Source organism: Pelodiscus sinensis, unplaced genomic scaffold, assembly GCF_049634645.1.
Source record: "Pelodiscus sinensis isolate JC-2024 unplaced genomic scaffold, ASM4963464v1 ctg34, whole genome shotgun sequence".
NCBI classification, from domain to species: domain Eukaryota; kingdom Metazoa; phylum Chordata; order Testudines; family Trionychidae; genus Pelodiscus; species Pelodiscus sinensis.
Genome location: NW_027465849.1, coordinates 642,625 through 695,663, shown reverse-complemented (window position 1 = coordinate 695,663; position 53,039 = coordinate 642,625). Strand labels below are relative to the sequence as shown.

Genomic DNA, 53,039 nt, shown 5'->3' with positions numbered 1-53,039 from the left:
CATGGTCAACTTGTGGAACTCTTTGCCAGGGGACGGTGAAAAGGCCCAAACTGTAAAGGGTTCCAACAAGAACAAATTCAATTCAAGGAGGACAGGTCCACCAATAGCCAGTAGCCAGGGATGGTGTCCCTAGCCTTGGTTTGCCAGAAGCTGGGAATGGGCGATGGGATGAGTCATGATGATTGCCTTTTCTGCTCATTCCCTCTGGGGCACCTGGCATTGGTCACTGTGGGAGGAGAGGATACTGGGCTAGAAGGACTTTTGGGCTGACCCAGTGTGGCCTTTCTAATGTTCTTCTATAGAGCTGAAATGTATCTACACCTTTGCTGTAACCCACTAGACCCCACTCCCCTTCCAGAGCTGAGAGAGAGCACAGGACTTCTGACAGGGTCGGTCTCTCACCACAGAGTTAGTGACACAGTAAGAATACACATTAGAATTTTACAGCTAATCAGTGTCCCTTAAGTGACTTGCCACAAGATGTCAGAATATGTTAGTGTTAGAGCCGAATGGGTCTGATATTTATTTAATTTTCTTTCTTTTATGTAGGAGCTAGATACAGCACTCCTGTCCACTAACTGCTAAGTTGTCTGCCAAAAAAGTAGAGTTTTCCAGTGCTTCAATAGCCCCTGGATAAAGATGATGTTTGTGTGTGGGGAGGGGGAGGGGAGAGAATAGATGGTGTCCCCCCCTCATTTGGTGGATGGCATGTACTGAGCATGCTCTGTAACACTGCTGAAGCCTCTGTGGTCAGTCTGCCCCTCCTCCATGCTCTCTCTCTCATCCCACCCCCAACACTGCATGCACAGGTCACACCCCCCACATGCCCCAAAATCTGAAATGGCACCCCTGCTTCTGCTGCAGTCCCATTGCGGGAACTAAAATGGCTGTTTGAAGAAAGTTTTGGACTTTTCTGAACCTTGAAACAGAGCAGTGCCTACAGACGTGTTTCCTGACTTGAGGAGATTGTCCTTAGGGTTGTGGGGAGGGAATTCAGGTTTATTGTCCTAAAAATACTGGGTGAAAAACCATTTCATTCAAAATTTGCTATGGAAAATTCCAATAATGTACAAAAAATATGCATCAAACTGAGCAATGAAATTCCTTATGACTAGAGATTTTCCTTTTGGGTTTTCAGTACCCAGACAACACAAAAGTGTCAGAAACAGAGGCTCGCTGGCTTTCAAGTGAACATTCTCTTCCCACTTCTGGCTTTGGAAAATCAAAATGAAAGAAAAATTTCCATTCAACATTAAAGCATTGTTTTTCATTTCAAAATTATTTTGTGGAAAGATGAAGATGGTCTTTGCATGCAAACTCTCGGGGGGGGGGGGGGGCGATTTATTTAAATTAAACTAGTTTGGGATTTAAACAATGTTAGGTCAACAAAATTGTTGATAACGTTCAGCTTTTACCTACAAAGAACAGCCAATAATGTAGATAACCATGAGGTGAGCTTCCTGGTATCCTTGGGGTGACAGGAGGGGTCACTTACCACAGGACTCAGCCAGCTCCAGTCAGTGGGGACTGGCCAGTGGCTGCTTAGAAGGGCCATTCACAGCGAGGTTCTTTCCTAGGATTGGATCTAAAGCTCCTGTTGGGAATTACAATCCCTGCCGTCCTGGTCCTGGCTGTGGCGCTTTATCTGCTGGGAAGGAAAGGTGGGTGTGAGAGTGAGGCTGAGCCGTGTTAGCAAATGTACTGATAGACGTGGCAGAGACACCCCTGGGGTCCCCTGTCCCCAGTGTGCCTGGGATGGGGGGAGAGAGATGAGCAAAGACGCAGTGACATGGATCATTTGTTTTCAGGAGGCTGGCTGGGGCACAGATCAAAGAGACCACGAAGGGGATTATTGCTGTAATTAATTAGTTGTGTTGCAGTAGTACTGTGGAGCCCCAGTTAGGAGTGAGAGCCCCACTGTGCTAGGGGCTGTACATTATTTATTAGGTATGTTCCTGTGGTGCCCTGGAGCCCCAGTCAGAGACCAGCACCCCTCTTGGCCGCACAGACAGACCAACAAAAAAGGGAACAGTCCCTGCCCCATAGATGGTCCCAGTCTGGGACTCAGCCAGGTGCGTGTGTCTGGATAGAATAGCAACACGCAGGTCACTGAGGCTGCAGGTCAGGGAGGCATCCCCTAGCCAGGGAGGGCCCTTGTGCCCGTGTGTAGGAGCTTTCCTGCATCAGGCCCTAACAACTCTGAACACAGAGCTCTGGGCACCGCTCTGCCCTGCAGCCTTTCCTCACAGCGCCCCAGCCCCCAGCTCCCACAGCCTCCAGCCACCCCGACCAGCTCGAGACTGGCTCAGAACTCATGGGACTGCCAACAAGTCACCAGGGTGGGGCTTTGTGTTTTCCTGCGGGGGGGGGGGGTGATCTTGGAGGGGTGTCTAGGGTCACATCTCCAGGCTTTTCTCCCCTAAAATGAGGATTATAGGTTGATTTTCTTTAATGGAAACCAAGACTCTCAGACATGGGGCTTTACAGAGAACACAAAATGCCGGGAGACTGGCTGTTAAACCACCAGACGTGGCTACATGACTCCAGTCAGTGGGGCTGGTGCAGGAGACCGCTGGGCCGGGCTGTGGGGAGGGGGCTCTGTGTCAGTACATTGAGGGGCTGGAGCTGTGTCACTCAAGGCTCTGTCTCTCTCTCTGCCCACGAGGAAACGTGGCCCCGTCTCTGATCACTCTGTCTCGCTGCTTCCAGCTGGGTCTCTGTGGAGGGATCACAGGTAGGAGGAGTTTATTCCCTCTCCCGTCTCATTTCCATTCCAGGTCGCTTCATTCTCCCGCATGGCCGGTGCATCCTCACAGCAGAGCGTATCCCGCTTGCTGAGGGGAAAGCTGCCTTTTTGTTCTGGAGGAGTTTTTGAAGAGCCCAGGGAGGGATGAGCTCCCTGATCAGGGTGGGATGTGGGATTACAGAAGGGGTTTGACACAGCAGCATGTTCCCATCCCATTCACCAGCAGTAGAGGGAGCGTCTTTGAAAATTGCCCCTGGGATTTGAAAGAAGGACAGTGACCCGGTTTTACCCTCGGGGGAGTTGGGGCTGATGAGACTCAAACCGGCACCAACCAACCCAGCCAGTCCCCTACAACCAGGTCTGTTCTGGGCCTAGGAGTGGCCAGCTGCGGTGGGTAACACCCAACATGATCTCCATTGGCTGCAGCTGTTTCAGTGCCAGACTTGGCGCGTCCACACACGGACCTGCCCAAAAACACCCAGTGGACTCCCGCTCAGTGGCTGTGATTTCAGTGCTAGTCAGTGTGCGGGGCAGCGATAATGCTTCTCGCCCCTTCTCCACTAAAGAGAATCAAACAGCAGGGATGCCTGTAGGGATTTAGAGAGCCCCATCTGTGCTTCTGACCCCTTACTGCCGATCACCTTGTCAATCAATTATTTGCCCCAATGTTTGCTTTTGATTAAACTCTTGCTCATTAAAAAATCCAGGAGAAGTTTGGGCTCCCTGGTTGGGTGGGATCAGGGACTTACAAAGAGACACTTTAAGGAAGGGGTTTGTCACAGTGGTGAATTCCCTGTCTGCCCATCACCCTGTCAATCAATTTTGTGCCCAAACATTTGATTTTGTTTAAATTATTGTCCATAGAAAAAAGCTCGGTTGAGCACTGTCACCCAGCTGTGAGAAATGTCGGTGTTCTCGTCAGCCTCTCCCCTTAGACGTGGGGGATTCTCGGTTCTGAGCTCCCTGCTGACCTAGCGGGTTTGCGTGGTTGGTGGTTTGGCCATTTTTCTGAACTAGAACGAGATGTGAAAGTCTGACCTTTATCAGACCTTCCCTCCACAAATGGTGCAGCCTCTATGTTCTCTAACTACCGAGAAGCAGGGCTTGCTGCCTTTCCACGGAGAGTGAGCTGAATGGAGATGGAAGGCCCTAGCAGGAGATCCAACCGTGGGCAGAAACCTACTCACAGCTGGATCTCTGCAAACAGACTGTGTCACCAACGTGACTGACACCCCTCCCCTCTTATTGCTCCTCACAGGGATCGCGTCCAGTGTGACACCAGCAGCGCCCCACAAGAGCATTTTCAGTGTAAGAGCTTTTGGGGACTTTTGGAGTTACTGGGATCAGTTGCACAAGAGGGAGAAATGTGGGGGTTGTTGCTGAATGTGGCAACTGGTGGGGGATGGGCAGATCCCAGATCAGTGTGTCTGGCTGAGAGTTACAACAAACTGCCTGTGATAAAAGTGAATGAGGATAAAGAGTCCTCAGGGGTCCAGGGCTCGGGCATCTGGGTCCCTGCGGTTCCCTTGTCCCACCCTTTGCCAGTGATCCCCAGCCCTGCATTGCCAGAGCTTAGAGGACTGAGTCAAGTGTTACCCCTTCCCTTCCTTCATGGAAAGGCACATCCCAAGGAAAGCTCCCACTGGAAAGTGCCCCACCCCCGTCACTGGGATCTGGGGGTAAGAGTGTCTCATGGGAGCTGTAGTTCTGGTGCCTCGTGCTCTTGGTCTCCTCTTTGAGCTGGGCTCTCTGGCTCTCCCATGATGCATCACTGTCTCCCCTCTTGGTGATGGGAAGTAGCACATCATGGGTGTCCCTAGCTGCAGTACATCATGGGAGATGCAGACCAGCCAGTCCATCTTGTAGAGAAGACTATCAGCATGAGGCCACTGAACTACCCCTCCCATGCTGGTATCTGAATCAGAATGTTGCAGTTTTGGGGCACTTGTTTTTTGAACAAAACGATGAAATTTTCTCCAAAAGCCAACTCTGTTTGTGACAAACCGGCTCGGACAGAAACCCAGACAGGCAGTTTCCAGTGAGCATCTTCAACAGCCTTCTGCTTCGGTACCACGCTCCATGGTGCTCAGAGGTGCCCAAAGGGAGCTCTTCCCAGCCTGGGGGTTGAGCAGGTGCCTTGTGTTTATAGTTTGTCCTTAAGGAGCTGCCTTCCCCTAAAGGCACTCACACCCAAGTGACCAAGTGTCACTGTCCTTCTCTCCCCAGGTACCTCGAAGGACTTGCCAAAAAGCTCCAAGGTGAGTTTCAGCTTTTACTAAAGACAAAGTGAAGTGAGAACGGACAGTGATTGGTTTTTCCGGTTCCAACTCGGCAGGGACTTGTGGGCTTGGAACGTGGATTTACTCAGGGTTGTGTCTGTTACCCCAGTCTCCCTTCTGCTGCCCCGGATCTCTGCCCATGAGCAGGTAGCTGTCTCCCAGGCCTGCTCTTAGCCTGGCCAGTCAAGCCCTGCTCTCCATGGAAAACACAGACACACACCCAGAGAAGAAGAAAACACCCTTCCCAAGCTGCACAGGGGAGAATCCCTTATGGCATGAGAATCTGTCTGCTGCAAGGCTTCCCCCTCCAGCCTCTGTAGGTTCTGGAGTTATTGGGGTCACCTGCACAAGAGGGGGAAATGCAGAGGCTGGGGGTAAAAGTGTTAATTGTTGGGGGATGGGCAGGCAAAGATGATCAGGGTTAAAACTTCCTAATAAACCCCTGGGAACTGGGTGTTCAGATCCCTCAGGGTGTTTGAAAACCTCCAGATTGTTATCCAGGCTTCCTTAAGATACTAATTTGTCCTGATTCGGCTGTTATGGGCAATGAACAATAAGCCTAGGTTTTTATTCCTCCTCCCAATATGCAGCATTTGAGGAGTTTGAGTCATGCAAGTTTTGGTTTTTTAATGTTAGTTTTAATATGTACCATGTGATTGCACATTTAAAACAGTGTCCCAAAGGGAGGAGATGTACGCTGCTGTGCAGGAGGGATAGCTGGTCTCCTCTGTGTTAAGGTTACACTTAGAATCCCATTTTCAGCCTGGTTTTCACTCCTTCCCTCACCTTCTACAGAACCAATCCAGCAAATTGGAAAGTTTCATCACCATGTCTCATCCCTGGGACGATTCTGTCCTGAAAGCCTGGGGCAGAAAACATAAATGGTCTCAGGAATGGAGTCTCACTCACTTTGCAGAGATTCCCCTGGTGTCGCTGTGGCTGCTCTTAAACTAACAAACACAGATTTACCCCATAGGGCTTTTCATGCATTTCTCTGGGACAGGGTGCAACAGGCATAGCTGAATTCACAAGTTGGTTAAATGCTATTAAAATGGTACAGACTGGACTCCCTTCTGATCCAAGCAGCGAGCCGGTAGTTGGAGTTTTGGGGCTGCTCTGGCAAAAGGAAACACTGATGGCAGAGTTGGGTTTGGGTGTGGATTTAACCCCATTGATTTACAGTGAACCTACAAAGTGCTGGTTCCCGGAACACAACAGGAACGAAACACCAGGAGGCAGAGTCTTTGAGCCCAGCTCCATGTCTGTTTCCAGACAACACTCTGCCCAAAAGCACTCACGCTCTGTCTCTACCTCTGTCTCTCTCGGTGTTTCCCAGACAAGATGCCCACTAGAGCTGCTCCTGTTGTACGCTCAGCAGGGTTGTCTAAGGGGCATTTTCTGGCTTCATTTCTGTGGCTTTCGGCTGGCTGAGCAGAACAGTAACAGTTCCATGTTTTACCTTAAAACATCCACAGCCCCAGAGAGAGGCGCCGCTGTATGAGAACTTCGCTCTGCAGCAAGACAGATATCATTAGTACTCCAGTCTCTGAAACGCGGGGCACGTCTGTGCGCAGCCGCATCTCAGAACCCCCCCAAATCCGAGGCAACTATACGGGATTGTGCCACAAGGAGGGGAGTGGACCTTGTCTGCGGTCACAGCTGGACAATGCGCAGCACCCAGTGCGGTGCAGGAAACAATGTTCCTTCTCAATAAAATTGGGGGAAATGCCCTAACTCTGTGTCCTTCCCTCTGACTCTGTATAGGCAGCTCAGCTCTGGGCCCGCTCCATGCTGTTCCGAGGATGCACTGTGAACTCAAAGTGCACAAAATCAGGCAGAATTTCCTCCCAAATCACTATCATGAGTATTGCTCAACAATCTTTTTATGTGAGACATCCAAGGGGGCGTGTGTCCTTCCAATGGTGGGAAACTTCCCATTGCCCCACACAGATTAGCCCCCGTCTCTGTTCTCTGGACAGTCCTCCTGTTATTCACCTGAGTGGAGCCTTACACTGACGGCAGAGTGAAACCCAGGGAAACTAACCACAGAAGCCCTGATAATTAACAGTGGTTCATTGAAGCATGCTGCATTACTGTGATTCACTGTTTCTGTTGTGGTAGCACTAAGGGTACGTCTAGACTACATGCCTCTGGCGACAGAGGCATGTAGATTAGGCTACCCGACAGAGTAAAATGAAGCGGCGATTTAAATAATCGCCGCTTCATTTAAATTTACATGGCTGCCGCGTTGAGCCGACAAGCAGCTGATCAGCTGTTTGTCGGCTCAGCGCGATAGTCTGGACGCTCCCCTGCCGACATCAAAGGGATATGTCGACAACCCAGGTATGCCTCATCCCAGGAGACCAACTGGGTCATGGCCCCATTGGACCAGGAGCTGCACAAACAGAGCAAATGACAGACCCTGCCCCAGACTGCTCAGGTTGGGTGGGCAAAAGTACCACTCGTCGGCCAGTGCTTTCACACAATACTTATACACAAGTCTGTGGAGAGCCACAAGTTTGTGATTTGCAGATTTTCTGCCAAGATTGCAGAGTCGACTTTTATACAATTACATTTAAAGAGAGTGAGAAAAAAAAAGAACTTAATTATTGAGGAATTAACATAATAAAATGTTGTAAGGATACAGATAATAACTGCGTAATTTTTACTAAATTACAAGATTATTTTATAATGTGCATGTACTATTTTAATATCATGTAAATGTAAATAAAAAGTAAATTTAAACCAGAGAGCTTACACAGTGAGCAGCATCTTGGGAACGCATTCACCTAAGTTTTATTGAGAGTCTTTGTCAATTACGTGTATGTGATTTGCTGAGTGAATAACACTGTAAAATGTTCTCTTGCTTTTTAAGAGGAGTTCATGGAAGCTTTTTCTTCTTTGCTAGACTGTGGAATTATTTTGTTAACTTCTTAATTCCTTTGGTATTAAGTATATGCATGAGAAACACTGTTACAAACAAATTTAAAAAAACAAGATTTTTTTTTAAAGCAGCTGCCCTGGCTGCTTGCTTTCAGTGGAGCTGTGAGTCCAGCTACAGGGAGTCTAAGGAGTATGCCCCAAACTGCTACACTCAGTTTCAAAATGTGTGGGTGTGCGATGCTAATTGGCAAGGCAAGAGACCTCGTTTCTTAGCTCCTTTGTCCAGAACCTGTCCCATCGAGTATTGACTGCATTGCCTACCAATCATTGCACAGTGCTTATACCAGGCTAATAGCAGGGCTGGAGCAGACGGCTAGCTTGCAGAGTCCCTCTGGCACCTTCCCAAAGATTGGATGGTCAAGATGCGCCTTTTAGTTGTTAATCCACAGTCTGGAGAATTAGGGCAGAAAGGAGGCCGCCTGGGCCTGGTGGATGTAGGAGAGTCACAGAGGAGAGGGGGCAGGCAGGGCACGGTGCGGAGACAAACCAGACTCACAGCAAATAAAGCCAAAGCCCAGAGCCCCCCAGGCAGAGCAGGTGAAACAACTCAGAGCTGCCCCTGACCCTGACCCAGCAATAAACAAGCTGGTCTGTAAATTCAGTCCTCCCCAGAGACCAGCTCTAAACTCACCTCAACTCCCCCCTCCACCTACATGCCACGTGTCCCCGGGCTCCACCACCCTCCCTGCTGCTCCCAGCTCAGCCCGAGGCAACCCCCTCTCCTCATCCAGGCATTGGGGACCTGTCCACATGGGGATCACAGCATTTCCGGCCCCTCAGTGACCAAAATGCCCCAAAAGGTCCCTGCACATCAGGCCAGGCCCTGGGTCACTGGCAGCATTCCCTGTGCGCTTGGGCAGCCACTCAGGAGAGAGTCAAATGCTGACCAGCAGATTATCCCAATGCCCACAGCTGGCAGCTTGTGTTGCTACGGGTGGTGCACCTCCACACATGCCTCGGTGCATGTAACAAAATTTATTGTGAACACACGGATGGAAAACTAGAGAGAACATTGTTCAGAGGTGTGAAAAATCACCCTGTATGTGCAGCATTTTAATGTTGCGAGTGGAGACAAAGCCTTGGCTTCTAATTCCTAGCTCTGTCCTGCCGGGTGACTTCAGGCCACACACATCCCCACCTTGCCATGCCTCAGTTTCCCCAAATGTTTCCCTTCTGGACAAAGCACTGTGCGCTCTATGGATGAACTTGGTGGGGTTAATATTAAATCCCCCAGTCCGTCTAACAGGATAGGTTGGCTGGGTCTGCTGTTAGCCAATCAGGAGAGGGGATTTTTTGTCAACGTATTTGGCGTGCGTTGGATTCTAAGAATTCCGACACTAAAGAAAGACGCTCTTGGTTGGTGGTGGGGTGTAGGGGACAGGAAACTGATAGCAGTGACAATCAGACACGGAGACTGAACAAGGCAGAGCAGAAGGGCCGTGACGTCCGTACTGCCTCAGCCATACGCCCTGACGAGGACTCTCAGCAGGAACAGCATCTGGGTTCACAGCCCAGCCCTGAAGGCCTGGCAGAGACTCTGCGCAGGGAGAGGGGCTTTCTGCCGGGAGCCCAGAGGGGCAGTGGGGGCAGGTCAGAGCAGACAGCGACTGCAGATTGTCCCTTACTGACCCAGTAAGAAGTAGACGTCACTGGGCCATTTCCAGCCCTCTCGGTTCCTGCCGCAGCCCGGATGCTCCTGTTTCTGTTCCTCTTGCTGCTCGGTGAGTTCGGGGAAATCCTGTGATAACGCGTAGGGGGCTGGGAGGAAACAGAACTGAGAGCAGCCCCTGGCTTGGGGAGTCTGCAAAGCCCCTCTAGAGACAGAGGGGACTGCGCTGTTGGAGGGAGTGGGACTGTCCAATCTGACCCCCTGACATCCCAGAGCAGGGACCTTCCCCCAGCTCTCTGCCCCCAGTCCAGTCACTTGTGTGTGACTCAAGCATCCCCAGAAAGGCCCCGGCCGGGTGGTGACTCCCCCACTGCCCTGGGGAGCCGGCGCCGGGTGAATCCCCCACACGGGGAGAACCTTCTGCTTCCATCCTCACTGGCATTGGCCTAGACTTAGTGTCCAGCCCCTGGCTTCAGCATGGCCTGTCACTGCTACACTGAAGGGCCCGTCTGCACATTTGGGGAAACTGAGGCTCCAGGAAGGAGCTTAGACACTGTAACAGCCTGGCTCTCTGACCAGCCCCATGCACGGAGCCTCCCCAGCCGGGCTGGGCTCAGATGCTCCTGGGGTATCAGCTCAGCCTGGAGGCAGAGAGCAAGGAGGGGATATCGGGGTCCAGCCCCAGGGTTCCCTGTTACCTAGTGACCAGACATTGAGCCTCTAGTGTGTCTATTGAGGGTCCAGGCTGGGCTCTGCTTCTGGATTCCCCCAAAATCCGGGGTGGGAGCGGGGGGTCAGGCTGAAACTCCTTATGGAGCCAGTCCCAAGTCACACAGCTCTGATCAAACCTCAGCTCTTTGAGAAGGGACATCAGGAGTAGGTAGGGTTGCCAGGTGTCCGATCTTTCTGTCCAAGAAACAAATTGAGAAAATAGAAATGGGAAAATATTTTCTAAGTAAGATATAATGTAGATTGTGATGGAATGTCAAGTGTGTCCGGTATTTTGTTGAAACCATCTGGCAACCCTAACCTGGGTAGAAGGTCTGCACGGTGCCTGGCACAGACTCATGGAGCAGGGAAGGTGTTTCTGGCGGGATGGGCCAGGCTGGAATTGGGGCCTGTGCTCGTGGCAGAAGCAGAGCCCACAACAGCTGTTCAGCGCATCTTCCTGCAGGGGAGATTCCAGCCCGGCTCTGACCGCATGTCCCCTTTCTGTTCCCAGCGCTGAGCCCCAGCAGCCAGGAGATCTGCGCCAGTCCCGGTGAGTCTGTCTGTCCTCCATGTTCCCAGGGCCTTTACCCCTCCCCTGCTCCATGCAATCCAGCTCTTGGAGATTCTGCTCCCTGCTCAGAGCAGAGCCAGAAGCATCAGCCAGCAGGAATCTGAGCAGGGCACATTGGGCTCCTCCTGCCCAGACCTCTCCCTGGGCCTGTGTGAAATGCAGACGGAGAGTGACCTTCACAGCATGGGAAGCTGAGAGCATCCCGGCTCTACCAGATTTAGCTTCCCACGGCCCCAGCCTGCTCCTCCCCGATGGTCCCTACAGATCAGCAGCATGGCTAACAGTCAGCATAGCCAGAGGAGACAATTAGCTCCTTGTATGACCCCAACCAGGGAACTGCCCCCATCAACCCTGCCCAAGCAGCAGGCTGAGCTGGGACACATTTAATTGTTAATAGTCACAATTCTCTGCTGGCAGCAACTCCCCTGTGAGTTTGCAGATAGGTGCTACCGGGCAGATTTGAACTTGGGAACTCTGGAGCTTAGTGGCAGAGTCTCTACAGCTTGAGCGATAAAGCCAGCTGCCTCTGAGATCAGGCTGTAGAGTCCCCTTGTTCTCATCTCTGGCTGTAAGTGCTCCAAGTGCCGTTCAATGGGACAGTGACCCCCACCCCGGCCTGGCAATTCCTGGGAAAGAGAAATCTGGCCCCTGCTATTGCTCCAGGACCACCCCTTGGATTGGGCCTGGAATAGCCCCTGTGCCAGCTCGGGGAGGATGCCCGCGGAGGATGTTAGAGTAGATGTCGGAGGGATCAGGCTCTGGACACAGGCTCCTTGGCTCCCACCTGGCAAGCTCCCTGGAGCAGCGACTGCCCTTCAGTGCATGGGCGGCCACAGGGGGTTGGCCAGGCCCTAGACAGCCCCATAGACTAGGACCAGCTCTGTGGAAGCGTCCTCTCTCCCAGCCATACTGCCCCAGCTGGACTCAGAGCTTGTACCACACCTGCCATTTTCCTCCAGTCTCATTGTCGGCCGTGCCCCATTACCCCCCCCCCAGGTGCTCTTCCTGCCCCCACCCTCTACCTGAACTGGACATCGGCCCGGCCAGGGGACTCCGTGCAGCTCCAGTGCTCTGTGAACACCCAGCTCCTCACCACACGCATCGTCTTCTGTCAGGATGGGGAGGAGGTGTCGTCCCAGAAGGGCATGTTGGGGAAATTCACCTACGACTCTCGCCACGTGGTATCCAAGGGCAGCTCTGGGAATTACTCCTGCGGGTACGAGATCAGGGACAGCGACAATCGGGTGAACAAATCCCAGCTCAGCCCTGCCCAGCACCTCAGCATCACTGGTAAGGGGTGTGTGTGTGTGTGTGTGTGACTGGTGGAGCTGGGATGTGGCTCTGAGCAGCAAGGGCAGGGATGCTATTGGACGAGACAGCAGAGGGGCACTGTGGGGGCAGGAAAGGTGCTAAGTAGATACTGACCTTCCCAATGGCACAGCCCCAAGCTCCCTGGGGCAGTGACTGGCCATCACCACACGGGCTGCTTAGGAGGCTGAGGTGTTGCCCAGGCCCTAGACAGCCCCCAACAGCCAGTGTCCGCCCTCCTTTCCCAGCTCTAGTGCCCCTGTTGGGTCAGTGGGTGCCCACACCAGAGCCCCTTGCTGTAGGACACTGCGCAGCACCAGGCACTGGGATCCCAGCCCGCCCAGCCCTTGGGACTGCAGAAGACTGAAGCCCCAGAGATCCCAGGGAATGAAGCCCCTGGGCCCTGGAGAAAGCCCGTCCCCCCATCTGCCCAGCTGGGCTGGGATCAGAGCCTCCCTTGGAGACACAGCCCAGCCCCCTGCCATTCACCTCCTGCCCCACTGACAGCACCAGGCACCAGCAACACGCCACTGACAGCTCTGACCCATTTTCCTTCCCAGATGCTCTCCCTGCCCCCATTCTCTACCTCAACCAGACGTCGGCCCGGCCAGGGGACTCCGTGCGGCTCCAGTGCTCCGTGGTCTCCTGGGTCCAGGCCACCCGCATCATCTTCTACAAGGACAAGGAGGAGGTTTCCTCCCAGATGAGTTTACAACAGAATCTCACCTACAACTACGACCACATGGTGTCTGGGAACAGCTCTGGGAATTACTCCTGCGCATATGAGATCAAGGACAGCCACAGCCGGGTGATCAGATCCCAGTTCAGCCCCGTCCAGCACCTCAGTGTCATAGGTAATGTGTGTGTGTGTGTGTGTGTGTGTGTGTGTGTGTGTGTGTGTGAGAGTGTCCCTGCACCCCAGCTCAGTCCTGCCCTCCACCTCAGTCTCACAGGGAAGTGGCGTGAAGGGAAAATGGTTCAACAACAACCCCCTAAAAGTCCAAACAATGAAATACAACCATGTTAAAAATCTGAGGTAAAACCATTTTCTAACATAACTTCTTTGTTCAGAATTTGTCACGGAAAACCCAGATGTCATTAAGCCCAAACACCCACCCTGTGGCAGGACCAAGTAACCTTAGACCAGTCCTGACCCAGACTTTGTCTAACACATTCTTAATAACCTCTGCAGACAGGGATTCCACAACCTCCCTCGAAAGCCGTTCCAGTGATTAATGAGACTTATTTTTGGAATTCCTCCCTCCCCTCCCACAAATTAACCTAAATTTCCCCTGCTGCAGATTAAGCCCATTGCTACTTGTCCTACCTTCAATGCTGGGACAAAAAAAGACGTGTGAAGTTAAGTTTCATACCGGGGTGCTGTGCTGAATGGTGAAACAGGGCAGTTCCCACAGGATGTTTCCTGCCTGGAAGAGCTTGTTCTTATTGCTGAGAAAAGCGACGAGGAGTCCTGTGGCACCTTATAGACTAACTGAAGTGTAGGAGCATAAGCTTTCGTGGGCAAAGACCCACTTCGTCAGATGCATGTCTGATTATTGCTGAGAGGAACTCCAAGTTCACAGCCAGAAAAAATTGTGAGCAAACATAATGACTTCATTCCAAATTTTCTATGGAAAATTGCAATGATCGGATGAAAAAATATTCATGAAACACAACCAAAAATTTCATTTGGCCTTGTTTTGACTGGACATGTTCCTTCTTTTGCCTTTTCAGCATCAAAAAGAGGCAAAACTAAACTAGGGGGAGAGGTAGATACGCTGGAGGCAGGGATAGGGTCTAGAGTGACCTAGACAGATTGGAGGATTGGGCCAAAAGAAATCTAATGAGGTTCAACAAGGACAAGTGCAGAGTCCTGCACTTGGAACGGAAGAATCCCAAGCATAGTTACAGGCTGGGGACCGACTGACTAAGTAGCAATTCAGCAGAAAAGGATTACAGTGGATTAGAAGATGGATATGAGTCTGCAGTGCGCCCTTGTAGCCAAGAAGGCTGATGGCATATTAGGGTGCATTCGGAGGAGCATTGGCAGCAGATCTAGAGATGTCATTATACCCCTTTATTTGTCTCTGGTGAGGCCACATCTGGAGTATTGTGTCCAGTTCTGAGCCTCCCACTACAGAAAGGATGTGGACGCATTGAAGAGGATCCAGCGGGGGGCAACCAAAATGATTCGGGGGTTGGAGCACATGACCTATGAGGAGAGGCTGAGGGAGTTGGACTTATTTAGTCTGCAGAAGAGAAGAGTGAGGGGGGATTTGATAGCAGCCTTCAGCTTCCTGAAGGGAGGTTCCAAAGAGGATGGAAAAAGGCTGTTCACAGTAGTGATGGATGCAGAACAAGGAGCAATGGTCTCAACTTACAGTGGGGGAGGTCTAGGTTGGATATTATGATAATATTTCCCTAGGAAGGTGGTGAAGCACGGGGATGGGTTCCCTAGGGAAGTCGTGGAGTCTCCATCCCTGAAGGATTTTAAGTCTCGGCTTGACAAAGCCCTGGCTGGGATGATTTAGTTGAGATTGGTCCTGTTTAGGGAGGGGGCTGGGCTTGATCACCTCCTGAGGTCTCTTCCAGCCCTGGGATTCTATGAAAATTGTCACTGGGAAACAGACAGTTTTGCTTTGCTTTTAAATGGACATTCACCGTCCATTAGTGGGCTTTGAAAACCAAAAGGAAACCAAAATTTCAGTTCAAATTAAAACAAAACACTGCCCTTCATTTCCAATTATTTCTGGGGAAAGACTAAGAAGGTCCTTGTACGTCAACAATTTGGCAAAGATTTTATTTAAAAAATGTGGGGTCAAAAAATTGTTTAAAAAGTTCAGGTAGCTCTACTCTACTTGGAAGGTCAACTCCCCAAGAACAGCCAATAACGTCACTGTGCCGATAACCACGAGGTGAGCTTCCAGGTATGTTCCAGGGTCACTGACCACAAGACTCAGCCTGCTCCAGGCAGTGGGGACTTGCCGGTGGCTCCTTGGAGAGGCCTTCACAGCAAGCTTCTTTTCTAGGCCCAGACGTAAAGTTCCTGCATCTCCTGTTGGGAGTTACAGTTCCTGTCGCCGTGCTGGTGCTGGCTGTGGCGCTTTATCTGCTGGGAAGGAAAGGTGGGTGTGAGATTGAGGCCGAGCCGTGTTAGCAAATGTACAGACAGACGTGACAGAGACCCCCCCCTGAGATCCCCTGTCCCCTGTGTGTCTGGGATGGAGGGAGAGAAATGAGGTAGACAGAGTGAAATGGATCATTTGTTTTCAGGAAGATGGGTGGGAGCAGATCAAAGGGATGATGAAAGGGATTGTCCTTGTCTATTGTCTATTGCAGTAGTACCCAGGAGCCTCAGTGGGGGATCAGACCCCACTGCGCTAGGTGCTGTACGTCATTTATTAGGTGTGTTACTGTCGAGCCCTGAAGCCCCAGTGAGGAATCGGACCTTCCCTCTATGTCCAGTGCTGTGCACAGCAGAAATAAAGAGGAGAGTCCCTGCCCAGAGCATGGTCACAGTCTACAACTCATCTGGGGCATGTGTGCAGATGGAATATGAACACGCAGGTGATTAATTAAGGTGCAGGCAGAGAAGGGCCCTTACAACTGTGCCTGTGTGTAGGAGTTTTTCTGAATCAGGGCCTAACAACTCTGAGCCCTAGAGCCCTGGGCACAGCTCTGCCCTGCAGCCTTTCCTCACAGCACCCCATCCCCTGGCTCCCACAGCCTCCAGCCACCCCGACCAGCTCGAGACTGGCTCGGAGCTCATGGAATTGCCAACAAGTCACCTGTGTGGCAGCTTTGTAATTGCTTGGAGGGAGGGGTGATCTTGGAGCGGCTCTAGAATCACATCTTCAGATTTTTTTCTCCCTCAAAACGAAGGTTTTACATTTCTTTGTTTTGCTTTCTTTTTTAAAATGAAAACCAACACGCTCATGGAACCCCTGGGCTACGTCTAAACTGGCATGATTTTCCGGAAATACTTTTAATGGAAAAATTTTCCGTTAAAAGCATTTTCGGAAAAGAGCATCTAGATTGGCACAGATGCTTTTCCGCAAAAGCACAATTTTGCGTAAAAGCGTCCGTGCCAATCTAGATGCACTTTTCCACAAAAAAGCCCCGATCGCCATTTTTGCGATCGGGGCTTTTTTGCGGAAAACACATCTCAGCTGTCTACACTGGCCCTTTTGCATAAAAGTTTTGTACAAAAGGACTTTTGCCCAAACAGGAGCAGCATAGTATTTCTGCAAGAAGCACTGATTTCTTACAGTAGGAAGTCAGTGCTTTTGCGAAAATTCAAGTGGCCAGTGTAGACAGCTGGCAAGTTTTTCCGGAAAAGCGGCTGATTTTCTGGAAAAACTGGCCTGTCTAGACACAGCCCTGGAGTTTATGGACAACAGGAAATGCCGGGAGACTGGCTGTTAAATCACCATATGTGGCCACACGACTCCAGTCAGTGGGGCTGGTGCAGGAGAGCGCTGGGCTGGGCTGTGGGGAGGGGGCTCTGTGTCGGTACAATGAGGGGCTGGGGCCGTGTCACTCAGTCTCTCTCTCTCTCTCTGCCCACGAGGAAACGTGGCCCCGTCTCTGATCACTCTGTCTCGCTGCTTCCAGCTAGGTCTCTGCGAAGGAAGAACAGGTAGGAGGAGTCTATTCCCTCTCCCTTCTCGCTTCCCCTCCGAGTCCCTTCATGCTGCCTCATGGAAGGGCTGGTGCAGCCTCACCGTGAAGCTCAGCTCGCCTGCTGTGGGGAGTTTCAGTCTGTGTGTTCTGGAGGAGTTTTTCAAAAGCCCAGGGCAGGATGAGCTCCCTGGTGGGGTGGGATTTGGGGCCACAGGGAGATGCCTTAAGGGGTTTGTCCCAGCGGTGAATTCCCATCCAATTCTCCAGAAGCAGGGTGAGCCCCTTAGCTGTGCTGCTGGCTCCCTGTCTGCTCCCCACCCTCAAATCCGTTATTCGCCCAGACATTTGATTGTGGTTAAGCTGTTGTCCGTGGAAGAAAGCTCGGCTGAGAACCGTCACGCAGCCGTGAGGAATGCCGGTGTGCTCATCAGCCTCTCCCCTGAGACGGCGGGGATTCTCCGTTCTGCCCGATCTGAGCTCCCTGCTGACCTCGCAGTTAGTGTGGTTGGTGGTTGGGCCATTTCGCTGGAGTAGAACAGGGTGTGCAAGTCTCGTCTTTATCAGACTTTCCCAGCAAGAGGGCATGGCCTCTCTGACCCTCCCCCCTGCCCCATCCTCACTGCTCTCCACAGGGAACACGTCCAGCCTGAAACCAGCAGTGCCCCACAAGAACTTTCCACTGGACATCTTCAGTGGCCACCTGAAATCCCTCAGTTCTGGTAAGAGCTTTGGGGGACTTCGGGAGCTACTGGGATCAGTTGCACAAGAGGGAGAAATGTGGGGCTGGGGGTTAATGTGGAAACTGGTGGGGGATGGGCAGATCCCAAATCAGTGTGTTACAACAACCTGTCTGTGATCAAAGTGAATGAGGATAAAGAGTCATTGGGGTCCCAGGCTTGGGCATCTGACTCCCTGAGGTTCCTTTGTCTCCCCCTTTGTCTGTGATCCCCAGCCCTGCATTGCCAGGGCTTAGGAGACTGGGTCAACTGCCTCTTCTCTTCCTTCATGGAAAGGCACATCCCAAGGAAAGCTCCCCCTGGAAAGTGCCCCACCCCCGTCACTAGGAGCTGGGGCAAGAGTGCTTCATGGGAGCTGTAGTTCCGGTGCCTCATGCTCCTGGTCTCCTCTTTGAGCAGGGCTCTCTGGCTCTCCCATGATGCATCACTGTCTCCCCTCTTGGTGATGGGAAGTAGCACATCATGGTACCAAGCCCAGCCAGTTCAGCTTGTAGAGGAGACTATTATCATAAGGACCCTGAACTACCCCTCCCATGCGGCAGCTTGCTGATACCTGAATCAGCATATTTCTGGTTTGGGCCAAAATATTGCAGTTTTGGGGCATTTGTTTTTTGACCAAAATGTTGAAATGTGCTGCCGAAAGTTGAATTTGTGTCAGAATCACTCTGGCAGAAAGATGGACAGTGTCCATTGGACAACTTCAGTGGCCCCCTGAAATCCTTCTGCTCTGGTACCACCTGCCCTATGGTGCTCAGAGCTGCCCAGGGGAGCCCTGGCCTGGCTGGGAGAGGGGCAGGTGACCTGGGGTTATAATTCATGCTCAAGGAGGGGCCTTTCCCTAAAGACATTCACACCACGTGACCATGGGTCACTGTCCTTCTCTCCCCAGATACCTCGGAGATCTGGCCAGGAAACACCACGGTGAGTCACAGCTCTGTTAGCGAGAAAGTGAAGTGAGAGCAAAGAGCGATTGGTTTGCCTGACCCAATTCAGCACAGTCTCTCTGCTGCTGCCCCAAATCTCCCACCAGGAGTAGGTAGCCGCCTCCCTCGCCTGCTGTTACCTGGCCTGTCAGGCCCTGCCCCTAGGGAATACACAGACACATATCTGGGAGAGAGGAAAACATCCTTCCCAAACTGCACACCAGAAGGAGAGGAGAGAGTCCCCCATGGCCTGAAAATCTATTTGGCTACTGAGGTGCCCCCACTTCACCAGCCTCTGCAGTTACCCAGCTAAGGCTGGGATATTCAAGGTTAGAATTTCCCATTACAATTCCTGAGAACTGGACATTTTAATCCCCTCGACGGGTGTGAAAGCCTCCAGAATGTTACCCCCTTGTGAACCAGCTCTTCTCAGGCAGATCCTAGAGAAACCCCAGAACCACTCATTGCTAACCTTCCCCACCATGGGCCTCCCAAAGGAGAAGACAGACAAGCAAGGGGTGAAATCCTGAGAGTTTCCCATTGACTTCGATGGGGCAAGGTTTCCCCCAGTGGGTTTGCAAGGGATGTAGGTGTCAGGGGATGGTGTACAGACTCACATTGCTAGCAGCGGCTGTGCAGTGGTGCACGCACCCTGCGTACCTGTTAGTATTGGGGTAAGCTCCTAATACCGAGCTTCCTTCCCCCAATTGCTTCTTTACAATAATTATTTATCAACTAGCCAATTAGCCCGTCATAAGACGGGATTTTCAGGTCTCTCCTCCACGTCGGTCTTCTCTCCTGAGCTCTCGCTCTCGCTCCATCTCTCTTTCTCTCTCTCTCCTCCTCCTACTGCCTCCCCCTCTCTCTCTCAGCTGTCCTCCGCCTCCTGCCTCGCTTTCTGTCTCTCTCTTTCTCTTCTCATCCCCCTCCTGCCTCTCACTCAGGGGACCGCAGAGCCCAAATGGCCCATTGGGCTCCGCACTCCCTGTGCTGCATGGGGAGCGTGGAGCCCAAACGGTCACTTGTGCCACTTGCTCCCACGCAGCGGCCCGGCTGAGCGGTGCAGAAGTCAGCCGAGCACCATGGCGCGAGGCGAAGGGGGGCAGGGCGGTGACGTTCACGGCCAGGGGGTGGAGCCTGGAGTTGCTGTCATGCCACACGTCACCGCCATGCCCCCCTTCGCCTCCCACCGTGGCGCTCGGCTGACTTTTGTGCCGCTCAGCCGGGCTGCCGTGTGGGGGGAAGCGCACTCCCCATGCAGCATGGGCCGCCCAGAGGGAACAGCCAGCATGATTTAAATATCCCGCGCTTAATTATCATATTCGCGGCTGGCTGCCACTTTTTAAATTGGGGTATTGCGAAATAGCTCGCCCTGTGTAGATGCGTTATTCTGAGAGAAAACCCCTCTCTTGGAATAACTGTTAGCCCTCATTCTGCGAGGAATAACAGTTATTCTGAGAGAAGGGTTTTCTCTTGGAATAATGCATCTACACGGGGCGAGTTATTTCACAATACTCCAATTTCAAAATGCGGCAGGCCACAAATATGCTAATTAAGCACAGGATATTTAAATCCCGTGCTTCATTAGTAATTTCGGTATGCTACATTTGCATCCCTAGTCTGAACTAAGGGCTTTTCATGCGTGTCTCTGGGATAGGGTGCGACAGGCAGAGCTATTTATCCCCCATGTGAGTTCACAAGTTGGTTAAATGCTATTCAAATGACAGTCTGGTCTCCCTTCTGAAGCTATGTCTAGGCTACAGGCTTCTTTCAGAAGAATCTTTTTTTGGAAGAGATCCTCCAAAAGAAAGCGTCCACACTGCAAAAGTGCATTGAAAAAGCAATTTGTTTTTTTGAAAGAGAGTGTCCAGACTCAGTGGAGGCTCTCTCACATGTAAGCTGAGATTTCTATGGACAGAATGGCCACCAGGGCACCTGTTGTGACGTAGTGGGGGTACCTGGCTGGTTTCTACGCTGCTGGCTCTGGGGTAACCCCCACTGGCTGCAGTTGGTACCACGGCCCAGCAAAACAGGATGAGTCATTATGCAAAGGGTGTCTCAACCTGTCTGACCACTAACCCCCATGGAGAGGAACAAAGGAAGGTGGATGCTGCCCTGGCTGGGGGGCAGGGCTGGAGGAGAGTTAGTTAGTTCCTGGCTGGAAAGCAGGGAAGAAGGAACTGGGGAGGGGGGCTGGGATTCCCCTATCTCAAGGGGGGCACTGAGGCCTCTTAACCCCCAGTTCCTGTAACCAGATTACATCTGTGCTGTGCTGTATCCTGGAGGAGCAATAAACCACCCTCAGTTCTACTGGCTGGCGGAGTCTCTTTGTGCCATTTCGAGGTGCAGGAGACGGGGAACCCCCAACGCGCCGTCACACCTGTGCTTTTTCCTTTTTCCTCTTCTTCCAAAAGAACTCCATATTCACCGTCCACACATGTGTTTTTTTCAAAAGGGCTCTTTCGGAAAAAGACTTCTTCGTACAATGAGGATTACCGATGCTGGAAAACCCCTCTGTTCTTTTGATTTTTTGTAGAAGAATGCAATTGCAGTGTGGACGTTGCTCAAGTTTTGTCTGAAAAATGGCCATTTTTCCGACAAAACTCTATAGTGTAGATATACCCTGATCCAAGAAGTTAGCTGGCAGTTGGAGTTGCAACGTTGAAAGGAGACAGTGATGGCAAAGTTGGGTTTGTGCATCAATGCGACCCCATTGATTTACAATGATCCTACAAAGTCCTGATTTCCTGGACACAATAGGAATCGCCTCCTTCCTTTCTTTCTTTCTTTCTTTCTTTCTTTCTTTCTTTCTTTCTTTCTTTCTTTCTTTCTTTCTTTCTTTCTTTCTTTCTTTCTTGTTGCTTCTGAGGATTTTTGTTGCTTGTGTCACACACACACAAAGAGCTGAAATCAAATTAACCCCTGCCCAGAATTCGTTAGCCCGGGCTAACCATAGTTCTGTTCTTGGGCAATGGTTGCCCATTGCTTCAGCACAGACGAAACAAAGGAGTATTTAATTGCGTCCATGTTTAGCTGAATGGCAGATGCTTATCACAGCCACTAGCGTCAGCAATGTGCTGCAATTGCCCGTAGACCAGACACATTGGTTGGGATCCACCCAGTATCCAGCACAACAATATTTGCCCAGAACCATTTTATACATCATTATTGACAACATCAGTGATAATAATATGAAACTGGACAAGACAAAACAACACTGCCTGCAGCACAGAGGACTCCTTATAAAGTATGAGATAATAGCACCTCAGCGCAGGGAGAACCCAGCACTACCTCCATGGGGCTGCTGGAGTGGAGAGCGGGAGAAGGGCTCCTCTGCTCAGCTGTCAGGTGTCAGGGCAAAGCCAGGCTGTCCTAACTGGGAAGCAAGAAAGGACCAGACGACGTTTGAGCAGGGAAGGGAGCTGCCTGCTTCAGAGGAGTTGATGCAGAAAGTGATTCCCAGATGAAATGCCCATTAGAACTGCTCCTGCTGTACACACAGTGGGGCTGTCGGAGGGGCTTTTTCTGGCGGAGCAGAACAGTAACATTCGTGTGTTTTACCTTAAAGCGTCCACAGCCGCAGACAGACGAGATACCGACATATGCGACCATCATTCCAAAGCGGGACAGGTGTCAAATCTCCAGTTGCTGAAAGGCAGGGCTCAGCAGTGCGCAGGAGCATCACAGAACCTCCCCAAGTCAGAGGAAAATGTAGAGGCTGTGCAGCAAAGAGGCGGAGAGCCATGTCTAGGGCCACAGATAGACAATGTTCAGCACCCAAAGTGGTGCAGGGAAAAATGTTCCTTCTCAATAAAATTGGGGGAAATGCCCAAACTCTGTTTCCTAACCTCTGACTTTTTGTATCGACAGCTCAGCTGCCAAGTTGACTCAGACCTTGTCTACACTGGCATGTTTTGTTACTGAAAGCTGCTTTTTGGAGATAATACAACAGGAGTATTCACACCGGAATGCAACTTTTGTCCTAGTTGTGTTGACAAAAAACTTCCAGTCCTGGGAGAGTCTTTTCTCTTTCTCTCTCCCTTTATTGTCAGCAAAGAGCCAGTGTGGACTCTGCTGTTTATTCTGTGGAGAAAACTGGCTTCTGCAAGTATCCCACAATGCCTGCCTTGATAGTTCTGCTCAGTGTTTTGTGATCTCTGCTGCCCTGCAGGCATGCACCCCCTTCCCCTTGCAAAGCTCTGGGAAGTATCTGAGAGCTGTGTAATTGGGGAACAAAGAAAGACTAAATCACCGGAATGCTTCTGTTCTGCCCTGCTAGGAATACAGCACAAGGCAGGCTGCTGCTGCAGGGGGAGGGCTGCAGAGATGGTTGCACTGCTTTGACATTCATCAGCCCAGAGAGCTCACAGAGCTCCTCGTGATGCTGCTCCCAACAGCTGTGGAGGCTGTGGGAGAACTCGGAGGGAATCCCAAGAAGCGCAGGAATCAGCTTTGCCTTCCCACAGTACTGCAGTGTGGGAGGATCACCCACATGGCTTTGCTCTATCTGTCGACAGGGGAATGACCAATGTGGCCATGAAATCTCAACAATGGCAGGCAGAAAAACCAGTCTGACTGTTTTTCGCTTTGCTGATTTTTGCCGATAGCACGTTTGTCACCCAACCTTCCCAGTGTAGACAGAGTCTCAGTGTTGTTCTAATATTGCACAACCAGCCCAAAGTACAAAAAAGTCCTGAGGAACCCTCCCCCCCCAATCCCTAAGTGCGTATTGCTCAACAACCTATGCACACATGAGATATCCAAGGAGATGCCTGTCCTTCCAGTGTTGGGAAACCCCACGCAAATTAGTCCCAGTTTTCTGACCAGTCATCATGAGACTCACCTGACTGGAGCCTTACACAGATGGGAGAGTGAAACAAAGGGAGACTATTAACAGATACCCAAATAATTAACTGCAGAGGGGATCTTCCACTTAAACCAGGCTGGTCAATCATGTTTGATGGAGGGCACTCCGAGATTTTGGTAAAGGTAAAGGGCCACATTTTTCTATGGAAGGAGTGCAGTGTTTGAGATGGAGGTTGGGTGTAGAAGGGAGCTCGGGGCAGGGACTGGGGAGCAGGAGGTGTGGGATCTGAGGGTGAGTTTGAGTGAAGGAAGGGTTGGGGTGCAGAAGATGATTGTTGCCTGGGGGAGGGGTATAGGACAGCTTGTAGACTCTGGGAGGAAGGTGTGACCAGGAGGAGTGGGGGAAGGGTGCAGAAGGTTTGGGTGGTGACTGGGGCAGGAGGGGTGGTGACCTACGGCAGGGATTTGGGGGAGGGAGGGACCTGGGTGCCAGATGCAGGCTGTGGCTGGGAAGTACTTTCCTAGGCAGCTCCCGGCCAGCAGCCCTGCAGGACCTGCCTGCCACAGCCCAAGGCTGCTGAACATGGCTTGCTGCTCCTCGTGGCTCTCTGTTTCAGGCACTGGTGCAGGAGTTCTTCCCTGCTGAGCCCAGCCTCCCTGTCCTGCCCTGTTTCAGTAGCGCTGCTCATAAGAAGAGAAGACCCGGCTGTGCTAAGCTTGCACGTGCTTGTTGAAGGCAGAGTGAGCCTCCCTTGCAGCTACATCTGGAACAGTGGCAAATGACAAGCGGACCTTGCCATGGCTCAGCGTGGGGCCGAGGTAGCTGCAGGTGACATGCCGAGCACGAGCCACTATCCAGTCACAGTGGCTTGGTAGCAGACGTCAGGCAGGGGGTTCACTGGGTAGCCTCAGGGCAGAAGGCATGGGTATTAGCAGGTGGCGTGAGCATGGGCCAGAGATGCAGGGTGTAGCTGCACAGCTGGACACAGCTGGATTGAGAGAAGCGGTGCCCAGAAGGGGGAACAGCCGCTTCCTTGTCTCCAGCCCCCGGCTGCGTCACCACCCTCTGCTCTCTCCGGTCCTCAGGCCTGTGCTCACAATGCTGGGCTGTTCTCCCTGCTGCCATGGGAATAGCCCAAGGCTTCCCCTGCCTGGGGCAGACTCAATTAGCCACATTTCTGTCTCGTTTCGTCCTTGGGCAAGCCATGCAAGGGAGGCAGCAGGAGGAGCCGGCCTTCACCAGCAGAGGAGGCCAACCCACAAGAGACTGGCCTGAATTGTCTCACTTCCACAGGCTGACACCATGGTGCATTCCCAGCTGAAGTCACCACCCTCTGTCATGGGAGATGAACTTATCCCAGGTACAGGCTTTCCTGGGCACCCAGAGGAGCTGCAATAAGAGACAATATTATGTTTCTGCCTGGTTTCGAACCAGGGACCTTCTGCGTGTTAGGCAAATGTGATAACCACTACACTACAGAAACACTCACTGACACACTGCTGTCTTTCCTCACATTTGGATATACGTTCTGTGACTAAATGATTAATGCAGAATGCTCTGAAGAGGAGGGGAAATTGCTGTGACTACTGATTTTAGCAATTAATCCCTGTATTTTGAAGAAAGAATTAGTAACACACTTGCTAAATTAAAATGAAAGTCCACACAAGTCATAAGAACATAAGAATGGCCATACTGGGTCAGATCAAAGGTCCATCTAGCCCAGTATCCTGTCTGCTGACAGTGGCCAATGCTAGATGCCCCAGAGGGAAGGAACATAACAGGTAGTCCTTGCGTGATCCCTCTCCTGTCACTCATTTCCAGACAAACAGAGGCTAGGGATACCATTCCTACCAATCCTAGCTAATAGGCTTTGATGGACCTTACCTCCATGAATCTACTTCACCACATCCTCTAGCAAGGAGTTCCACAGGTTAACTGTGCGCTAAGTGAAGAAAAACTTTGTTTTGTTTGTTTTAAAGCTGCTGCCTATTCATTTCATTTGGTGACCCCCCCTCTCCCCCAGCTCTTATATTGTGGGAATAAGTAAATAAGTTTTCCTTATTCATTTTTCCACACCAGTCATGATTGTATAGACCTCTATCCTATCCCCACCTTAGTCTCCTCTTTTCTAAGCTGAAAAGTCCAGGTCTTTTAAATGTCTCTTCATATGGGACCCATTCCAAACCACAAAAGTCATAGTTGGACAGTTATATTTGATGGGTGAGTTGCAGTAATATGGGACTGAAAACATGGCCGGAGACAGGAGCCTGTTACAAACATAAAATAGATAACTTTATCAAACTACTTGCTAGACATTCATACCTTTTGTGCATATAACACAAACTGGGATTTTAATGGCAACCTTTCTTTAGTACAGATCCTGAATTTCCCACTCTGATGTAAGCAAGCCACGTGATTTAATTGCTCTGCTCTGGGCTGATCAGGCATCAGCTGGAGTATTGTGTCCAGTTCTGGGTACCACATTTCAGGAAAGATGTGGAGAAATTGGAGAAAGTCCAGAGAAGAGCAACAAAATTGATGCCAGGTCTAGAAAACATAATGCACAAGAGTAGATTGAAAGAATAGGTTTGTTCAGTCTGAAAAGAGAGGAGGGAGAGGGAACATAAGAGCTTTCCAGTTCCTGAAATGTTGTTAGAGGAGGGAGGGGGGGAAAAACATTCCTGCACTTTGAAGGGCAGTTGCACTGCAGTGTTTGCTGGGTAAACTGAGCTTTGGAATGAGACACTCTCTGACTCTAGGGCTATGTCTAGACTGCAGGCTTCTTTCGAAAGAGGCTCTTTCGAAAGCATCTTTCGAAAGAGCCTCTTTCGAAAGATCGCGTCTAGACTGCAGGCGGATCTTTCGAAAGAGCAATCCGCTTTTTCAAAAGAGAGCACCCAGCGAGTCTGGATGCTCTCTTTCGAAGACGGCCTCTTTACATTGAAGAACGCCTTCCTTCGAAAGAGGAACTTTCGAAAGAAGGCGTTCTTCCTCGTGAAACGAGGTTTACCGCCATCGAAAGAAAAGCCGCATTCTTTCGAAATAATTTCGAAAGAACGCGGCTTGAGTCTGGACGCAGGGGAAGTTTTTTCGGGAAAAGGCTACTTTTCCCGAAAAAACCCCTGAGTCTGGACATGGCCTAGATGGCACCATGAACACTCACAACCCCCCGCAACGCAGCTCCTCTGCAACTCCCCAGCCCCTCGTACCCCTGAAAGTGTCAGCACCACAAATTAAACATCCTGTGCACAGTGTTTCAAAATTCTTCAAAGTTTATGGTGAAAAAGGAAATGTGGCATTTCCAGAAGGGCACTGGCAAACGCAGGCCACTGGCTGCATGAAGGTGCGAAATCACACTGCAGCCCTCCCCCTTTCTCTCCTAGGACCAGGCTCCTGCCTTTCCTTGGCTATTAAGCCAGGCACTGACATTCCTTCCTTTTTGCACCTTGGGGGCAAGAGGATCAGCTTGGCAGCTGCAGGTACAAAATATGCCTGCATCAGGTGCGAAACACAGCCTCAGCCCTCCTGAATCTCTAGCTAGGCTGCTAAATTCCACGGTCCAACCCATCACAGCCACCCCACTGAACTAGCTAGAGAAGAGAAGTAGACACCCAGCAGAAGGAACAAAAAGGGCCAAGAACTTTAAGCGTAAGGGACTTCCCAGCAAAGTAGCCCAGCCCCAGCAGGTCCCAATGACACTTGAACTCAGCTTGCAGGATTCAGTCTTGAATGCTGACCCTTACATCATGGGACCGAGAGCTGAGACCTACTGTAGGCACCTGTGATACCCCACTTTCAGGCTGGCCCTCCGTTCCCTGTTCTCAGGCTCCCAACCAGAACTAGATGCAAAGCAGTGAGAAGTGACTTAAAACCCCTGCTCACATGTACAAAATGTTCTTGCAGTCACAGGACCAGATCTGGATGTCATGCCGAATGCTGCACTGCCACCGAATCCTTTAGTGTCTGAACCTGAAGTTTAATATCAAGGTGGGGCGAGGGGCAGGGGAGAGAAAAAGAAGTCAGATATTAAATGGTCAGTCAGACATACAGAGACTTCAGATCCATCAGATCCCAAGGAGTACTGCTGAGGTTGCTTTTTGTACTCTGGGTACAGAGTTTGATAATATTATCATTTTATGTTTGTAATAGACTCCTGCCCATCTTCAGTCACATATTATAGCAACTCACCCACTAAATGTCATACAAACTAGGCCATTCCTCCCCAGCTAGATGTGATCCTTGTTTTTCTGCAAGGCACCACCCATGGAGACCAAGGACCTGCCAATATGCATTCATAAACAAAATTGTACTAATTGAGGGACATATAAACTGGACAGTTAGAGGAACTAATTTCAGCTGAGGGACAGGTTTGCTGGATTCTTATGCACTGGTACAGGAATGTTCATATTGCTTTAAACCCCCATACAACAGGCCCCTGAAAATGCTGGAAATAGAAAGGCAAAAGATTCCTTTAAAGCAATGACTCTTTAAGAGGGCACTTGGATTTGAGCCAAGGACCATTTGATTTACAGTCACTCTAGCTCTGCACTATAGCCCCTGCAAAAAATGCCACTTTTAACTCAGTGATCTTCAGGAACTTGAAGGACAGATCCTGCTTCAGCAACCTCCATTTCTATTCCCAGATGAGCATGATTCTAATACTGGGGTTTGATTAAACTTTACACAGGCAGGTAAGGGCCATAGCTTGCACACCCAGGCTATGTCTAGACAGTGGGGCTATTTCATGATACTGGAAATATCCTGAAATAGCAATTCCGTGTCTTTAAATGTGCCTGTTATTTCAAAATATATTTCAAAATAATGGGTGTGCTATACTGGCATTGCTGTAACCCTCCTTCCACAAGGGTTAAAGGACTTGTCAGAATAGCATGTTATTTTGGAATTACACAGTGCCAAAATTTGAAATAGACAGTTTCAAAATAAGATCAAAATAAACCACGTGATTTGCATAGCACAAACTGCAGAGCTTATTTTGAGATAAGGGTGCTGTGTAGACGCATCCCACTCACAGAGCTTCTCCCACTCAGGGAGCGTCTACACAGCAGGGCTTAACTCAAAATAAGCTACGCAAATTGAGCTACGTCAATTGCGTAGCTTATTTTAAAATCGCTTATCTTGAAATTGGAAGCGTCTACACAGCACTTATTTTGAAAGAGAGCACTCTTCCTCCGACTTCCCTTACTCCTTGTGCAATGAGGATTACAGTAGTCAGAGTAAGAAGTCCTCCAGCTTGACAGTATTTTGACACTATTTCGAAATAATGCTATTTGTTTCAGTGTAGACGTAGCCTCACAGAGTTACTGACTCTTGGAAAGGTAGATGAACTGTGTGTTTGGGACAGCTCTTTCCCAGCAGCTTCTGCTATAATAGAGAAGTAAGAGATACCCTACAGAATGGACAGCAGTGTCTATGAAATATCTGTGTGCAGTACTGGGAACAGGGCAGTGAGCAGAACACACATCTCAGGGAGAATGCATCCATTAGCTCTGGTCCAGCACGTAGAACAGCTTCAATTAAGCATGCATCAAGGGCACCATGGCTTAATTGGCTGCCTTATAAGCAGATGAGCCTTGGTTCAAGTTCTAGTGGTGTCTTGTTGTGGGCCTTTGCTGTTCTTGTTCAACTGCTGTGTCTAGACTGGCAAGTTTTTCCGCAAAATCAAAAGATTTTGTGGAAAAACTTGCTAGCTGTCTACACTGGCCGCTTGAATTTCTGGAAAAACACTGACGATCTCATGTAAAATCATCAGTGCTTTTCCGGAAGTACTATGCTGCTCCCGTTTAGGTAAAAGTCTTTTTCCGAAAGACTTTTGCGCAAAAGGGCCAGTGTAGACAGCATAGTACTGTTTTCCGCAAAAAAGCCCCAATCGTGAAAATGGCGATCGGGGCTTTTTTGCGGAAAACCACGTCTAGATTGGCCACGGACGCTTTTCCGCAAAAAGTGTTTTTGCGGAAAAGCATCCTGCCAATCTAGACGTGCTTTTCCGAAAATGCTTTTAATGGAAAACTTTTCCGTTAAAAGCATTTCCGGAAAACCATGCCAGTGTAGACGTAGCCCTGATGTTGGTCACTGTGGACAAAGAGGATAGCTAGCTTTGATAGATCTTCCATCTGGCTGCTTTTATGTAACAACTGCTCAGCATGTAAATAAAGTTTACTTATGCTAAACAGGTATTGTCAGGGCTGTTCCCCACTCTAGCACTCAGAGTGCAGGACAGGGCTCACAAAGACTTTAAATACACCTTGCCACTACAGGCACTGGTTACAAAACCTTCCCCCAGAGTCACAATACACAGATTTGGGGGGGGGGGGGGGTTGCTGCCATCATCACATGATTTTTATCCCTAAAACCAGGACAAACATTTGAACCAACCCCCAGCATACCCCAAGCTCTTCTGCCACAAGAGAGCTTGAAAAAGAAAAGAGAAAAACAAGTTGCAATCTCTAGTATCTGATACAGACATACAGACCTCCTATGCCTTCTAGGACACAAGAATCAAATCATCACCTTAAAAAGTGATTTTTATTACAAAACTAAAGATATACTGGATGGAGCATACTTGGTTGCTTGATATTACAGAGCAACTAAGGAAAACAAATTAAAAACACAGAGAAATCTCTGGGAAACAGTGTTTAGATGGTAAATGGGGAGACGAGGCATAGATCCACAGGGTATGTCTACACTGCATTCCTCTTTTGAGAGAGGAATGCAAATATAGACATCCGAAATTGCAAATGAAGTGGAGATTTAAATATCTCGTGCTTCATTTGCATAATCGCGGACAGCTGCTATTTCGAAATAACGCTATTTTGAAATAACAGACGCTGTTAAGATGCAGTTATTTCGAGAGAAAACCCTTCTTCTGAAATAACCCTTATGCCTCATAAAATGAGGTTTAAGGGTTATTTCAGAAGAAGGGTTTTCTCTGGAAATAACCGTGTCGTAACAGTGTCTGTTATTTTTAAATAGCTGTTCGTGATTATGCAAATGAAGTGTGGGATATTTAAATCCCCACTTCATTTGCAATTTCGGATGTCTATATTTGCATTCCTCTCTCGAAAGAGGAATGCAGTGTAGACATACCCTGTGGATCTATGCCTCGTCTCCCCATTTACCATCCATTTGCATTACTCTCTCGAAAGAAGAATGCAGTGTAGACATACCCACATAGAGCAGTTCAAAGCAAACCACAAAATAAAGAAAATACCTTCATCACAACTAAATTCACTTTTTCCCCTTTACTCACTTTCAATCTTTTCTTGGTTCAGTCTGCTTCTATGCCCCGAATTCCTTGGAGGCATGGTAGTCCTGCCTGGGTTTAAATCATTCTGTGTCTCTCAAATCCAGGCAAGGAATCTTATACAATTCAAATTTCAGCACCAGATGCCCATTGGTTCTTCTGGCTACCTGAGTTTAACCCTTTAGTCACCGGGGGTGTGTCTAGATTACATGCCTCCTTCGACGGAGGCATGTAGATTAGCCAGATCGGAAGAGGGAAATGAAGCCGCGATTAAAATAATCGCGGCTTCATTTAAATTTAAATGGCTGCCCCGATCTGCCGATCAGCTGTTTGTCGGCAGATCGGGGCAGTCTGGACGCGATGCGCCGACAAAGAAGCCTTTCTTCATCGGCACAGGTAAACCTGGTTTCACGAGGCTTACCTGTGCCGATGAAGAAAGGCTTCTTTGTCGGCGCATCGCGTCCAGACTGCCCCGATCTGCCGACAAACAGCTGATCGGCAGATCGGGGCAGCCATTTAAATTTAAATGAAGCCGCGATTATTTTAATCGCGGCTTCATTTCCCTCTTCCGATCTGGCTAATCTACATGCCTCCGTCGAAGGAGGCATGTAGTCTAGACACACCCCGGGAGCTGGTCAGCTTCCCTCCTTTCCATTACAGGTATATTCACACTAAAACATGGGACAATGAGAATAAAAGAATAACTTCTAGGCACCCGCATACTGATCAATCGGCAGCTTTAGGTCAGTGTTTGGTGGGGAGCAAGCTCGCCATTGCTGCGTGTGGCTGCATGCAGATCATGTGTAGGCATGGTCCTCCTCTTCTCTTACCCCAGTGTTAGTTGCTCTGTAGCTTTTAACCCTCTCTTGCAGCTGTCAGCACCAGCTGCCCTCTGCTTAAGGTGCCCAGAGGAGGAAAGGTGAGCTGGACTCCAGCCCGGGCTCTTCCTGCCTCCTGCTTCCCCTGACTTTTCAGCCTGATCGGGGTTCTCTTCCCTTTTAGCGCCATGGGACCTCCCTGTTGGTCTGTTGATCCTATTGTTAGTACCAATATAATCCAATGGAAAGCCTGAGCCACGAAATGCACCTGCAAAAGTATTGGCCAAAAATTCTGGTCTTGTTTCTGTGTTGGGATCCCTTCTGTCCCAGGAGTGTTATGTTACATCTAGACTACGGGGGTTTATTGGGAAAAGGTAGGCAAATTGCACTCTGCAATATGCACACCATTTTCTGATAGTTTTGCCAAAAAAGGCTTTTCCGAAATTTGGCCCATCTACACTGGGCCAAGTTTTGGAAAAACCTCCTCTTTTGGAAGAGCCCTTCTTCCTTGTAGAAGGAGGAAGACAGGGCTTCTAAAAGAGTGCATCTGCTCTTCTGCAAAAAAAAGCGGAATAGCAGGCACATTTCCTGCACGCAGCAGAGTTTTTCCAGAATTTTTCTGGGACAAAACCCATTGTCTAGACAAAGCCCTAGAAACGTATGGCAGCTCTGTGATTCCACACTGGTGCTGTCTGTCTGGGTGACAACCTCAGACAAACTGGCATCAGCCACTGCCAAGCCTGGGGAATGGCAAAGTGTTCTCAATGGTCCAAGAAACCTATATAAATAGCTGCAACTGCAGTTGGGAGTCAGCAAGACACTGCAGTACGTGCCTATGGCTAGAGTTCTAAGGCTAGTGAAGCTTGTGTTTGGGATGGAGGAGGTACATGCTACAAAACACTGCAAAAGCAGCACCATCCTTCCCATTTTGGCTTCATTCCTGCTTCTGCCCTCCAGAGAATTTGCCAACAAGCTGAAATTCTGAACAAAGGGCTGGCTGCCCCAGACAGTATGCAGATGTTCAGAGGGATTTTCAAACCTGCAGACTCACCGAGAGTATGTCTACTCAGCAGAGTTATTTCGGGATACCAGAGGTATCCTGAAATAGCTACCCTGCGTCTTTTGAATGCATCTGCTATTTTGAAATATAGCAGAAGTGCTATTTCGCCATCCCTGTAAACCTCATTCTATGAGAAGTAAGGGATGGCTTGAAATAGAGCTTTATTTTGAAATCTGATACGCTGTAGACAGCGCCAAATAACTAAAAAAGCTATTTTGAAATAGACTGAAAATAAGCTATTATTTTGAGTTTCGAGGGCTGTGTAGATGCACCCCAAGGGCATGGACTTTGACATCTCTGTATGTAACTGAGTGCTGTATCATTTTCACATCATTCTTCTTGGGCTTGCTTTTCTCCTGATAAGAAGCCTTCACTTTGAGGCACGTTGGCTGGCAGGGTGGGATTGTATCCACTGGGATTTTGAGTCCTCGTTCACAGCAAAGTATTTCTATCTGTGCTTTTTTATTGCTCTGTTTTCTACTTAGAGCGGATATTTTATTGTTTCAAAAGCGATCAAACAATAATAAAATCCAAGAGATAGGGCCGGGCAGAAAGTCCAGAGAGATGAAGCCGCTGGAGGGAAGCCAACAGTGCAAAGTGCCAGCCTGAAAATTGAGAATCACAGGTGCTCAGAAGCATGCTTAACTGTAGGTCCCATGGTGTAAGGGTCAGCACTCAGGACTCTGAATCCTGCAATCTGAGTTCAAATCTCAGTGGGACCTGCTGGGCTGGTTTGTGACAAGAGCTAAACCCCTTATCCTGGGGTTTCTCTATGGTTTTTGTTCTCCTTGGAGCTAGGTCCCTGACTGGCTGTGATAGGCTAGCAGCCTGGAATTTACCAGTCTGGCTAGATATTGAGGAGGGCTGAAGTTGTGTTTCTCGTTGCTTCCCCTGATGCCCTCGTGTTGGGTCCCTACAGCTGCCAGGCTGTTTCTCTTGCCCCCAGGATGCTAAAAGGAAACAGTCAGTGCCTGGCTTAATAGCCAAGGAAAGGCAGGAGCCCAGTCCAAGGAGGGAAGGGCTGCACGGTGATTTCTCACCTTCATGCAGCTGGTGGCCTGTGCTTGCCAGGGCTGCGCTGGTGCCACCAATTTACTTACTGAACCTAACATTTGCAGAATTTTAAAATACTGCGCACGGGGTATTTAATTTTGGTGCAGTTGTGGGGGAGCTGTGGGCAGCGGGGGGAGGGGTGTCTGTGGGTGTTCCTGGTGCCAGCTGGGGTTGTCTCATTCTAAGGCTCAGTTCACTCAACAACCACTGCAGTGCAACTGCCCTTCAAAGTGCCCAGTCCCTGCCAGGATCACTAAAATACTGCACAGCCCCATGATACCTCCCAGCTCCACGTGCCCCTGCCAGTCCGGCCCTGGGGTGCCTCTCCCTGTGCCCATACAAGGAGCTGTGCATGTCAGAGCCTCCTGTCAATTGAGCTGTAGTTTTCTTGCCCTGGAGGCTAAACACTTTGTGGCCGGGTGGGCAATGGGGAATGTTTGGCTGAAGCACCTGCCTGGTAACAGGCAATCCTAGATTTGAGTCCCAGTGGTGCCTTGTTGTAGGCCTTAGCTGTTCTCTGCTTGGGGTTTACTATCCCCTTCTGGGAAACAGAAGAGACCTCCAATGGCTGTCCAAGAAATTGCTTGTTTGGGAAAAGGCTTCCTGGCGAGGAGCAATCATATGACCAAGATCTGTTTTGGAATGTAAAGGCAATTCCAAATCTACTGTGTCCCTTCCCCAAGCCCGCCCCCCTACCCTAAAGCCTTGCTCTACTCACGCACTGCTCCCTCCTCCATCTCTCCTCCTCCCCATGCTCATTCACTTTTAGTGGGTGAGGGCAGGGGATTGGGCTGCAGGAGGGGTATGGGTTGCTGGCTTTGAGAGGAGCTCTGAGCAGAAGCAGGTGCTTGGGGTACAACAGGGTGTTTGGGGTTCACAAGGGGGCATGGGTGCTGACTCTGGGAAGGTTTTGTGGGGCTGAGGTGCAGGTTCAGGGGGAGGAGAAGTGTGGATGCTGGCTTTGGGAAGTGTCCAGGGCTGGGGCTGGAGGGCAGGAGAGGGCATGGGGTGCTGGCTCTGACAGGGGGCAGGGTTTGTGTGGGGTTGAGGGGTGCTATCTCTGGGAGTAGGCTCAGAGCTGTGGCTTTGGAAGGGGTACAGGAGAGTGTGCTGGATCTGACAGGATGTTAGGGGTGGGGCTGGGTTGCAGGAAGAAGTTTGGGGGTGGGGCTTGGATGCAGGTGGGTGCTTTGTGGGGCCCTATTGCTCACAGCTAGCACCACCCTCACATTTCCACCTGGGTCAGCCACAAAGGCTGACAGGGAGCCCATACAGTCCCCTATCTCAGCTAAAATGGAGGGCTTGCTCACACCCACTCAGACACAGTTTTGCTTGTGCCCAGAAACACCCTTCTTCTCCTGAACTGCAAGGCCTATAATAAGGCACCACTGGGACTTGAACCCAGGATCTCCTGTTTACTAGACAGGTGCTTTAGCCAGCTAAGCCATGGTGCCCTCCTCAGAAAGCCTTGCTCAAGCTGATCTACTTTATGGTCCACAACAACACGTTCTAATCTCCCAGTGCAGCCGTTCCCCATTTCCCTCCAAACTTCCAGCTCTCGAGCGTTTGGCTCCCTGCGCACAGAAAACTACAGCTCAGTTGACAGGGGGCTCTGACATGCACAGCTCCCCCCAAGCCATCATGACTTGATAGCAGATGGTGCTCGGAGTGTCACCTGCAGCTACCTTGGCTGGACACTGAGCCACAGGAACCGTCCCATCAGCTCCTGACCTGGCATTTGCCACTTTCCTAGCCACAAAGGAGCACTTCAGCAAGCACTTACAAGGTTTTCACAACCATGTTTTTCTTTTTACAGTGATAGAAATGTAGCCGTGTTAGTCTGGTGTAGCTGAAACAAAATACAGGACTATGTAGCACTTTAAAGACTAACAAGATGGTTTATTAGATGATGAGCTTTCGTGGGCCAGACCCACTTCCTCAGATCAAATAGTGGAAGAAAATAGTCACAACCAAATGTATCCTTTGGTATATATGGTTGTGACTATTTTCTTCCACTATTTGATCTGAGGAAGTGGGTCTGGCCCACGAAAGCTCATCATCTAATAAACCATCTTGTTAGTCTTTAAAGTGCTACATAGTCCTGTATTTTGTTTCTTTTTACAGGAAGAGATAAAACAAATGGGCTGTGTCTACACTGGCCACTTATTCCAGAAAATCAGCCGCTTTTCCGGAATAACTTGCCAGCTGTCTACACTGGCTCCTTGAATTTCCGGAAAAGCACTGACGATCTAATGTAAAATCATCAGTGCTTTTCCGGAAAAACTATACTGCTCCCGTTCGGGCAAAAGTCCTTTTCCGGAAAACTGTTCTGGAAAAGGGCCAGTGTAGACAGCACAGTACTGTTTTCTGCAAAAAAGCCCTGATCATGAAAATGACGATCGGGGCTTTTTTGCAGAAAACTGTGTCTAGATTGGCACGGACGCTTTTCCGCAAAAAGTGCTTTTCCGGAAAAGCATCCTGCAAAGTAGACGCGCTTTTTCCAAAAATGCTTATAAAAGAAAAGTTTTCCGTTATAAGCATTTCCGGAAAATCATGCCAGTGTAGATGTAGCCCTTGAGTCTAAAAGGAAGCTAAGTTCAGCAAGGAAGAACTGACAGGTCAAGCCAGTGTGCCCTGGTTTGTAGGAAGGCTCTTCAGTCAGCTCTCCTCAAAGACGCCCGCGTAGAGGCCTTTTAACAGCCAATGCAGCTGTTCACCCCCAGAAGAAAGAAAGAGATGGCAAAATGGAGTTCTCCAGGGCTGCAGGCATCAAGCTTTCAGCAGCTCTGTGCACAGAGAGTCCCGTGCTGGTGGGAAAAGGCTTTGGCAGAGATTCTTCTCTCACAGCCAAGGTCATATACGCCTTGAGCACTTGGTGTTCTGGCTGTAACAGCCACAGATGCCAGTTGAGTTAGGGGGAGGCATTTTTTGTCAGGTGTCACCAAAGAGACTGGATGCTTTTGCAAGCCAGCGCATGGCCAGGCCAAGGCCCTCTGCTCCATTTCCTCAGCAGAGGAACCAAACTGTGGGGAGAGGAGGCGCATTCAGGCAGGCGCCACAGGGTGCTGGAGCCTGAATCTCCTCTGCACCCTGAAGGTGTCTGGTTGGGGGCTTTCCCTGCGCCCCTCCCCTGGTTCTTGTCACACACGCAGAAAGCAGGGACCCAAAGCCCGAAGTGCAGGCAATGGGACGTTCGTGGGCGTTAGTCTCAAGTAAGCACGTCCACAATTCCCTGTTCCACAGGCTCCCAGCCTTCCTGCCTGTTCCATGTGGCTCTCTGCTCTTTGGGGGTGGGAGGCGGCGCACGCTGCTCCTGGCCCCAGCATGGCCCCTGGAAACTGGCCAATAGGAGCTGAGAGACTGTGCTGGTGATGGGGGCATTTCTCACGGTGCAGAGAGTCAAAGGGAGCAGCCAGCCGCTTTGAGTCACAAGGAGCTGCTCTATACCTCAGGGGTGGGCTATGGGCTGCATTAAAAGGGGTGCTCTGTGCCACAGGGGTGGCCTGTGGGCCGTATCTTGCCCTCTTCTGTCTTAAATGCTTAGATTTACCATTTCTATTGGGTGGCACCTAGACGGGGACTGTATTGGGCCCCTGTTACACTGGGTAAAATCCTGCCTCTCTCCCACTGCCAAGCCCCACAGGATTAATGTGGGTTTTTTTTGTCAAGGTCCAAAATTGTTAGAGAAGGTCTAGACTGAAGAGAAAAGAATAAAAAATAAGAAGGACAATAAATAAAGGCAAAGATTTCAGGGTCTGTTCCAAATCGACTGGCCCGTGGTTTGCCAACCATCCCCATCCTGCTGCTCCATTCCAACCTCCACCCTTCCCAGTCACCTGGGCCTGGTAGGTGCAGGAGAATCATGGGGGAAGGGAGCAAGACCTAGGTCTGCATCTAACTGGGTAGGTTTAGCTGAGTCCTGTTACTAAATCAGGAGAGAGGGTTTTTTTTTAATTAACATATTTGATGTGTGTTTGATTCTCAGGCTTTCGGAGATAAATAAAGACGCTGTGGGTGGTGGGGTGTGTCGGGGACAGGAAACGAAGAGCGGTGACCATCACACACGAGGACAGGACATGATAGAGCAGAGGGGTTGAGGTGTCCCTGCTTCCTCAGCCGTACGCCCTGACGAGGATCAGAGCAGCGACCGCGTCTGGGTTCACAGCCCAGTGCGGAGGGGCTGGGAGAGACTCTGTGCGGGGAGGGGGCTTTCTCCTGTGAGCCCACAGGGGCCAAGGGGGCAGGTCAGAGCAGACAGCGATTGCACATTGTCCCTTCCTGGTCCTATCAGAAGACGTCGCTGGGCCATTTCCAGCCCTCTCGGTTCCTGCCACAGCCCCGATGCTCCTGTCTCTGTTCCTCTTGCTGCTCGGTGAGTGTGTGGAAATCCTGTGCTGGTTCGTAGAGGGAGGGGAAGACACGGAATCAAGAACAGCTTTTGGCCCAGATCCCCTCTAGCAGAGGGGGCTGCGATGTTGGAGTGAGTGGGACTGTCCCAACCCAGGGCCAGTGCTCCGGAGTCGGGCCAGGCTGGGGTGTGACCCAGCTTCACTGAGTTTCAGGCCAGGAGGGACCATTGTCCCGTCCAGTCTGACCCGACAGCCCAGAGCAGAGACCTTCCCCCAGCTCCCTGCCCCCAGCCCAGTCACTGGTGTGTGACTCAAGCATCCCCGGAAAGGCCCCGGCTGGGCGGTGACTCCCCCACTGCCCCGGGGAGCCGGCGCCGGGTGAATCCCCCGCACGGGGAGAACCTGCTGCCTCCTTCCTCACTGGCCTTGGCCCAGACTCAGCGTCCAGCCCTGGCTCTGGCTCGGCCTGTCCCTGCCGCACTGAAGGGCCCGTCGGCACCTGGGGCTTCTCCCCGGAAAGGAGCTTAGACACCGAGACAGCCCGGCTGCCTGACCAGCCCCCATGGAGCTGCCCCGGCCCCGCCTGGGAGGCCTCTTCTTCAGCCCCTGCAGCATTTTCTGGTGCTGTCCTGCCCCCGCTGCACTTTGCCAGCAGCCTTTGAAGAGGGGGCACCAGATGCTCATGAGGTGTCAGTGCAGCCTGGATGCAAAGAGAGCAGGGAGGGGCGTTGTCATTCGTGGGTGATGGGATCTAGCCAAAGGACTCTCTGTTACTGACGGGACGGGGCTGGAATTAGGAATTCTGCATTGGGCCTAACTTTCAAACATCTATAATAATATAGCTAATGTGTCACCAATATTTAAAAAGGGCTCTAGAGGCGACCCTGGCAATTACAGACTGGTAAGTCTAACGTCAGTACCAGGCAAATTAGTCGAAACAATAGTAAAGAATAAAATTGTCAGGAACATAGAAGAACATAATTTCTCTGGCAAAAGTCAACATGGTTTCTGTAAAGGGAAATCATGTGTTACTAATCTATTAGAGTTCTTTGAAGAGGTTAACAAACACTCAGACAAGGGGGATCCAGTAGATATAGTATACTTAGATTTTCAGAAAGACTTTGACAAAGTCCCCCACTAAAAGCTCTTGCGTAAGTAACATTGTCATGGGATAAGAGGGAAGTTCCTTTCATCGACTGAGAACTGGTTAAAAGACAAGAAACAAAGGGTCAGAATAAATGGTAAATTTTCTGATTGGAGAGGGGTAACTAGTGGTGTCCCCCAAAGGTCAGTCCTAGGACCAATCCTATTTAACTTATTCATAAATGATCTGGAGAAAGGGGTAAGCAGTGAGGTGGTAAAGTTTGTGGATGATACTAAACTGTTCAAGATAGTCAAGACAGAAGCAGACTATATAGAATTTCAAAAAGATCTCATCAAACTGAGTGATTGGGGAACAAAATGGCAAATGAAATTAAATGTGGATAAGTGTAAAGTAATGCACATTGGAAAAAATAACCCCAAATATACGTACAGTATGATGGGGGCTAATTTGGCTATGACAAATCAGGAAAGAGATCTTGGAATTATCGTGGATAGTTCTCTGAAAACTTCCACGCAGTGTGCAACGGTGGTCAAAAAGGTAAATAGGATGTTAGGAATTATTAAGAAATGGATAGAAAATAAGACACAAAATATCTTACTGCCTTATATTCCTCCTATTCCGCTGCATTGCAAAGATAGAAAATATGGCAGAAGACTGCCTTGGCTTAACCATGAGCTATTTCATGATCTAAAAATAAAAAAGGAGTCCTATAAAAAATGGCAGTAGTCAGCCAAGCGCCATGGCGGGAGGTGAAGGAGGGCGGGGTGGTGACGTTCTTGGCCAGGGGGTTGGGCCTGGAGGTGCTGTCACGCCGCACACCACCGCACCACCCCCCTTCCCCTCCCGCCGTGGTGCTCGACTGACTTCTGAGCCGCTCAGGCAGGGCTGCCATGGGGGAGCAAGTGGCCATTTGGGCCCCACACTCCCCATGCAGCATGGGCCGCCCAGAGGGAACAGCCAGCATTTCAGTGTTACAGACTCACAGACACTGGGCTACCATATATATGATATAATATATGGAGATATACCATCTCATAGAACTGGAAGTCATCTAGTCCGTTCCCCTGCCCTCATGGCAGGGCCTAGTACCATCTCTGTATCAGGTCTGGGCTGTGTCCCTCTGTCTGTCCGTAGCACATTCCCTGCTGCAGGCTCTGCTGCAGAGGTGAGGGGCTGATCTTGGCTGACCAGGCCGGGGATGAACGTAACTTCTGCTGGGTTGTGAGCAGAGCCCTGGGCAGAGACACTCAGGACCGATCTCCTGGGTCATTTGAATCTTCCAGGTCGCCCCCTGGGACTCACTGGCCAAGAGGCAACCCAGGGGTCAGGGCTGGGCACAGAGGATGACCCAGCCACAGGGAGCAGGCAGGGTGCCCTGGTGGGACAGGCAGGGCTGGAACTGGGCCCCATGTTCCTCTGTGTGGAAGAGGGAGGGGCCCCGACTCCCTGCTGCCTGCGTGTGAATCCCATTCAGTGCAGGGCGCTGGGGAGGGCGACGGGGTGTGTGACACACCCAGACCCACCTGTCCCTGCAGGGGGCGCTGTCACCTCATGAATGGGGCCCTGCGGGGAGCAGAGCCCCCATCAGCTGTTCAGGGCGTCTCACCACAGGGGAGATTCCAGCTGGCACTGACCCCACGTCCCCTTTCTGTTCCCAGCGCTGAGCCCCAGCAGCCAAGAGATCTGCTCCGCTCCCGGTGAGTCCAAATGTCTGTCTGTCTGTCTGTCCTCAATGTGCCAGGGCCTTTACACCTCCCCCTCCAGGGTGTCCAGCCACCTTGGGCCATGCCTTGTGGAATGTGGTGCCTGCTGCTGATATTAAAGCTGAGCTAGGATGCTTTATTTTGTCCGTGGTCACATTTCTTTGCTGGTTGCTTGGTCAGCTGAGGTGGGGATGCTGCTGGCCAAGGCAGCAGCAGGGAGCACTGGACAGGAAAGGTGACAGGCAGGTCGTAACCGACCCTCTAAGAGCAGCTCTTTCTCTGTGCGTTCAGAGCTGAGTCCCATCACCATGGTGATTCCTGGGAAAGGAAGATCTGCTTCCTGCTGCTATTCCAGGACCTTCTTTTAGCCTTTCTCTGGAATAACCCTAGGCTGCGTCTAGACTGGCATGATTTTGCGGAAATACTTTTAATGGAAAAGTTTTTCCATTAAAAGTATTTCCGCAAAAGAGCATCTAGACTGGCACGTATGCTTTTGCGCAAAAGCATCCGTGCCCAGTCTAGACGTGCTCTTGCACAAGAAAGCTCCGATGGCCATTTTAGCCATCGAGCTTTCTTGCACAAAAGTAAGGTGCCTGTATACACTGGCCCTCTTGCGCAAGTATTCTTGTGCAAGAGGGGTTATCCGTGAGCGGGAGCGTCAAATTATTTACACAAGAAGCACTGAATTCTTACATTAGATCGTCAGTGCTCTTGCGCAAATTCAAGCGGCCAGTGTAGACAGCTGGCAAGTTTTTGCACAAAAGCGGCAAAATCTTGCCAGTCTAGATGCACCCTTAGGGTGTGTCTAGACTACATGCCTCCATTGACGGAGGCATGTAGATTAGACAGATCGGCAGAGGGAAATGAAGCCGCGATTAAAATAATCGCGGCTTCATTTAAATTTAAATGGCTGCCCCGCTCTGCCGATCAGCTGTTTGTCGGCAGATCGGGGCAGTCTGGACGCGCCGTGTCGACAAAGAAGCCTTTCTTGATCGGCACAGGTATGCCTCGTGAAACCAGGTTTACCTGTGCCGATCAAGAAAGGCTTCTTTGTCGACGCGGTGCGTCCAGACTGCCCCGATCTGCCGACGAACAGCTGATCGGCAGAGCGGGGCAGCCATTTAAATTTAAATGAAGCCGCGATTATTTTAATCGCGGCTTCATTTCCCTCTGCCGATCTGTCTAATCTACATGCCTCCGTCGATGGAGGCATGTAGTTTAGACGTACCCTTAGTGTCCCCTATGCCAGCAGAGGTGCTGGGAAGTGGAAGGGGAAACAAGGTCAGGGAAGCTGTTAGAATAGATCAGGCCTGCACAACTCAGAAAACGGTGAGGGCCATATTACTCCAAAGAAAACAGCTGCGGGCTGCAAGTAGGGGTGCCAGATGCTCTCCCAAAAAATGCCGAACACGTGGGCTAAACATTTTTGTCGAGCAAAAAAAAAAAACCCACGCATGTCTCCACTTGCCCCCCTGGCATTTGTCTCTCCTGACCTTTCCCCTCCCCTCAGCACCAGCCCCTTCTCCTCCCCGTATCTGGCTTCTGCCTTCCAGTTTGCGAGGCTGCCGGAGCCTTTTTGCATCCGGCGGTTGCCAGCCGTGCCGTCATGATGCCACATCACACCAGAGTCCTGGTGTCTCTGGCTCGCGCCCTTCCTCCTCGCACCATAGCAGAACGCAGGCAGCCTGGTGCCGAGAATCGCCGCACTTCCCTCTCCCCGGGGGCGCTCCATTCCTCTGCCTGACTGGCGGATCGGATGGGGCCGGGCCACCCATAGTCGTCACGGGCTGCACAGTGAGCCCCTGCGGGCCGCGTGTTGTGCAGGCCTGGAATATATATTGGAAGACTCAGGCTCTGGACACAGCTGCATGGGCAGCCACAGGTTGTTGGGTGCTGGACAGGCTCAAGACAGCTAGCTGCAGCCATGGGCCAGCCTTGCGGAAGTGTCATCTCTCCGCTGACCATACTGCCCCAGCTGGGCTGGACTCTGTGCCCCCATCCAGGAGGTGGAACATTCACATCTGCCATTTTCCTCCTGTCCTACTGATTGCCGTGCCTCATTCTCCCTCCCAGGTGCTCTCCCTGCCCCCACCCTCCACCTCAGCCGGACATCTGCCCAGCCAGGGGACTCCGTGAAGCTCCAGTGCTCTGTGACCTCCCAGCTCCTTGCCAACCGCATCGTCTTCTGTGAGGACAGGGAGGAGGTTTCGTCCCAGAGGGTCTTATTGGGGAAACTCACCTACGACTCGGAGCATGCAGTAACCAAGAGCAGCTCTGGGAATTACTCCTGTGGGTACGAGATCAAGGACAGTGACAACCAGGTAAAGAGATCGCAACTCAGCCCCGTCCAGCACCTCAGCATCACCGGTAAGTGTGTGTGTGTGTTAGTGTGTGTGTGTGTACGGTGCAGGCTGAGGTGCTGGATCATTAACTCACCCAGATTAAGCCCCGTATGACCTCGACTATGGAGCTGCACCCAGTGACGCAGAATACAGCCTTGAAGGTTCTGGTGGAGCCGGGATGTGGCTCTTGATCCCAGCCACGGTTCTTTCAGCAGCAGGGGCAAGGGATGCTGCTGGACAAAGCCTCAGCAAGGGGCACTACTGAGATGAGGTGCCAGGCAGATAGCAGCCTGCCCAGTGGCAGCACCAAATCCCTTGGAGTTCAGAGCTGGGCCCCATCACGCTGGTGATTCTCAGGAAAGGAGGATCTGCTCCCTACTGATGCTCTGGGACCTTCTCTTAGCTTGAGCCTCCTGCACCATCTGGGATTTTGGGGGGCAAGAGGGGTACAAAGGCAGGTAGGATGTTAGAGCAGATACTGGAGGGGTAAGGGACTGGACACAGCTCCTTGGCTGTCAGTTGGTGAATTCCTTGGGGCTTCTACTGGCCTTCACTGGATGGGCTGCACAGACAGGCCCGAGACAGCTCCCGATGGGTGGGGCTTCCCTCACTGAAGGGCTGCCTCTCTCCCGGCCGTACAGTCCCTGCTGGGACAGTGACCCCAGGGATCCTTTGTTGTAGGACACTGCGCAGCGCCAGGCAATGGGAGCAGCCCACCCCACCCTTAGACTCTTCTGCAGCCCCAGTGATCCCAGGGAATTAAGCTCTTGGATCCTGGAGAGAGCTCGTCCCCCCATCAGCTCAGCTGGGCTGGAATCAGAGCCTCCATCTGAGTCAGGGCACAGCCCCCTTGCCATTTACCTCCTGCCCCCTCAACAGCATGCCAGTAAAATACCACAGTCACCTCTGACCCATTCTCCTTCCCAGGTGCTCTTCGTGCGCCCATCCTCTACCTGAACCAGACATTGGCCCAGCCGGGACACTCCGTGCAATTCCAGTGCTCCGTGGTCTCCCAAGCTCCAGTCACTCACATCATCTTCTTTAAGGACAAGAAAGAGGTTTCATCCCAAAAAGGCTTATTGGGAAGACTCACGTACCACTATGACCACGTGGTGTCCAGGGGCAGCTCTGGGAATTACTCCTGCGCGTATGAGATCAAGGACAGTGACAACCAGGTGACCAGATCCCAGCTCAGCACTGCCAAGTACCTCAGTGTACCTGGTAAGGACTGTGTATGTGTGTGAGAGAGAGTGCATGTGTCTGTGTGTTCATCTTCAAACTTAGCCCAACCAGGCAACTCAGCCCCATGGGAAAAAGGGGATGGATGGTCAATTCAGTAACAACCTCCTGAAAATCCAAACACTAAAATTTCATCAGTTTTCAAAATATGAAATGGAAAGTTTTGAACAAAAAGTCTTTGTTCAAAATTTGTCACAGAGCACCCCCACTTTTCCAGCAATTTCAACTCAGAAGGTATGTCTACACAGTCACGTGTAGCTTGAAATAAGCTACACAATCTGAGCTACACAAATTGCATAGCTTATTTCAAGATATACTATTTTGAAATTTAGTGCTGTCTACACCATGCCAAATTTTGAAACAAAGTGCTATTCTGACATCTTCCTTATTCTTCATGCAATGAGGTTTACAGGAAGCCAGAAAAAGGTGCCCATTATTTTGAATATATTACAAAATAACAGGCTTCTTGTGTAGACAATGCAGAACACCATTTTGGGAAAATGGACATTATCCCAAAATAGCGCCTCTGTGTAGACCTACCTAGATGGTCCAGCCCAGGCAGATAGGCTGTGTCTACACTGGCACCCTTTTCCAGAAAAGGGATGCTAATGAGACACTTCGGAATTGCAAATGCCCCGGGGATTTAAATTTTCCCCGTGGCATTTGCATGAACATGGCTGCCGCTTTTTTCCGGCTCGGGGCTTTGCCTGAGAAAAGCGCCAGTCTAGATGGGATCTTTCAGAAAATAAACCATTTTCTGGAAGATCCCTTATTCCTACTTAAAATCAGGACTAAGGGTCTTCCGGAAAAGGCTTTATTTTCCGAAAGATCCCGTCTAGACTGGCACTTTTCTCCGGCAAAGCTCCGAGCCGGAAAAAAGCGGCAGCCATGTTCATGCAAATGCCGCAGAGAAAATTTAAATCCCCGGGGCATTTGCAATTCCAACTGGTCTCATTAGCATCCCTTTTCCGGAAAAGGTTGTCAATGTAGACACAGCCGTAGAGGATAGGCACATCATGGAAAGGTCTCACTGGAAGGGTCTTCAAGATGTGATTAAGTCCAAACCCCTGCATTGAGGCAGGACAAAGTAAACCTGGACCAGGCCTGACAGGAGATTTCCAAAAACTTTTTAGTAACTTCTGAAGTTATATGGGGATTCCTCAACTTCTCTTTGAAGCTGTTCCTGTGATTGAAGACCCTTCTTGCTAGAAAGATTTTCCCAGCATCTCACCTAAATTTCCCTTTCTGCAGATTCATCTCACTATTCTGGTCTTACCTTTAGTGGTCAGGGAGAACAACTGATTCCCATCTTTTTTTATGGGCCTGCAGTAGGGCCATGGTTTGGCTGTGGTGCCCTGTGTATTTACTGCCTAAGTAAAAATATGGGGTCCTATGACACCTTACAGAGTAATAATTTGATTAGAACATAAGATAAGTGAGTTGCAACCTATGAAAGCTTATTCCCTAATACATTTGTTAATCTTTAAGGTGCCACAGGACTCCTCACTCTGAAAATTGCCTAGGTAGTGGCTCCCTCAGTGGCAGGGGTTCTTCCCTTCCTTCCCCCCCCCCCCCCCCCCAAGTAAATGCTTCTGAAGTGTTTCTGCATTCTGGGGACTCTAGTGAGGGAAAGGCAAGTCCTGAGCTGGGCAGCCCCAGTCTGAGTGTGATCATCATGACAACATGTTGATACAACAGGGAGATGCCCTTGGCTATGCAGTGATCTCCCCCCCTGCAGCTCTCCCAGCATTGCTGGGCTGGTCAACATCTTTGAGGGCAGGAAAGTGGTTCTTTCAAAGGGGGAATCCCAAAACCTTGTAATGAGCAAAAGTTTCCTCTGGAGTTCCCTGCCCCCTCTGCTCACCCAGCAGCTAGTGAGTTATTGCCTCCCTCTGCACTCACTGGGTAGGTCTACACTTTAGTCCTCCTTTGAGGGAGGAATGCAAATGCAGACACCCAAAATTGCAAATGAAGCGGGGATTTAAATATCATTTGCATAATCGCGTTATGGCACTATTGCAAAATAGCGCTATTTCAATAGAAAAAAAGGGGTTATTTCTGAGCAAGGATTATTTAGAGGGAAGAGTTTTATCTCAAAATAACCCCATTTTTCTCTTGAAACAGTGCTATTTCGCAATAGTGCCGTAACACGATTATGCAAATGAAGCTCGGGATATTTAAATCCCCGCTTCATTTGCAATTTTGGGTTTCTGCATTTGCATTCCTCCCTCGAAGAAGGAATGAAGTATAGACATACCCACTGTATTTAACCTCATTTTCTGACAGAAAATTATCCCACTGGATATTTGTAGACCAGCTCTGTACACGTGTCTGCATACCAAACAGATCCAGGTCCCAACCCAGGAAACTTCTGAATACGCACTCCAGCCCAGCCCTATCCAGGACAGTGCCTATATAGATACTTAAAGTTAAGCTTCTGTCGCAGTCCCATTGCTGGAAATAAAGTGGCTGTGTGAAGTTATGTTTTGTACCTGAGTGTTGTCCCAAACAGCAATGAGTCTCGTCCTATTTTCTGCCTCGAGGAGTTTGCCCTGAGAGTTGGGGGGAAATCATCATTTATTTCCAAACACAAAATTTTGGACAAAACTTTCACTCAGAAATTGTTATGGAAAATTGCAATGATTTGATGAAAAAACAATCAACAAACGAAACCCAAAAATATCCTTTGGACTTGTTTTGACTGGACATTGTCCCTGTTCGGGGTTTTCAGAACCACAATGAAACAAAACTGTCCCTTGGACACAGGGAGAGTTTCGCTTTGACTTTCAAGTGGACATGCTCCTTCCATTTCTGATTTTTGAAAACCAAAAGGAATCAAAAATTTCCATTCAAAATTAAACAAAACACCATCTTTCATTTCAAAATAATTTTTGAGGAAAAATGAAGAAGGTCTTTGCATATAAATTCTGTGAGGGAAAAAATTATTCAAATTAATTTGGTTTAAGATGGAAAAAATGTTGGGTCAACAAACAGTAGAAAAAGTTCAGCTAACTTTACTCACAAAGTATAGACAATAATATCACCTTGCAAGTATCTGGGGGGATAGGCTTCTAGGTATGTTTATGATGACATTTGGGGTCACTTACAAGTCTCAGCCAGTGCCAGCAAGGAGGGACTATTCGGTGTCTACTTGGAGGGGCCATTCACAGCGAGGTTCTTTCCTAGGGCCGGATCTAAAGCTCCTGTTGGGAATTACAGTCCCTGCCGTGCTGGTGCTGGCTGTGGTGCTTTATCTGCTGGGAAAGAAAGGTGGGTATAAGAGCGAGGCCAATCTGTGCTAGCAAATGTACAGACAGACATCGCCGAGACACCCCTGTCTGCAGTGTGCCTGGGATGGGGGGAGAGACATGATCAAACACACAGTGAAATCGATCATTCATTACAGGAAGCTGGAAGGGGACAAAGAACAAAGAGATGATAATGTGGATTGTCCTTGTGATTAAGTATTTGTGTTTCAGTGGTATCCTGGATCAGAGTCCCACTGTGCTAGGTGCTGTATGTTATTTAGTAGGCATGTTACTGTAGGGCCCTAAATCCCCAGTCAGTGTTCAGGACTAACTAAGGCTGCAGGTTGGGAAGGCATCCTCCAGACAGGTAGGGGCCTTACACCTGTGCCCGTGTGTAGGGGCTTTCCTGCATCAGGCCCTAACAACTCTGGACACAGAGCTCTGGACACAGCTCTGCCCTGCAGCCTTTCCTCACGGCATCCTCAGCCCCCAGCTCCCACAGCCGCCAGTCACCCCGACCAGATCAAGTCTGGCTCAGAACTCATGGGATTTCCACATCCGTATGGGGTGCTTTTGTATTAGCCAGGGGACTTGATTTTGGATGGGTTTCTTGGGTCATTGTCCCTCAAAATGAGGATAATATTTTTTTGTTTAATGAGATTGGCAGAGACGTGGCCACACCACCGCCCGGGCCAGTTAGAGGGGTGGGTGCAGGAGAGTGCCAGGACAGGCCATGAGAACAGGTCTTTATGTCAGCACAATATGGAATTGGGGCCGTGTAGCTCATTTACGTCTCTCTCTCTCCGTGCTGACAATGAATTGTGTCCACATCTCTGAACACTCTGTTTCAGTGCTTCCAGTTGTGTCTCTGCCCAGGGATCAAAGGTAAGAGGAAGTTATTCCCTCACCCATCTCCCTTCTTTTCTTGGTCCCTTCTCTCTGCCTCATAGGAGGTCTTTAGGCTGCTCCAGCCTCACAGTGGAGCTCAGCTCTCCTGCTGAGGGCAGGGAGAGGTGTTCAGTCTATTTGGAGGTGGGATCTGGGGGTTACCAGGAGATGTTCTAAGGAAGTGTTTTGTCACAGTGACATTTTCCCAACAAATTCATCAGCAGCAGGATCAGCATGTTTGAAAATCGCCTCTCAGTATCTGAAGGTCACTCAGGGAATGATGGTTCTGGTTGGCCACAAAGCAACACCAAGTGACCCAGCCAGATCCCAAGCACTGGGGTGGGGTTGTGAGTGGCCAGGCCTGACTGGGAACCAAGGGTCTCCAGTCCCTCCAGCTGTGGTGGGTAACAACCAATACTAGCTCCAGTGGCTGCAGCTGGTTTCAGCGTACCCACAGACAGGCTTGCTCCAAAACACCAACAACTGGTTTCCTCACAGCAGCCTGATTTTGGTGCAGGTGTGTGCCTGGGGCTGCTGTAGCACGCCCCCTCCCACACCTGTGAAGAGCTGAGGAGCAGACACACCCGTGGGGCTTCAAAGTGCACTGAACATGTGAAAAACACACTGTGCAGAGAGGGCTCTGAGCCAATCCCCTCTGCTGCATGGCCCAGGGAATCCAGCTCTCTGGGGCCCAGGCTGCTCCCCACCCTGCAGGAAACTGTCTGCCCACCTCCCTGGCAGCAAATTCTGAGAGACTCCTCCCACATCCTCAACACAGAGAGACCCTGCAGGGACCCCTCACACTGTGTCCTATTAGTCACTCTCTGTAGGTCAACAGTTAGCACCCCCCAACTCCTGCTCCCCTCTCCCTCTGACTTCCTAGTCAGTTTCTTCAAAAGCCCACCGGGTATGTGGCAGCCATTCTGAGGGGCATGGGGCCCCTCTTGGCCCTGCTTGGCCCATGCTGGCCTCATGGCCCCAGTGCTTGGAGAAGAGTCATCAGCTGCACATTGCCTTGAGAGGAACTCCAGGAAATCACACAGCTGTGTCCCAAATAGGCATGATAGTGGGAGCAGCCAGCCCTTGGCTGGCCTGGCCTGGGAGTGGGGCAGAGAGAGACAGGTGGGAGTTCAGGGAGTCCATGGGGTGACTAGCTGGGCCCAGAGAGGGATAGGCACATGGGGAGTCTAGAGACAGTTTCCAGGATCTGCCAGAGTCCAGTACAGTCTGCCTGTGTCTAGACTGGCAAGTTTTTCCGCAAAAGCATGTGCTTTTGCGGGAAAACTTGCCAGCTGTCTACACTGGCTGCTTGAATTTCCGCAAGAACACTGACGATCTCATGTAAGAAATCAGTGCTTCTTGCGGAAATACTATGCTGTTCCTGTTTGGGCAAAAGTCCTTTTGCGCAAAGCTTTTGCGCAAAAGGGCCAGTGTAGACAGCTCAGATTTGTTTTGTGCAAAAAAGCCCCGATCGTGAAAATGGCGATCGGGGCTTTTTTGCGCAAAAGCGCGTCTAGATTGGCATGAATGCTTTTACACAAAAAGTGCTTTTGCAGAAAAGCATCCATGCCAATTTAGACGCTCTTTTCTGCAAATGCTTTTAATGGAAAACTTTTCCATTAAAAGCATTTGTGGAAAATCATGCCAGTCTAGACATAGCCTCTGGGTTCCCAGCACAGCTACTGGTGGGGGTAAGAGGGACATGACACACAAACCCTCAGTAATATGACCTTTCCCCGATCTCCAGCAGTGTGTTTCTTGAGTCTCCTACATTTCCCCCTAACACACGTACACCAGTAAGATTCTGAGCAGCTGCCTCTCCCAAATATTTCCTCTCTCCTCCTGTCCTATAACTAGTCTCTGCCCCCAAACACCCCCACCCTGCCTTCCTGAGACATGGCAGCTGATTAGCCGATTTGGCCAGAATTGGGATCTGAAGCTGAATTTCCACACTGTTCAAAGATATTGAAGTCAAGCTTTAATGATGAACCATCAGCCAATCTACATTATGAGCCAACCTGAGCCAAAAGTCCAGTTTTATTTGGGTAAAGAAATTCAGATTAAAACTTTTGTCCAACAATTTTCACAGAAAATGTGTGTGTGTGTAGCGGGGGGGGGGGGGGAATTTTCTAAAAAAAAAATCAAACTGAAACAAAACAAAATGTCCATAAAATTTATTAAACTGAAAATTTAATTGAATCAAAAAAATTGGCCAAGTATTTGACTTTGTTTAAATATTGTTCACGAATAAAAAAAATCCTGTTGAAATATATCACTCAATTCTAACTTTGTGAAAAGCACAGTGTTCTTTTCAACTTTTATCCTGAGATGTCAGGGATTTCTGGTTCCCCACATTGAAACTCCCAATTGACATCATAGGCTTTAAGGTGCCTGTTTTTTTGGCCAGTCTGCTGAAGCTGAACCAGATATTCAAGTCTCATCTTTCTTGACTGTGGCTCTATAAATGGTGCAGCTGCCACATTCCCTGATTATCCTGAAGTAAAGCTTGGTGCTTTTCCACTAAGGCTTCATCTAGACTGCAGAGTTTTTGCACAAAAATTTGTGGAGCATCCACACCTCAAGCGCGTTTTTGCGCAAGTAAATCAACAGAACGGGTGATTTTTGAGGAAGAATTATTCCTTTTTTATACGAGGAATAACTCCTTTCTGTGCAAGAGCTCTTGTGCAAAAATATGTGTATGGATGGAGAACTGCCTCTTTTTGCACAAAAAAACCCTATTGAAAAAAGCACGTGTGTCCTGGTGGCCATTCTGTGAATAGTAATTAGCACTTTCTTTCAGCGTGGATGCTCTCTTCTGCAAAATCACATTGCTTTTTCGATGCACTTTTACAGTGTGGACACTCTCTTGCGCAAGTAGTGTAGACATAGCCTCAGAGCACATGGCATCACTGACACCCCCTGTCCTTACCACTCCTCACAGGGAACGAGTCCAGCATGACACCAGCAATGCTTCAGAAGATCATCTTCACTGTAAGAGCTTTTGTAGAGCATTAGGGTTACCAGCTTCATCTGCACATGGGGAGAAATGTGGGGGTTGGAGGTAAATGTGGTAATTGGTGGGGGATGAGCAGATCCCAGATCAGTGTGTCTGGCGGAGAGTTACAACATCAAACTGCCTGTGATCAAAGTGAATGAGAGAGGATTCTCAGGGTCTCATGTCTTGTGCATCTGAGCTCCTGAGATTCCTTTGCCCTGCCCTTTCTCTTTGATCCTTAGCCCCACACTACGATAATTTAGGGGACTGAGACAAAGTGTTACCCTTTCTCTTCCCTCATGGAAAGGTCACATTCTAGGCAAGAAGCTACACCCCTTGTCACTGGGAGTTGGGTGCAAGGGAGCCTCATGCTATAGTTCAGATGCCTCAAGATCAGGGGCGGCCCGAGGTGGGCTGCCGGCAGCTGGCGCCCCAGGCGGAACGCGCGATCGGCGTCCCTGCCTCCACAGCCTTCAATGGCGTGATGTCATCATTGGGCACCTGTTTAACATGGCGCCCTAGGCAACGGTTGAGTCGGCCTATACGCATGGGCCGCCCCTGCTCAAGATACTAGTGTCTCCTTGGAGCTAAGCTCGCTGGCTCTCCCATGATGCACCATTTTCCCCCTCTTTATGATGCAAAGTAATACGTCATGGGTGTACCTGGTTGCAGTGCATTCTGAGAGATGAAGCCCAGTCAGTCACTCCAGCCTGTAAATGAGAATATCTGCATGAAGCCACTGAACTACAGATCCCATGTGGCACCATGCTGGTATCTGAATCAAAATATTTCTGGTTTGGGCCAAATTATTTCAGTTTGGGGGCATTTGTTTTTGGATAATATTCTGGGGTTTTTTTGCCAAATCTGTGACAGAATCGCTCTGCCAGAAACTCAGGAAGACAGTTTTCATGGAACATCTTCAACAGCCATAGGGAATCCTTCTCTTACTGTAGGAACTAAAGACCCTGCTCAGTCAGGCTTCCTGGTGCTCAGCACTGCCCAAGGCTAAGCCCAACCCAAGCTTGGGGGAGAGCTAGGAGCTGTGTGGGGTAGTAATTCCATGCTACAGGAGATGCCTTACACCCAAGTGCTGACGTGTCACTGCCATTCTCTCCCCAGATGCCTCAGTGAATTTTCCAGGAAGTGCCAAGGTGAGTTGCACTTTTATTAAGGACGAAGTCAGGTGAGAGCAAAGAGCGATTGGTTTGCCTGTTCCTGCTCGGTAGGGACCCATCAGCTTGGAATGAGGATTGATTCAGGGTTCCCAGTCTTCAGGATGTGTCTGTTATCCCTTTCTGCCTGCTGCCTCCCACACCTGCTAATGAGCCTACCCAGTAAGACCCTGTCCCCATGGGCAGGGGCGGCCCGTGAGCCTAGGCAAACTGGGCAGTTGTCTAGGGTGCTGCCGGCCCGGGCACCCAATGATGACGTCACGGCCATTGACGGCCATGCAGGAGAGGGCGCCGATCATGCCTTCTCCCTGGGGCGCCAGCTGCCGCAGCCAGCCTCAAGCCACTCCTGCCCATGGGCACACAGACATAGCATCATAGAATACTAGAACTGAACGGGACCTTGAGAGACCATCAACTCCAATTCCCTGGCCTGATGGCAAGACTAAGCATATTATGCCTCACAGATGTTTGTCTAACCGACTCTTAGGCTATGTCTAGACTGCAAGCCTCTTTTGAAAGAGGCTCTTTCGAAAGATACTTTCGAAAGAG

The 53,039-nt window shown here is 50.2% G+C and overlaps 2 long non-coding RNA genes and 3 other non-coding genes across 5 annotated transcripts; 3 read left to right on the top strand and 2 right to left on the bottom strand.

Annotated features, from left to right (window-relative positions):
• The first annotated feature begins 2,595 nt into the window (after positions 1-2,595).
• On the top strand, positions 2,596-7,064 carry LOC142823740 (uncharacterized). The gene is made up of 4 exons (XR_012898890.1): positions 2,596-2,734; positions 4,005-4,054; positions 4,973-5,004; positions 6,501-7,064. It is a non-coding gene; the product is annotated as an uncharacterized LOC142823740 (long non-coding RNA).
• A 9,610-nt stretch (positions 7,065-16,674) lies between these two features.
• Positions 16,675-22,199, top strand: LOC102449141 (uncharacterized). Its single transcript, XR_332449.4, has 4 exons — positions 16,675-16,806; positions 17,423-17,509; positions 18,417-18,448; positions 22,019-22,199. It is a non-coding gene; the product is annotated as an uncharacterized LOC102449141 (long non-coding RNA).
• A 2,468-nt stretch (positions 22,200-24,667) lies between these two features.
• On the bottom strand, positions 24,668-24,740 carry TRNAV-AAC (transfer RNA valine (anticodon AAC)). The gene has a single exon. It is a non-coding gene; the product is annotated as a tRNA-Val (tRNA).
• An 8,306-nt stretch (positions 24,741-33,046) lies between these two features.
• TRNAQ-CUG (transfer RNA glutamine (anticodon CUG)) lies at positions 33,047-33,118 on the top strand. Its single transcript has one exon. It is a non-coding gene; the product is annotated as a tRNA-Gln (tRNA).
• A 1,711-nt stretch (positions 33,119-34,829) lies between these two features.
• On the bottom strand, positions 34,830-34,903 carry TRNAT-AGU (transfer RNA threonine (anticodon AGU)). The gene has a single exon. It is a non-coding gene; the product is annotated as a tRNA-Thr (tRNA).
• Positions 34,904-53,039: the final 18,136 nt, after the last annotated feature.